Source organism: Ornithorhynchus anatinus, chromosome 5, assembly GCF_004115215.2.
Source record: "Ornithorhynchus anatinus isolate Pmale09 chromosome 5, mOrnAna1.pri.v4, whole genome shotgun sequence".
NCBI lineage: Eukaryota > Metazoa > Chordata > Mammalia > Monotremata > Ornithorhynchidae > Ornithorhynchus > Ornithorhynchus anatinus.
The window spans coordinates 45,551,008-45,622,397 of NC_041732.1; the positions used below are offsets into that span (position 1 = coordinate 45,551,008).

The following is a 71,390-nucleotide window of genomic DNA, read 5'->3' on the forward strand; positions in this document are numbered from 1 at the left end:
ACGCTGGCCGGCCCGGCCCTGGGGTCGTGGGGCAGGGGCGGAGGACCCCCTGGACTCTAGACGACCCTCCCCCCATACACACTCTGTCCATTCGGGAGGACCCCGCCGGCCCACACCGCTCCGCCAGCCCCGCAAGATGCTGACCGCCGCTCCCTGGACCTGTCGGACTCCGCAGGGGCCGGCCCGAGGGCCGGAGTGACAGACAGCCCTGCCCGGCCGGGCTGCTGACCCCCCATCCCCCGGACCCCAGCCCTCCAGGCCTCAGCCGGTGCCCTCCTCTGTCGTCGCCGGCTCGGGGCCCTGGGGGATCGCGACAGGAGGGGGACGACAGAGCCCCCTCCCCGACGGCGCCGGCACGGCCCACGGCGGCACCCCCCGGCCCTTCGGCCGCCCGCGCCCCGCTCTCGGCCGGTGAGTCCAGCTGAAGGCCAGACGTGTGTGCGGGGGGCTGGGGGGCGCTCAGAGGAGGGCGGAGAGACACACTCACACATACACTCACACTCACACATACACTCACACATACACTCACACACAAGCCCAGAGACCGACCGACACTTGGGAGAAAAGGAGGGAATTCCTGGTGTCTCTGGGGCCTGAGGGGAGAGGGTCCCCAAATGCCAGGACGCTGCTCGGGCAGGGAGGAAGTGTGGAGGGAGGTCACCCAGGGTGAAGGACGGGAGGCCGGGATTCCCTCCCCATCCCACCCCACCCCCGCCATACTCTCTCCACGATCCTTCGGGAGTCCAGGCCTGAGCCGCAGCGGGGGCCGGTCCTGACCCAGGAAAGACCTCCTGCCCCCAGGGGTGCGGGCAGGGAGTTTGCGGGTCGAGGAAGGAGGCTTGGGCCCAGGCTTTGAAGGCTGATGTCCGGCTCGTTCTCTTTGCAGGAGGCTGCCCGGGCCCCGCCCGCCCGTCCGGACCCCCGGTCTCCTCAGCGAGAAGATCCACATCTCGGGGTCAGCCCGCGTCGCCTCCGGAGGGCTCCCCTTGGTCCTCCCTCCCAGGCCCCTAGCACTCTCCGTGGGGATCGGACGAGTGTTTTCAGCGTCCCGGGGCGGCCTCGCCCCGCAGGCCGGCCGGCCCGGGGCCCTGGAATCTGTCCCCAATTAAGTCCCGCTCGCCCCATCCGACGGCTGTCCCGCCCCGCTTCCTCCGGACCGGCGGCCGGTCGCTCTCGGCCGTCGCGGCTGAAGGAACGGACGCCGACCCCAGCCCCCGGGGGATCCCTCCGGAGTTTGGGAGTCTGGACCTAGAGCACGGGCCTGGGAGTCAGAAGGTCATGGGTTCTAATCCCGGCTCCTCCAACGGTCTGCTCTGTGACCTTGGGCAAGTCACTTCACTTCTCTGGGCCTCGGTGACCTCATCAGTAAAATGGGGATGGAGACTGTGAGCCCCACGTGGGACAGGGACTGTGTCCAACCCGATCGGCCTGTATCCACCCCAGCGCTCAGTACAGTGCCTGGCACGTAGTTAAGCGCTTAACACCATTATTATTATTATCTGGAGGAGAACTTCGACTCCTTCAGCTGCCACCCTCCTGACAGGCCCTGATCCCTTCTCCCCTCCCCATCCTACCTCGTCCCAGAGAGCAGCAGCTGCATCTCTGTCCACCCCTTCCCTCCCCCGGGCCCCTCTCCTCTCTCTGCGCTCCCCTCTGCCCCCCGGACAGGTCCACACGCACCTGCCAAACAGACCCTCCCGCCCCTCCCCAGGCAGCAGCAGGAGGAGGGAGGGCGAGGGGAAGGGGAGGAGGGGAGAGGCAAGGGAGGGGGGGAGAGGCAGGGGAGGGAACCAGGGCGGTGAGGCGTGGTGGCTTGGGGCAGGGGGGTGCGGGTGGGGGGCGTTAAAATGTGGAGATCTCCCCGGCCAAGAGGGGCTCCGAGGCGGCAGCAGCGTGGGGCTGGGGAAGAGAGGCATGGACAGGGCCGCTGCTTCGCCCGCCGCCGCCGGGGCCCCAGGCGCACTGTGAAGCATGCTCGCCCGGGGCTCACAGGACCGGCAGCCCAGTGACAACCCCGGCGGCGGCGGCGGCGAGAGGGAGCGCATCCGGAGCCGGATGAAGATGGTGATCGGGCAGTTGGAAGGCATCTTGCAGGAGCTGAAGGAGGTGGCCAAGGAGCTGAGAGAGGTAAGCCCCGGGGCCGGGGAGAGCGGGGAGCGAGGAGGAGGAGAGCGCGGTCTTGGGTGGAGCATCCCCAGCAAACTCCCTGGTCCGCAGGGCCCGTTGGGATCGGCCTCTCCGGCTCCCGGCTTCTCATTCATTCATCCAATAGTAATTATTGAGCGCTGACTATGTGCAGAGCACTGTACTAAGCGCTTGGAATGGACAATTCGGCAACAGAGACAGTCCCTGCCCAGTAATGGGTTCTCACTTTTGCCACCCCGCCTCGCCCCCAGATCGATGCTGGGGCGCTTAAGGGCGGGCTGCGGAATGGATCAAAGATGCAGACGGCTGCCTGGAGACCAGGGAGTGACCTTCCGGGAATAATCTCCCTCCCTCCTCCTCCGCCCCGGGAGGTGAATGAACTCTTGCAGAGACCCATTTCGTCAACAAGGGAAGCCTGGGAGAGTTTTGCCTTGAATTGCTTGCCTTGTTTTAGGGGAATGCCCCCTTGGAAGGCAGGGGATCCCACCCGATGGCCTCTTGAGGCCCCTTCCCGCCCTGGAATTCTTGAATACTATTTCTTTCCCTGCCCGAAGGTGAGCCATCTCCTCCCTGCTCCAGAGAGGGAGGCTGGCATCCCAAAGGTGAGCCATCTCCTCCCTGCTCCCTGTTACCAGACGGAGAGCCTGGCGGCCTCACGTTCTTCTACGCGGTTTCTCAAGAGCCCTAGTGGGGCTTTGACAGCAGGGTGGGGTGGGAAGGAAAGAGCATGCCGGATTAACCATCAGCACGGTTGGCTTGGACCCCGAATTGTCTTTCCGAATCGTGACTATGCTTCTTCTTTGACTTTGCTCACCTTGCTCTCCTTGCTCGGTATTTCCCCTGGTCTAACCTGCCTGGGAAATTCCCCCAGTGATCTTGGAAGGCCCAAAGAAGATGGGATGGAAAAGGAAGGTGGAGGGTGGAGAGGGAAATTCCACCCGTGATCCATGATTGTGTCTTGGTTTTAGTTGGTGAGGTGTGGGTGAGCAGATTCCTTCCAGAAGAGGGGTCTGTGGCGAAAAGGTCGAGGGGGAGGGCGGGGGGGAGGTGAGGGAGAGGGGGGATTCCCCAAAGGAATTAAGATTAGTTTTGTCTCCTCAGACTGCCTGTGTCACAGCAGTTCAGCCTGGCTTGAGGGAGAATAAAAGTCGTGCGTGCGTACGTGTGTGTGTGTGTGTGTATGCATGCGCGTGCCTAACTGGAGCCCAGTTTAATTACTGCTTCCAACATCACCAAGGTAATGAAGTACACATGTTCCCCTCTCCCCCCCATGGGTGGTGTTGAAGCCCAGAATGCATGACACACCTCCAATGCAATTTGGCTGGATTCGTCCATGGGGTAACATTTGGACTTGTCAAGTGGGTCTTAAGCAAATTTAAACTCCTTCGCCAGAGCAGCCGAGATGTTGATTGACCAGGACTGATGGGCTGGGCTCTCTCTGGCCCCGGGGGTTGGATCACGCCCTCTGTCCCCCCACGGGTGTCGATTGGGCTAATAGAGAAATGTTACCCTAATCGGGGGAGGGGACTAGATCACTAGATGCCAAAGTGGAAAATTGGAACAGGTAACGCTGGAGGCTTTGAAAATAGGGAGAGCAGAGTCGGCCTGTGAGAAGGGGAGAGCAGGCTGGGGTGTTTAAGCAGGCTGGGAAAGCTGTTCCTGCTCAGATCTGTTCAGCCTGTTCAAGCTTTGGGTGCCAGGGACAGAATGTCAGCCAGGATCTTGGGGGCCCTGAGGACTTACCTTGCCAGGCTCCCAAAAGGCAGGAGGGTGGGCCTGTCTGCATGCCTACCTACCTGCCTGCCTGCCATTTGCTTTGTGTGTCATTGAGCACAAGAGGACTTAGGGCACCTGCTGTAGGACAATGAGGGGGAACTGATTACAAGCAGCATGGCTTAGTGAAGAGCACGCCCTCTTGGAAAGAGCACAGGCCTGAGAGTCAGAAGACCAGGATTCTGATCCTTATCTGCTGCATGACCTTAGGCAAGCATCTCTGTGCCTCAGTTACCCCATCTGTAAAATGGGGATATGGACTGTGATTCCCACACAGGACATGGACTCTGTACAACCTGATTATTTCATATCTATCCCAGTGCTCAGTACGATGCCTTGCACATAGTATGCACTTACCAAATACCATTTAAAAAAAAAAAGCATCCAGAAAGCTTGTGTTTGTACAGGGGGACCAGAGGCCTTACAAGCATCTGTCCTGGAGAGGGGTGGAGGGGCTTCCTGTAGAAGTTGAATTTCACCAGTCCCTGCAGGATGACTCTCGGGGGCAACTGGGGCTACCAGCATTAGAGGGCCTCAGCCCGAGGGACTGGCCATGGAGTCTTGGCCTCGTAGTCTCTGGTTGCAGAAGGGAATTGACTCTCTCAGGGTCTCGGTGATCTGGTCCATTTCAAAAGGTCCCTCCCCTCTTCATGACCAGATTCCCAACTGTGAGTTTCAACTGCTCATTTGACTTTTTCCTTGATGGTCTGTGAGCCCTGCCCCTGATATGATCTCAACAACCTGGGCTTTCTCCATCACAGCTGGTTTAGGTTTGGCGGTGTAGTGGTGGTCCTTGGTGGTTTTGTATGAAAAGGAATAGGGACATAGGGGAAGGGGGTGGGGAGGGTGCTGCTGCTGCCCTCATCTGGCCAGTAAGTAGAAGCTTGGAATGGGATTTTCTTTGTTCAAGTGGCAGTCCAGGCCGCTCCAGCTTCCCCTGGAGTGAGCCCCCTCAGTAGAGGGAGAGACAAATGGGGTGAAAAGAGGGATAGGTAAGGTCAGGGAGCCCGCAGGCTTTAACCTCTGATGTCCAGAGTTAGTGCTCCACCTCAGTGCTGGTCCCTGGCCCTACCGGGGTCTGACAGTTTGGGAGTACAACATCTGCTTACCAGCTGCATGAGCCACTCTCAATCTCCTCCCTCAGATGGCCCTCCCTTCAACCCCTACGGTGTATGGATCTTTACTTCTACATTATAGCTGTCTTCCACTTCCTCCCCTAATGCCACCCACACCCTATCCCCAGCCCTCCTCCTCTCCTTTAACGTTATACCCTAGCACCCCTTGTGTCTTTACCTTCTTCTGCCCACCCAGTCTCTAACGGCACTGTCCGATCTGCATCTTCAGGACCCAAACCCCCCTTTCTCATCAGCCCTCCTCTACTCCTGCCGAGGAATTCCAGGGATTCCCAACTGGGAAATACTAGGATCTGGGACTGTGCTTTAGGTAGGACCATATGTATGCCAGGACAAGGTTCAGCTAGGTTTTCATCTCACATGGGACAGAGGAAATTTTGTACTTCAGGTCTCCAACCTCATCAGATGTCTCTGCATATCGGAGGAGGAGGGTCAGAGGAGGAGGCTCTTAACCCAAAAGCTCAGGCCAGGTCAGCAGAAACACACAAGAGAAGGCAATACATAATAATAATGATAATGATGGTATTTGTTAAGTGCTTACTATGTGCCAAGCACTGTTCTAAGCACTGGGGTAGATATAATGGTATCAGGTTGTCCCATGTGGTGTTCCCAGTCAACCCCCATTTTACAGATGAGGTAACTGAGGCACAGAGAATTCAAGTGATTTGCCCAAAGTCACACAGCTGACAAAGCTGGGATTTGAACTAATGAACTCTGACTTCCAAGTCCGTGCTCGCCTGGGACACCAAGAGAAGAGACTGGGAAAATGGAGAGAACAGAGCATAGGGGTGAGAGGAACAGGAAGGTGGTGGGGGGAAAGGATTGTACAGAGGGAAGATGATTTTAATTTCTGTGTGTTTAAGAACCCTGGGGACAGAAACAACCACCAAACTGCTGGGGAGGAGTGAGGACCTGATGGAAACAGAGTTGCAGGAGCGTGCACTTTGTGTGTGTGTGTGTGTGTGTGTGTGTGTACACTGGGCTTTGATAGAGTCTGAGCAGTGACAGGGAGAGCTGAGTCCTACAGGCCATGTGCCTGCCTGAATCTTTGGGAGGTTGCTAAGGTAACGGGTGTCTGCCTGGTGGTAATGGCTCGGTGGTGGCTGCCTGTCAGTGGAGGGCAGGCACCGAAGGTTGGAGCCTCAAACCGGACTCTCCAAACTCCTCCTCCTTGCCATAACATGCCAGGAGCAGCGAGGAGCTGGGTGGATACACACAGGGGTTGTGCAGAGGGGGATGCCCACTGAGGTTCACAGGGTAGTGTGGGGTGGAATGGGTAGTCCCTGAAAGGGCCGCTCCTGAAAAGTGAATTTGTGGAAGCTGCACCTAGGTCCTTTCAATGCCAATACTTTACTACTGATAATAAAGGCATCTGTAAAGCTTCTACCCTGTGTTAAGCACAGTAGTATGAGTCATGATAGTATTAAGCACAGTCTGTGGGCAAAGCACTGGAAGAAAACACATGGGGGTGATTTAAAGCCAGATGAGATATGGGCCGTGTCTTACCTCTATTTTACAGATCACACAGGTCATACAGTAGACCAGTGACAGCTGAGAATAGAGCCCATGTCCCCTGACTCCTAGCCCTCTGCTCTGTCCACTAAGTGCAACTCTATGGATCCAAAGATAGAACTAACAGCAAGTAGTCTGAACTCTATGGCACCTTGGAGGGACAAGTCCAGATTCTTTCCTTTCATTCAATAGTATTCCTCTGCAGCTGTGCTATGTGATGCCAGCCTGGGGTGTGGAAGCCCCAGGCTCTAGTCCTAGTTTTGTTACCAACAGGCAGGGTGACCTCGGGCAGGCCACTTAACTTCTTTGAGTCGCAACCTCCCATCTGGAAAATGGAGGTAGCCATGTTGTTCCCTCTGAAGTAGTATTGGTGACAGTTGGAGCTGTAATGACAGGTGGAGCTGTAATGCTTCCAGTTTAGGGACCCATTTTTGCCACAGAGAAATTGCCATTTCCTTCTGTTAAAGCAGGCTTTCTGGCTCTGTGTGTGTGTGTGTGTGTGTGTGTGTGTGTGTGTGTGTGTGTATGTGTGTGCGTGTACTTGTGCTGCCAGGAACAGCCTTTGACTTGGGATGTAGAACATCCCCATGTTTTTCATAGTTGCAGTGAGAAAACAATAGACTTTATTTCTGCTCCCAGGACAATGAACGGGGAGTTGGGGCTGTTTCTGTGTTTTCTTTAACTTTGCTGGAAAGAAGCGTATCTGGGGGCTTTATCGTGTCTCTCCCTCAGAGCTCCAGAGCACCAAAAGGTGGAGCCTTGCACTCTCTGAAGCAGTTTCAACAGGTGCTGCCATGGATTGAGGCTGTGTGGGGGAAATGTAGGAGACAGTAGTCATAGCTAGTATTAAGCACACACTTGGAACAGTACCCCGGGCTAGGTGCTTGAAGTACAGACTTTTAAAGAAACCCATCTCCTGACCACTAGGAGCTTATACTCTAACAGGGAAGATAAACATAAAACTATTTACAACTGAAGGGGTCAAAATATATTGAGCAGACAAGAATTGCTAAGGAGGACATAAATTGATCTGTGCTGGAGTTGGATAAAGGGACCTTAGAGCTCAGGGTGCTGGAAGATTAAGTATGGAAAGCTTGTTTGAGGAGGAAGGATTTTAGAAGGGATTTGAAGGTAGGGAGAGCTGTCGTCCATTTGATGGGCAGGAGGGAGGTCCAAGCCACGGGAACAGCTGGAGCAAGGTCATGGAGACAGGAAAATCAAGAGGGAGGTACAGCTAGAAAGGTGGCTTGGGAGAAAGGCTGTCAGTCAATCAAACATATTTATTGGGCACTTTTTCTGTTCAGAGCACTGTACTAAGCACTTGGGAGAGTACGATACAACAGAATTAGCAAGTTCCCTGCCCATATTTAGCTTACAGTCTAGAGGGGGAGACAGACATTAATATGAATAAAAGATATCTACCTATGTGCTGTGGAGCTGAGGGAGAGATGAATAAAGGGTGCAAATCCAAGTACAAGGGAAACACAGAAGGGAGAGGGAGAAGAGGAAATGAGGGCTTAGTAGGGGAAGGCCTCTGGGAGGAGATGAGTTTTGGAAGGTGGGGAGACTGTCTGTCTGACATAAAAGAGGGCACTCCATGCCAGAGGCAGGCCATGGGTGAGAGATCGGTGGCAAGATAAACGAGAGTTAGAGGAGTGAAGTGTGTGGGTTGGGTTGGGTTGCAGTAGGACATCAGGGAGGTAAGGTAGGTGGGGGTAAGGTGATTAAGTACTTTGAAGCCTATGGTAAGGAGCTTTTGTTTGATGCAGTGGTGGATGGGCAAACACTGGAGGATCTTAAGGAGTGGAGAAACATGGACTGAATGTTTTTGTAGAAAAATTATCCAGGCCTGAGTGATGTATGGACTGTGGGGAGAGACGGAGGCAGGAAGGTCAGCAAGGAGACTGATGCAGTAGTCAAGGATGGGTAAGATAAGTACTTGAATTAACATGGTAGCAGTTTGGATGGACAGGAAAGAGTGGATTGTAGCAATGTTGGGAAGGTTGAACCAACAGTATTTAGTGACAGCTTGAACATGTGGGTTGAATGAGAGAGATGAGTCGAGAATAACACCAAGGTTATGGGCTTGTGAGACGGGGGGATGGTGATGCTATCTACAGTGATAGAAAAGTCAGGGGAAGTACAGGGTTTGGGTGGGAATATAAGAAGTTCTCTTTTGGACATGCTAAGTTTGAGGTGTCTGGGGGGCATCCAAGGAGAGATATCCTGAAGGTAGGAGGAAATGGGAGACTGCACAGGAGGAGAGCGATCAGGGCTGGAGATGAAGATTTGGGAATCATCTGCAGAGAGATGGTAGTTGAAGCCAAGGGAGTGAATGAGTTCTCCAAGGGAGTGGGTGTAGAAGAAGAATAGTAGAGGTTAGAACTGATCCTTGAGGGAGTCCCACAGTAGGAGGCAGAGGAGGAGACTGTGAAAGAGAATGAGAATGAGTGACCAGAGAGATGGGAGGAGAACCAGTAGAGAATAGTGTCAGCAAAGCCAAGATTGGATAACATTTCCAGGAGAAGGGAGTGCTTGACAGTGACGAAGGCAGCTGAGAGGTTGAGGAGGATAAGGATGGAGTAGAAGCCATTGGATTTGGTAAGAAGGGTATAATTGGTGACCTTTGAGAGAGCAGCTTCTGTAGAATGAAGGGGGCAGAAGCCAGAATGGAGGGGGTCAAGGAAAGAATCAGAGGAGTGGAAGTGGAGACAGTGGATGTAGACAACTTGCTCAAGGAGTTTGGAGAGGAATGGTAGGAGGGAGATGGGGTGATAACTGGAGGGGACCATAATGTCAAAAGAGGTTTTTTTAGGATAGGAGAGACACGAGAATGTTTGAAAGCAGAAGGGGAAAAGTCATTGGAGAGTAAATAGTTGAAGATGGCCATCAGGGAGTGAAGTGGGGAGAGGATAAGCACATTAATAAGGTGCAAAGGGATGGAGTCGGAGGCATAGGTGGAGAAAGTGGATTTTTAGAGAAGGTGGGAGATCTCTTGAGATGCTGCTAGGAAAATGGGAGAGTTGAAAAAGGACAGGAAGATGGGGGGGACTGGAGATTTTCAGGAGATCACGTCTGATGGTTTCAGTTTTCTCAGTGAAGTACATGGCCATGTGATTTGTCATTGGGGCAAGAGATAGGGGAGCAAGGGAATGGGAGTTGGAAGTTTTAAACATCTGAAATAACTGGTGAGGGCAATGGGCATGGGAGTCAGTAAAGACAGAGGAAATCATATTTCTGGGCACAGGAGAGGGCAGGCAAGGATGAACTTGAGGTGGACAATGTAGGCCTGATATCGGGATTTCTCGCAGTAGCGCTCTGAGGCTCATGCACAAGAGCAAAGAAAGTGGACTGTGGAGGTGATTCAGGGCTGTGGGTTAGTGATACGAGACTGATGAGATAGGGGAGTGAGTCGATTTCAGTTGAGAGTGTCAATTTGCTCATCAAGGGAAGATAGGTTGGGTATGGAGACTAAATGGGCCAAGGCAATTTGTGAAAATTGGATGGGGTCAAAAGACTGTAGGTCTCTAACAGGGGAACAGGACAAGTTTGTCAAGAGGGGGTTGTGTGGGGGAGAAGGCAGGTGAGGAGCTTGTGGTCGAATAGAGGGATTTCAGACTTGGTGAGGCTAGCGACTATACAGTGACTAGAGATGATGAGATTGAGATCGAGTGTCTATCCAAGTTGGTGAGTGGGTGATGTGGGGTGGAGCAGGAGGTCAGTGGAGTTGAGGAGTGATAGAAAGTGGGCAGCAGAGCATCATCAGAAACATCCACATGGATATAGAGTTCCCCAGGGATCAGTGTAGAGATGGAGAAAGAGAGAAGGAATTAGAGGAAGAGATCAAAATGTTTCAAAAAGCTGGAGGTGGGTCCTGGGGGATTATAGGCCCCAAGACATCTCCAAGACAGGGAGATGAAGGATGGGTGAAGAGAACAGATAGGTAAGGTGGAGCCGGATAGTGGAGAGCCTTGAAGCCAATTTGTGAGGGGATTTTGTTGGATCCTAAGAGACATAGGGAGCCAGTGGAACATTTTGAGGAGAAGAGAGATGTGGGCTGAGTGATGCTTCAGGAAGATGATGATCCATGCAGCAGCATGAACTATAAATTGGATGGGGAAGAGGATGGGATATGAGCAGAGAATGCTAATGCAATAGTCTGTGACAAGATCAAAGGCTGAACCAGAGTAGTGGTGGTTCATGTGTATAGGAAGGGACAACCAGGGATAGTTTGTGCTGGAAAATCTGGCAGACTGAATGTGAAACTTGAATGACGGCAAAAACATGAGAATGACACCAAGGTTACAGGTTTCTGGGATGGGGAGGTTGGTGGTGTCAACCAAGATGGGAAAGTTACAAGGAGAAGTGATGTTTAGGGGAAAAGATGAAGAGTTCTGTTTGGGAAATGCTGAGTTTGAGGTGCCGGTGAAACATCCAAGTGTAGAAGTCCTGAAGGCAAAAGGAGATGAGGGATTGTAGTCTGGATGAGAGGTAGGGGCTAGAGAGGTAAATTCAGGAGTCATCCACATAGATGTAGTAGCTCATGTGATCAGATGAGCTCCCTGAAAGAGTGGGTGTAAAGCAAGAAGAGGAGCAGAGAATGTGACACGGCCTCAAGAGACACCCGTGGTAAAAGGATGAGAGGAAGAGCAGGAGCCAGAGAACAAAACTGAGAAGGAGTAATGCAAGAGATAGGAGGAGACCGAGGATAGGTGGGAATTTAGCTCTTGTTCTGGAGGAAAAGGGCCATGCCCAGGACGAAGGAAAGACTTGAACCTGGGAGTCCATTTCTAAAGATCAGACACTCACCCACATTCTTTAAACCCCAGTGTTCCTAGGCCATGCCCACACTTCCCAAAGCTTTCTTGCCCTACCTGCCCCCACCTATGTCTCCTCTATTTCACACAGAAGGCACCCAAGCATCCTCCTGCAGCAAGCCTTCTCAGCGTCCCATCCCCTATGACCCCGATTCGAGCTCAGAAGAAAACCCATACCCATCAAAGGGAGCTTTGGAGCCAATCCCCTCTGTCCTGCTGCTACTGCCTGGTATCCCCCAGGCAGGCACAGGGCTAGCCCAGGCGAGGATCAGCCTCAAGAACTGGGAGTGGAGGGCAGATTTTCTCCCTTACTGATCCTGACCTTAATGACCACATTCTGCCTCAGTTTCCCTGGGTGAGAAAGGATCATGTATATTCAGAACATCCCACAGCTCAGGCTGCCTTTCAATTTGTCTCCTTCCCCAGGCTTCCTATAAGAAAAGGAAAGGGCAGGTGGGTAAATTGAGGCACTAGACAATGCCCAGTTTTACCAATGAACACTTTGGGGGAAGAGGCAAGAATGGGAAACAGAAATCCCCACTGCCAGCCCTATTTCCGCAGAGCCACACAATATCTTTGGCCCCGGGCAATGTTCACAGGAACCGTGGAGGGTTTTCCCTCTCCTTGCCACTTGAGGACAGTCAAACATGGCTGCCAATCAGTCAGTCAATTAATGGAATTTGTCAAGCAATTGCTGTGCACAGAGCACTGCTCTCTGGTCAAGCGCTGGGAAGCAGCATAGTCTAGTGGAAAGAACATGGGTCTGGGAATCCGAGGACCTGGGTTCCAATCCCAGCTCTGCCATTTAATTGCTGTGAGATCTTGGGCAAATCACTTAACTTCTCTGTGCCTCAATTCCCTCATCTGTAAAATGGGGATCAAGGCTGTGAGCCCTATTTGGGATGGGGACTATTTCCAACCTGATTATCTTTTATCTACCCCAGTGCTTAATAAAACCCAGCACACAATAAGTGCTTACCAAGTACCATAAAAAAGCACTCTTTGACTTTAAAGGCCTTGGAACCTGGAGTGAAGCTATGAAGTCCCCTGTGTCAATCAATCAATGATATTTATTTAGCATTTACCATGTTCAGAGAACTGTACTAAGCACTTGGGAGAATACAGTACAACAGAACTAGCAGACATTTTCTGCCCATAACAGGCTTACACATTCACTTCCTCCCATCACCACCTTCCGGGGATGGATCCTGGGCCTGAGCTGCTCTTCAGATCTGGTCCAACACCCAGCTTTTATTCATTCAACCACCTCTCTCCCCTCCTTTAATCCCAGCTCCAGGAGGTCCTCCTCCCTGATTTACCCTGTTCATTCTCGGCCTCTCCATCTGAAACCCATTCTGTCCCTCCCCCCTCATTCTTGTCCCTAGAGCATCTAAAGGCACGGCCATATTTTTGCAGACTGCATATTTGCCTAACTTGTCTCCCTCAGCCTCGAAGGCAGAGATGGATCTTTCCTTGAACGTGGACTCTGAGCACTTTGTACAGATCCAGAAGGTGTAGAGAGCAATGTATTAAGTGCTCAATGAATGAATGAATAAATGGCCTACCTTATGGAAGACCTCGGAGATGCTCGACAATGTGGGTGCGGAGTCAAAGCGACACTTGCAGGATGCCCTCTCAAAGAGATGAGGCTGAAAAAGGGCAGAGGAGGAAGCAAAGTTCCATTTTAACACCACTGAGCTCCAAATTCTTCCCTACCAAAGGAAGCCACTCACTCACTCCCTTTGTCCCCCACCTGACACCTCAAGGCCAAGTGATCCTCTTTAGAACAGAAGTGTTAAAGCATTCTAGCTTTAAGCCCCGTTTTACAATCCTTCCATATAACTTTATGGCAATTTGCAGCATTTATGCACCAAGGCTCAGAGTCCTGTACAACAATAGGAATCCAGGGCTGCTGGAGGCACCGAGGCAAGACTGCCATTAAGATTCTTTGTGAGGGGTGGGCAGCACTGCTTTGAGGCAGAGGGAGGTTCAGGCCTTCAGCAGCCACCTGAGGGCCTTTTTCTCTGTCTGAGCCCAGGACAGCGTGACCTGAGGAGTCAGGGTCTCTTCAGTGACTTCTCTCCAACTGTGGGCTCTGGGGTGGCCTGCTGCCCAGGACAATACTATGAAGTGTTGGAGGATGACCTAGGGAAAGAGCAGAGGACAAAGGGCAGGACCCCAGGGTTCTAGTTCCAACTCATCCTCTGGCTTGATTGGTGACCTTGGGCAAGTCACTTTACCTCTCTGGGCTCAGTCTCTTGGTCAGCGCCATGTGGGGCAGGGATCATGATATGTTGTATCTGCCAAACCTTCTTATGGATTAGGGAGTGCCAGTATAGACTGGGGCTATGGTAGGAAGAACATCCCCTAATTTTCCATCATATTCTATCCAAAGTACATCATGGAAACACATATGTTAACAGGATTGACTGAAATGCACTTCCAAGACAATAAATTTAATTATTAACAATTAAAACACTGTGAACAATGAAAAGAATGCCTAGTTGAAAAGAGCACAGGGCTCAGCTGTCAAGAGAACTGGGTTCTCATCTTGCCTCTGCCGCTCACCTGCTGTATGACCTTGGGGAGGTCACTTCACTTTAACGTGCCTCGCTTTCCTCCTCTGCAATTGTGGATCAAATGCCTGTTCTCCCCACCCCCTTCAGACTGTGAGCCCCAAGCACAGCAAAGTCTGATCTGCTTATCTTATATCTATCCTAGTGCTTGGTACAGTGTTTGACACTTTAATAAATACCATGCTAAATAAATACCACAATTATTATTTTTATTGTAACTGGACCTACATGGTGCCCTCGCCCCCCTCAAGACTGTGCAGGTCGTGTGTGCCATCTTCCCACCTCTCAGGGTAAGCCCCAGCAGCAGGATCCTCCAGGTACACTCCCCCAGTTCTTCCCAGGGGAACGACTCTCTTCTCTCTGTTGGGATTCCCCAAGCCCTGGTTCTGACCCAGAGGAGCCGTGGGAGGGGACTCCAGAGCTCAGATTTGGAAGCGCTGGCATCCAGATAGAAAGACCAGTTCAGTGTGTTTCTTGCCAGCCCAGTCGTGCAACCATGACCTGCTGAGCTATGTTGTAGATATTTCCACATCTGCTTTTCCCACTAGACTGCAAACTCCTTGGGAGCAGGGAACCTGTCAGTTTGTTATTCTGTGCTTCCCAAGTGCCTGATGTAGGGTTCTGGACAGAGTGGGGGCTCACTACAAGCTACTCTTACTTCCCAAGTATGTCTGGGACTGCCAGGAATGCTGGCTGCAGTCCACCAAACCTCGGGAGGAACCGGGGCGAGGAGAGGCACCGGGAATGGGAGGATTGAGGCACTGAGGCCCAATGGACTGGGAAGTTCTGAAACAAAGTGGGTCAGTCCCATTTTTCTCATACCAAATTTGAGTTTTCTTTCCCTTCCCCCATCTGGACTGGTCACTCAGACATCTCACCAAATGGCACTGACAGCAGAGTCAAAGTTACAGAATGAAATCATGAATCATGACTCCCTCTTCCCCTCCCATCCCTCTACAGAGATCATAAATAACATAATTACAGAATTAAAAAATAATAATTGGTCATAAATAATGCAGCTCCCTAATTATATAACACAGCTTCCTGTGGCGGCGGCAACTGCGGAGGAGGGAGGTGGGTAGAAGAGATGGGTTGTCAGCCAAGAATTGAAAGGAGGCACAGTGATGCTGGAGAAATGTGCAGGAAAGAGTTAAAGGTGGCCAAGCAGGGTCAGAATGTGTTTTGATATGGCCCAGAGGTTTGTCATTCTCCTGGGGTGAAAAGCAGCCTTTCAACTGTGGGGATGGGGACTGACCTGAGTAGGCAGCAAAGCCTAGTGGATAGAGCAGGGGTCTGGGAGTCAGAAGGACCTGGATTCTCATCCCAGCTCTGCCACTTGTCTGCCATGTGACCTTGGGCAAATCACTTCACTTCTCTGTGCCTCTGTTACCTCAACTGTAAAATGGGGATTAAAGTTGTGAGTCCCATGTGGGACAGGGACTTTGTCCAACCTGATTCATTTGAATCCACCCCAGCACTTAGTACAGTGCCTGGCACATAGTAACCACTTAACAAATATCACAGTTATTATTGTTATTATGATTATTATTATAGACAGGGAAAGGATGGGTTAAGATGGGAGGAGGAGAGGGCCAGAGACTGCTTCCCCTTCTTTCTGTGATAATGGTTAAGTACTTACTATGTGCCAGACACTGTTCTAAACACTGGGTAGATACAAGATCATCGGGTTGGATACAGTACCTGTCCCACATGGAACTCACAGTCTTTATCCCCATTTTACAGATGAGATAACTGAGGCACAGAGAAATTAAGTGAGTTGCCCAAGGTCACGCAGCAGAGAAGTATTGGATGCTGGACTGACACTGAGGGATCCCAGGCTTCCACCAATGTCTCTATCACACAGTGGCTGGCCCCTGGGTTTACTGGGATTGGGTTTGAGATTGGGCTCCCTGCCAAGCACCATGCTACCCACACCACTTTGCAAATGCAAGGAACTTGTTACAAACTGACCACAAACCAGCATTTTCCATCCTAGGGGGTTACTTGGATTTACAAGGAGTTCTTCATTAAGAGTAAAACCAAGCAAGTCCTAACCGCCCTCCCCTTTCTTCCCCTCCAGGAATCCCACCTCTGTAGAAAATTTCCACCCCTCTTAGGTTGGTTAGGTAGTCTCCAAAGGCCTGAGTCCCTCTGATCCATTAAATACAGTCACTTGCAAAGGTGTCTGGAGCTGTGAGGGTGTGTTTGTGTGTGTGTGTGGTGGTGGTGGGGGGGAGTGTCTGTGTTGGGAGGGTGGTAGGGTTGGGTGGCCCTATTAAAATAGTGTTAAATCCAAGTAATGTTGCATTAAATGGATCTTATTTTTTACTGGGGCTTCCTGCTCAGGCAGCTGGCCCTGGTCCCAGATTCAGCCAGTCAGGACTTGCGATCTGACTGGTCCCAGGCCATGGGCAGCCCCACCAGGCTCAGTCTTCCAAGACTTGGAGAGGGATGTACCAGCCCACCATTCTTGGCCAATGATTGATCAAGCCAGGCACTCTCAGTTGTTGATTGGTCAGGGGTGTTCAGAGCCTCACTGGGTTGGTAGGACTGCTTGGTCTGAGGAGAACTAATCCTGAGGTTTCCAGTTAAAGAGAGGCTCTCAGGTAGACTCCCTTTCTTGCCTTCCTAAATGACCTTGGCCTTTTCCCTCTCTTTGGCCCCAAAGCTACTTGGGGTACAAGTTTCACAGACTGGCCTAGGCCGGGGTTCCCCTGGAGAAGGTAGGCAGAGCAAGAGTAAGAAAAGCAAGATTGTTCCCAGGTTCTGGCTCACAGTCAGGCAGAAGCTCTAGGGTAGGATTGGAGCCCAGAATTCTGATTCATTCAGTTTCTCCTATTCTCCATGACTTCTTGTCTCCATCTGTAAAATGGATGGATTGGGGTCTTTGCCCTTCTAGCAGCAGTGTTCTAGAGCAGACTAAGACCCTGGAAATTAATTTTATCCATCCCCCTACCTATAGGCACGGGTGAATCTAACCCAGTGCAGACAGACAGCCAGTTCCCCAACACAGCTGCTTGTGACCCACCCTAGCAACTTTCCCACCCTGTTACAGCTTCCAGCCAGAGTGTTGGTGTTGTTTTAACACTTGCTGGGAGGTGTTGGGTTTTGACTGGAGTGTTTGAGTCTTTCAGACAGAAATAGGCCACAGAGAAATCGAAGGATCTTATAAAACAGGCAGTACGCACCGGAGGCTGCTTCAGACCTTGTTCTCATTGTACTGCAGGATTCAGACTCAGGAAATTTCTGCTTTTGCTTATCTTTCACCACACTCTTCCTCTCTTCTCAGTCTATCCTCACTCTATCTTCCTTCTCTTCTCATCTTGTCTTCCTTGGTTTCCTCTTCTAACCTTCCTGTTTTCATTTTTCCCCACTTCTCTCTCTTGTTTCTCCTGTCCCCTCTAATCTTTCTCTCCCTATCTCTCTGTCTCCATCTGTCTCTCCCTCTCTCTCCTCATGTTATTTCCCTCTCCCTTTCTATCACACTCCCCTTTTGTGTATAAAATTATTTCCCAGCACTCCTTCAATACAACATGGAATTCCACGTTGGCAAAATGATGATTAAAACTTTGATTGAAATCCTGCATTTAAAGTGAAATAAAGCAGAAAGGCAGGAACTAAATGAGCTTCCACGTCAGGGCCCCTGCCATCTTCCCACATCCCCTTTCTCCCACCACTGTGCGGCTTCTCTTCAGTCAGTTGCTGTGTCTTCTTCCCAAATTCACATCCTTGGGTAGAAAGCAGCAGTGTGGGCAGTAGACTGGGGTGGGTTTGGCATGATTCTGTCTCCTGCCAAGGACAGAGATCACGGGAACCATTTCAGCCATTTGTGTTGCTCCTCTCACCTGAAGAACCAAAGGCATCTTGCCCTAATATCTAAAGTTCAGCCTCTTGAGAGGTCATTCACCAATTTGAATGCCCACACTGCTGGCAGAGAAATTGAGACCTAGACCTGGAGAGGACCTACAGTAGTCAGGATCCTGGGCCAGTGAGCGCCTTGTGGGATAGGGATCATGATATGTTGTGTCTGCCAAACCTTCTTGTGGATCGGGGGTGCCAGTACAGAGGGGACTATGGGAGGAAGAACATCCCCTAATTTTCCATCATATTCTATCCAAAGTACATCATGGAAACACATATGTTAACAGGATTGACTGAAATGCACTTCCAAGACAATAAATTTAATTATTAACAATTAAAACACTGTGAACAATGAAAAGAATGCCTACGTGAAAAAAGCACAGGGCCCAATTCCAGTTCTCCATCCCAGACACTAGTCCTCATGACCTTCTGCCTCCTCTGCTTCCTTTTCCTCAGAAGTTGGCCAGGAATTGAAAGGAGTTCAGATTGAGTGTTTGAAGGGGAGTTCCCCAGGCCTCATCATCAACAGCACTGTATTGGCTGCTTGCTCAGTGAAAGTCACTGTACTGGGCACTGTTGAGTGCAGGTCATTGTCCTGGGTGCCTGTTGATGAGCATAGGACACTCTACTGAATATCTGCTGAGCACAGGAAACTGGACTGGGTGCCTGCTGACATAGGCTAGGGTACTTAGGAACATACAGCTGAATAAAAACCTTGATCCCTGTCCTCCAGATCAGAGAGCTAGCCTGTGGATTGTCTTGGGTCATTGCACTGAAAGGGAGAGAGTGTTGTTCCCTTTATTTTTCCTCCTTTCTCCAAGTGCTCACTGCCCCCTTCCTCGGCCCTGCTTTGGGGAGGAAAGGTGCTCCATAATTTATGGTTAGCAATTTCCTGTAGTTTTTGATTGTTGTTATTTTTCTGTGTCCCTTCAGTAATCTCATCATGGGCTCGCTCAGCCTAATCTGTTTCTCTTTACTGCTGTGTAACCTAGGGCAAGTCATTTAAACCCACCATGCTTTCTGCCTCCCTCTACTTCCATTCATCTCTTCCCCTCCTCGCCAAATCACTCTGCTCTTCACATCGGCTCTGCTCTTCCTGATCTACTCCCCAACTCCACATAGGACTTGCTTCTTTCACCTCAGCCAGAGGGGCCACTATGGAATTGCTTTAGTAGCTACTGGCCTTGTGGTTATCACTGCTGCTGCAGAAACTGCAGCCAGATGAAACTCTGGCAATGAAAGCCACGGGGTGGGCTCTACCAACTCTATTGTATTGCATTTTCCCAAGCACACAGTAAACATGTTAAATACTGTTGATTGATCGATTAACGGGAAGCAGCAGTGAAAGCCTTTCCCAGGCTGTGAATCAGTGACTTTTTGAGAGCTCCCTGAAAACCTCATTCTCTTTTTCCCTTGGAACCTGTTACTTGCAGGGTGGATTTGAGGATCAACTAAATCAAGAGAAGCCGTATAGCTCAGTGAACTCCTAGTGACTCCTCTGGGAGCTAGAGGACCTGGGTTCTAATCAACTTAATGGGGATTCAATACCTGTTCTCCCTCCTACTTAGACTGTGAACTCCATGTGGGACCTGATTATCTTGTATCTATTTTAGGACAGTGCTTGTCACGTGGTAAGCACTTTAATACCATTATTATTATTATCGCCATCATCATCATCAAGAGTCTGAGTATAGCCTGGAAATGGAAATAACACCGTGAATTTTTATATTTCATCTGATTTTCCTGAGCACTTTTACATTAGTTACCCCATTTTTGTCATTACAATGTCCCTGTGAGGCAGGGAGAGGAAAATGCTGTTATTCACATGTTACATATAAAGAAACTGACTCCCGAGTTAAACCATTTATCCTTGTCTTTTATGTTGTTTTAGTGTTTCATCACTCCTTATGCAACTGCCTCCATCCCCCACTCCCCACTTATATTCTTATACTATGAACCTCTTGAGAACCAGGGACTGTGCCTAATTCCCTTCTGTGCATTCTTTCCCTGTGTGTAATACATTACTCTGCATATAGTAAACACTAAATAAGTACTATTACTGTTAGTACTATTAATCAATCAGTGGTATATATTGAACATTTACTATGTGTAGAGCACTGTGTGAGGCACTTAGAAGAGTTCTATGCAAGAGCTGGTAGAAATGACTGCTGCTCTCAAGGAGTAAGTGGAGGAGTTTACTTCTACTGCCACAGATTACTCAGTAGGTCAAGGACAGAGCTGGGACTAATAAATCCCTCTAGACTGTAAGCTTGTTTGGGGCAGGGAATGTGTCTGATAATTGTTATTTTGTACTCTCCCAAGTGCTTAGTACAGAGCCCTGCAAAAAGTAAGTGTTCAATAAATATGATTGAATGAATAGGTCAATCTATAGTATTTATTGTGCTGTTGCTATGCGCAGAGATCTGCACTAAGCACTTGGGAAAGTCTGATAGAGTCAATAGACATGACTCCTTCCTTCAAGGAGCTTACCATCTATATGGGGAAAACACACTAAAATTCATTACAGTTAGGGAGAAGCAACTAGGATAAGATCCATGTTCTTTTCAATAGTCCTCACTGATCTATGATCTCTTATGTGGGTAGCAGTTGGATGATGGTGATTTGCTGGTTAAGTCATTGCCCTCTGCACTCCTGCTTCTCTTGGTTTCAGTAGCCAAGCAGACATAGCCCAGGACAGTGTACTCTACCTCAGTTTTTCCCTCTGCCAAATGGGTCCTTGGACGTTGCTCTTTTACCCCATTGGAAAAGGAACTGTCTATGAATAGGACACAGTACTGGGATGTAGAAAGCCTGGGACAGCTATTCATGGAAGATACTAAGGAAATGAAGATGGCACTTTCCTAAAAAGCCATTACACAGCAAAGTTGACAACTCCCTTAGCCTCTTTTTGTTTGTAAAATGGTGAAAATAAAAGTTAGATTTCTCAGTTCTGGTGAGGAGCTAATCAATGTTTGCCAAGTGGGTCAGAATGCCCTGATTAAGCATGCAGTGAGTATCACTGCAAAAATGCATTAAAATAATTTATATGGGAGGGATGCAAATCTATTTCCATAATCCACTATGATGCAGAGATTGATTCTCAGAGTGCACCTTCTGTGATTTTACAATTGTGAAGCAGCATGTCTTACTGGAAAGAGCACTGTCTTGGGAGTCAGGGGACCTAGGTTCTAATCCTGGCTCCATAACTTGCCTGCTGTGTGACCTTGAACATGTCACTTAACATCTTTGGCCTCAGTTTCCTAATCACTAAAGTAAAGATGCATTAGTTCTTCTCCCTTCCACTTAGACTGTGAGCCCCAGATGGAACAGGGGTGTGTCTCCAATCAGATTACCTTGTCTCCAACCAGATTATCTTGTATCTATACAGATTATCTTGTATCTAATTATGGTATTTTTCTAAGTGCTTACTATGCCAGGCACTCTACTAAGCACAGAGTAGATGCAAGCAAATCAGGTTGGACATAGTCCCTGTCCCAAATGGTGCTCACAGTCCCAAATGGGGCTCACAGTCTCAATCCCCATTTTACAGATGAGGTAACTGAGGCACAGAGAAATGAAGTGACTTCCCCAAGGTCACACAGCAGACAAGTGGCAGAGCTGGGATTGGAACCCGTGACCTTCTGTCTCCCAGGCCCATACTCTATCCACTATGTAGTTATTGTTACTATCATGAATTCCAGGAGAAATCCGGGCCATCACCAATCAATAGGTCATATTTATTAATTGCTTACTGTGTGCAGAGTACAATATAAGAGAGTTAGACATGCTCCTTTCCCACAACAAGAGTACAGTCTAAAGGGGGGGGCAGGCATTAATGTAAATAAATTAATTAAGTGCAGAGGGGCTGAGGGAGAGGGGAATAAAGAGTGCAAATCCAAGTGCAAGGGAGATGCAAAAGGGCATGGGAGAAGAGGAAATCCTCTTGGAGGAAATGTGCCTTCAATAAAGCTTTAAAGTAGGAAAGAGTGATTGTTTGTCAGATAAGAAGAGGAAGGGCATTCCAGGCCAGTGACAGGACTTTGACAAGATGTCGGGGGTGAGATAGACGAGACTGAGGTACAGTGATTAGGCTGGCATTAGAGGAGCAAGGTGTGGAGGCTTGGTTGTAGTAGAAAATCAGGGAAATAATCTCTGCACACAGCCAGGCTGAAGATTCTTGCACATTTAAAAACATTTGTTAAAAAGCAACTATATTTTCAATCTTTTTTCACTTTTAATCAAATATTTGCTCATATTATCTGCACATGATGTCCACCAGGAGGTGCATTTCTGCCCAGGTTGATTTCCTGTTTCTCTGCTACTGTCGGGTGAACCCTGAGAATTTCCGTCTATAAAAAAGCAGTTATGAGGGCCAGGTTTATGGTTTTATAAGTGTTCATTGGAACATTCTCTCATCTTAATTCAATGTCCCCAGGAAAATAGGCTCGTTTGTCTTTAATTAAACCTGCTGCATTTGCAGGCAAAACCCTGGAAACAGCAGAACAAACCACCCTCATTTTACCTCCAAACCAGAGTTGTAAACTGCTAGAACACACATGCTGATGGCATGGTGAAATTGGAACTGTACTGTTGAAAGGTTTAAATTTGAAAATAGTCTGATGTGTAGCTGGGAAGGAGAGAGGGTTGTTAATACTTTGGTCCTGAGACTGTGAGAATCCTTTGTGGAAGGTTGATCTGAGAATGAATGTATCTATCTGTTGGTTATCGATTTACTTAGCCACTCTGATAGCCATTATTTGTATCTAGTCCCCCATCCTTTAAAGTCTACATTTGTCAGTTTGTGTCTGCTTGCCTTCCCAATTGGATTGTAAACTCCACCAGGGCAGTGTTTTCATTTTTGACTTTTGCATGTTTTCAAGTGTCTAATACAGGGGTCTAACATAGTAGATGCTAAACATAATGTTGGTGGGATTGGAGGTGGGGAGGAAAAAGCCCAGACTGGACAGGAAGGATGAAGAAATGTTGTGTCCCAGGGGGTTAGCAAGACTTAGAGGAACACAGGGTTCTCTTTCCCAGCAGCTGGATCCTGTTTTATTCAGCATCACCCCACCCCCATCTCTGATATCAGTAGTCTCTATTGATCCTATATTGGATCCCAAGTGTTGGGGGGAGTTACATGAAACCCTCCAGGGTTAGCTAGAACCATTCAGGATGTTCTGTAGGCAATGTTGGACTCTGTCCTAATTCAGCACCTATCCCAGGATGCTCGGAACCATTTTAAAGGTTTGAACTTTGGCATTCAGGGTGTAATAGGCTCAGTGCAGACTCGGCTTGAACCACCCATTATTCTGGGAGAGGGGAAGAGATCCCAGAATGCTGGGGGATTAACCCTTAATAGTAACAATATAATAATAAGAAGAAGCACTTACTTTGAGTTAAGCACTGTTTAAAATGCTGGGGTAAATACAGAATAATCAGCTTCTGTCCCTCTTCAACTCCCTGATTTCACAGTCATCAAGAAGGTAAGATAAGTTAAGAAACCCTGGGGCAGGTTCCAGTGTTAAGTTTTTCAAGAGAAACAAAATGGTTAGGCCACAGCAGTGTAGTGTGGTCGTTTTGTTGGAGCAGTCCAGTGATAAGGGAGCAGGAGAGAAACCAGCATATATATGCTGTATCCAATTTAACTTTAAATGGAAGGGGTAGAAAGGGTAAAGAAATCTGAGTCCCATTGACAGAAACATAGGCACTTCATTTAGAGAGATAGACATAAGTCTAAGATGACCTAGAATGTTTGGAGTAACCCAGGTCAGAGATGGGGTTAATCGGGAAAAGCTTCATGGAAGAGGTGATGAGAAAGCGAACCAGCAGGAGAGGAGAGGAAGGGATCCTCAAGTGAAAACCCCACTCTCCATTAGGCTCTGTCTCCTTGAGATCAGGGACTTCACACATGCAAAATAATAATTGTGGTATTGGACAAGTGCTTACTATGTGCAAAATACTACACTAAATGCTGGGGTAGGTACAAGATGATCATGTTGGATGAAGTCTCTGTCCCAAAAGGGAATCACAGTCTAAGTAGGAGGAAGAAATGAACCCCTATTTTACAGGTGAGGGAATTGAGGCCAAGAGAAGTGAAGTGACTTATCCAAAGTCACACAGCAGGCAAGTGGTGGAGCTGGGGTTAGAACTCAGGTCATCTGATGCCCAGATTTGTGTTCTTTTCACTTGGCCACATTAATTCTTAGTAATGATACTTCTCAGGTTGTAGTACTCAGGAGATGGGAGAGAAATGCTTCTCCCCTTCGGAAATTCACCTGAAAACACATTGAAGAGAACTTCTGGAAACCCTCTGACAGATTGGGATAGCTCTTGAGCAGTCTTGTTCAGACGCCAGGTTCCAGATTGTGCTGGCCTTCTTCCTGCTGCCTGGGCAGCCTGTCAATCGGGGTGGCCAGCCGTGGATTTCCACTGAGAATACCCAAAGAGAAAGTGGGCTTAAATTGAGACAGGAGCGATTGAGAGTAGACATCAGGAAGGATGGGCCCATCAGGAAGTGATTGGGCCCTAAAATGGATCCTTGAGAGATCCATTAAAATGGATCATTGAGAGATACATTTTAGTGCCCGGATCCATTTTAGTGCCTTTTTTGGAGCGCTTTCCCAAACTGATTTAGGAGTCAGGAAGCTGAGGGTTAGACTAGCTGCCCTCTGGAGGGCCTGAAGATAGGGCTAGCTTTGAGGGCAAGCAAGGCAAGAAGCCACCTCAGGGCCATTTGCAGAGAGAGCAGGGCACGGCCTCTTGCTAAGATGGTAGCAAAATGGAAGTGAGCCATTAGAGGGGTGGAAGTGCCTGGTATGTGAGGTCAAAAGGAACAGGAAGAGGTCGTAAATTTTTCCTCACCTCACAATGGCCAGATGTCTGCAGCTGGTTCTGCCTGAACTGTCCCAGATTGTTCCCAATCCAGTAAGGGCAGTAGTATAGGGAACTGACTATAAGATTCCCCATCCCAGGATTTCTACCCACAAACCACCCAGTAACCGGCGTGACTCTCGCTGTGAGAGAGGAGGCTTCGGGCCCGGACCCCACCCTGATTTCCCACTGCTCTCGCCCACCTCCCGCAGGCAGTCATGGGCCCTTAGTGCTGCCAACTCTGCTCAAATGCCGAGTTCTCATTCAAAACCTCATTTGAGCCAGCTGGAAATGGAGGCTCTGACCTGGGGTCCTGCATCACGCCACTTTTCAGGAAGGATGCCCACTGCCAGCAGGCGGCTTGGAAAATGCCAATGTTCATTTAAAAACTGTATTTTCATAATGCGTTTCACAGCTTCACCGATGTGAGAAGTGAATCAGTCACCACATGCGCTTCCCCGAGCCGGCTCAGCAATGACTGGGGCTGTTTTTTTCTCAGCAAAATGGCGCCCAGCAGGGATCTGGGCTGGATTGGGACTGCCACCCGCCACTAGCTAATATGGCTCATGCCCATCTTCTGGACCTGCTGCCAGCCATGTGGCTGGTCAGTGGGGGGATCTGGTGAAGTAACTGTAAGCTCTCCAGGAAGGGTAGGCAATTTGGAGGCCATGGCTTCCTCAACTTCCTGGGGGTTCGCTGTCTCTGGGGGCTGAGGATGGACTCTTATTTCTCTGTGGCAGCTCAACCTCTTTTGCCAACCAGGGTGGACTATTACAGAGGGCAGGTGGACATTTCCCTGGGGGAAGCGGCTCTCTGTAGAGCTGCAGGATCAAACTGGGCCTGTCCCTCTCCTTATCCTGTGTTGACATCACGCAGGCCAACACCAGGCCTGGAAGACCCACCCCTTATGCTCCACCCAGTGGGTTGGAATCCTGGAAGTTTGCTTGGCATGCTGGGAGGAGATAGGCAGACCTTAGGTATCACAGTTGGTCTGGAGAGAACAGCCTTGGTGGGCTTTCTCTCTACCTCCTTGGAAGAAGGCTGCTGGGATGGCTGGAGGGCAGACCCAGCAAGGCCAGATAAAAAATAGCAGGTTAGGAGCCTGTAAAGGGAGGTTGGTGGGGCAGCGGGCTTGACACATCAGGAAGGCAGGGCAGGGCATTAAGAGCCCAAAGCTGCCATTCTGCAGGGAAGAACAGTCCAGCCCACTCCAACTAGTGTTTCAGAAGCTAAGTGCCCCATGTTCTTCTGGGGAATGGAACCCTCATCCCGCAGTCCCCAGGGCCTTCCTCCAAGCAAAGAGCAGTCAGTGCTTCGGTCCACTCTCTAGGTCAAGGAAGGAACTACCCTGGAGTACATTTGGCTATTTGTCTACTGGAGTGTAGGTGACCTGTACTTGCTGGGTTGAGAGGAGCAGTCAACTATTGGGCCCTGCTCTGCCCATAATTCCACTCCTCCCCCCAACCCAGTCCCAGAGTTATCACCACCACCTGTAAGTGTCCCAACTGACTTTTGCGTTGGATAATCTGCCCAGGTGGCATGCACTGGAAATGCTCTCAGCATGCCACCTACAAGTTTGTCCCAGGGCATGTTGGGTTTACCCAAGAGGGATTTGAGAAATGGCCACCTTACTCCAGCCTCCCCAGAGTAGGGGAGACCAGAGAAGACTGCACCTGAGTAGGATGAGGTATGGAATGGACTCCTCAGCCCAGACATGGCCCCTGGGATCACAGACCCAACAGCAGGTCAGAGGGTTGGAATGCCCTTCCTGAGGAACATAGCCCCCTTTGCCTGTGATGGCCCCACCAGGCCAAGATATAATAATGTTGGTATTTGTTAAGCGCTTACTTTATGCAGAGCACTGTTCTAAGCACTGGGGGAGATACAGGGTCATCAGGTTGTCCCACGTGAGGCTCACAGTTAATCCCCATTTGACAGATGAGGTAACTGAGGCACAGAGAAGTTAAGTGACTTGCCCACGGTCACACAGCTGACAAGTGGCAGAGCTGGGATATACAGACACAACCACCCCTGATGGGCACATGGGGAATCCCTTCCGTGTGCAAACTAGTATCAGTGTCTCCCCAGGCACATCGGTGGGAACACCGAGTTCCATTTTCCCAGACTCCATCTAGGGATGAGGCCCTCTGGGAAACTGCTTGAGCTCCTCCCCCAGATGCCCCTCAAGGTACACTCAGCAAGAGGTCACTGCCATCTTTAGCATTTGGCCTTGGTTGGAAGCAGTGTAAGGCCACAGACACACAGCTTCCAGAGCCCCTGCTGAACCTTGGCCTGGAGACTACACACTCACCCTCTGAGGAAGCACTCTGACCCCCAGATCTGGCCCCCACAACAATTTCTCTATAAATTCTGACATTGTCTACTGAAAGAACGGCCTTTCGACAGTAGGTACTGTGTATTAGTGCTTGGAGAAGGGGGAAGTGAAAGAGGAGCTACAGGACCTATAGGGTCAGCAGGGACAGACTGGCCAAAGACACCCTCTTATTTGCCAAGCACCTGGAAAGACCTCCTGGAGGAGAGAGATGTTTGCTGCCAGTATAGCTTGGAGTAGGGCCTTCCGTGTGTGTATGTGTTTATATTTGTGTGTGAGTGTGTGTGTGTGTGCGCGTGCGCACATGGGCATGTGTAAAGAGGTGGTAACTCTGGGCCAGGTCGCTCCCCTATTATTCCATAGTTAATCGGATGGTAATGAGTATGGGACTCGTTTGTGATAGAGCAGCCCTGTGATGTGGCTGCAGATCAGGGCCTGGGAATTGAGCACAGACTAGGGGCTGGGGGAAGGCTGGGGGCTGGGTGCAGGCCAGAGGCTGGGCGAAGACTGGTGGCTAAGCATGGGGTGGAGGCCAGGTGCAGAGTGGGGACTGGGTATGGGGCTCCAGCTCTGTTCACCTTTCCTGGGCCAGAGCAGGACCTGGTTTGGCACAAAATAGGCCCTCAATAAATGGCACAGATTGTTGGATCAGCTGACCATTTGATTGAGGTGAAAGCCGATGAGTTTGGTGGTTCGATGGGTGGAAAGGGTCCCCTGTATTCCACACCCCAGGGGAAGGGGCCATGGCAGTGGCAGAGGACAAGAAGGGAGAGAAGATGAAGGGGTGGAGGCCATGGGGATGGTTTCTCTAGGGCCCAGCAAGGAGCTGGACTCTAGGTAGGTGAAGTTGAAGCCACTCTTCCCTCTGAACGAAGGCTTTTGGCTCCCAAGGGCTGAATGAGGCAAACTCAGGAGAGTTCTCCAAATGGCAGGATGGGTGAGGATCCCTGCTCCAGAGCCCCTCATGAGTCTGCTCACCCTTTACCAGACGCCAGGAGCCAGGGCCCAGGGCTGCCCCAAGACAGGAAACAGCAGCAGCGATAGCAGCAGCAACAGTGGCAGATCATCATTATCATTCATAATATTTATTAATAATAATGGTACCTGTTACATGCTTACTATGTGCGAGCACTGTTCTAAGCACTGAGGTAGATACAAGTTAATCAGGTTGGACACAGTCCCTGGCCCAAATGTGGCTCATACTCTAAATTCCCATTTTACAAATGAGGTAACTGAGGCTCAGAGAATTTAAGTGACTTGCCCAAGGGCACACAGCAGACACGTAGCGGAGCCGGGATTAGAGTCAAGGTCCTTCTGACTCCCAGGCCTGTGCCCTGCACTAAGCCATGCTATTTCTTCTGTGTCCAGAGCACTGTATTAAACACTTGGGAGCTTACAATACCATGGAGTTGATAGACATGTTCCCTACCCACAATGAATTTACAGTTTGGAGATGTTTTGTTTTCCTCTCATGGGGGGCAAGAATTAGGGACCCACAAAGAGTTCTCCCCTCCCCTACCTCCTTTCCTCCAAGGATCACAAAGCCCTCTACAGGCACAACCTCATTCGTCCTTAGCCTGGCTCCATAAGTAGCGAGCGTGCGTGTTGCAGGCCATTCTATTGATGGGGAAACAGAGGCACAGAGTGACTAAGTGACTTTCCAAAGTCACCCAGGAAGTCAATGACAGAAGCCAGGTGCCTGAACCCCCAAGGTAAGAGCTTTTTCTGTTCCCTACCACCCACTGCCTGAGCACAAGGTGTTTCATGGGCAAGTTGACCTGATCAGCTGAATGGTGGTGACCCGGAGGAAATAATTGACTGGAATAATCAAGATGCTTTTGATCGAGGCCCTCAGGGGAGATTATTAAGGAAAACGGATAACCACAGGGCAAGGGGCAAAGTCCTGTCAAGCATGAGGGAAAAAATTGGCAGAGACAGACAAGCCAGCTCCTGGCGACCCCTCCTCAGGCTAATAGCGAAGGCCCCTGGTGCAGGAGAGGAGCAGCCCTGCTTAATGATGAGGAGCCAGAGGAAATGGGCCATGCACAGGGAAAATGCTGGCAGGAGCCCACACCACCAAGCGGGTCAGCCGGGAAGGTTTCTGGAGTCTGTGAGACCCTTCATCTGAGAGGGGAACCTAGCGGCAGAGAAATCTCTGCCCAGGTCCTGCTGGCCTAGCTCATTTGAGCAGCAGCAACAGCAGCAGCAGCAGCTGTCCCCCATCCCGATCTCCAACAGCCCACATCTGACTTGCTCCCTTTATTCATCCCCCCTGCCATCCCCACAGTACTTATGTGCATATCTATAATATATTTATATTAATGTCTGTCCACTAGACTGTAAGCTTATTGTGGGCAGGAATGTGTCTGTTTATAGTTATATTGTACTTTCCCAAGCACTTAGTATAGTGTTCTCCATACAATAAGTCCTCAATAAATACAGTTGACTGACTGCCTGACTGTCAGCAGCAGCAGCTGCTGCAGCAGGGACTGATGCCCTTGGGGTCCCTGGAGCTCTAGGAGAGGAAGTGCAGAAAACGAAGATAACCAGTCAGCAATTTGGAGGCTGGGAAAGGGGTCTGCAACCCCAAACCCACTCTTTCTTTTCATGGCTGGCTTTGCCCCAGGGGAGCCAGGGATTCTCAGAGGGAAGACCTCCTGGCCAGGTTTTTCAAGCTATCAATCAATCATATTACACTGAGAGTTTACTTTGTTCAGAGCACTGTACTAAGAACTTGTGAAAGTACAATATTGCAAGAGTTCTCAGAGATGTTCCCTGCCCACAGTGCGTTTCCAGTCTAGAGGGGAGCAAAGGTTAATTGGAGTGGATTTGTGCCCACTACTCCAGAGGAAACTGCGACCCTGAACACTGGGGCTTAAACCATTGAGCCAACCTGTCTTCCAAGGAAGCAAACCAAATCACTGAGTGACTTTGGGTAAATGGCCTAGCTTCACTTCCTTCATAGGTGTGACAGCAATGGCTGTGATTGATCCAGACCAGAGTCGAGGGCTGGAGATGGGCTTATTCATCTGTGATTATAGAAGGTAGAAACTGCTAAACCACAGTGATATGTCATTAAGTATTCCCTTCTGATTGTTCATATTTTCTGAGTGCTTACAGCCATCCTGAACACTGTATAAGGGAGAGTACAGTGCAGTTAGTAGACATGATCCCTGCACTCAAGGGGTTTAAAGTCTAGTGGGGGAGACAGACTCTGAAATACATTACAGATAGGAGGGAGTAGTAGAGAATTACAATTTACAGTTGTTTGATTTCATCAAGTGGAAAGAACCCAGACCTGGGAGACGGAGGACCTGGATTCTAATACTGCCTTTGTCACTTGCCTGCTATGTGATCTTGGACACGTCCCTTAATTTCTTGATATCTAAGTTTCCTTGCCCTTTAAATGGGAATTAAATATCTGTTCTCCCGCTTACATAGACAGTGACACCATAAGGGACAGGAAATGTGTCCAGTCTCATCACTTTGTATCTACCTCAGTGCTTAGTAAAGTGCTGGGTACAAAAGTGCTTAACAAATATTAGCATTGTTATTATTTTCAATAATTATCTAGTATCCTTAAATTGCCCCCACAGGTGCTCACTTACTGTGGGCAGGGCACTGTACTAAGCGTTTAGGAGAGTACAATACTGTCCTGACAGATGTGGCTTGTCCCCTTTCTCCCAAGCACTTCCTCCTCCTTCTCCTCCTTACTTTCCTCCTCCTCCTCCTCCTTTTCTTCCTCCTCCTCCTTCTCTTATTCCTCCTCCTTCTTCACCTCTTTCTCCTTCTCCTCCTCCTTTTCCTCCTCCTCTTCCTCCTCCTCCACTGCTCTCTCCTGGAGAGTTTCCCTGGGTCTCTGCTCCTTTGGCTCTGTACTTCTGAGAATGAAGGGGAGTGGCACCAAGGCCAGAGGAAGGAAAAAGAAGTGTGATGAACCAATAGAGGAAAGCAGCTCTGCTAAATACAAAACACAGACAACCTGGGGCATCTTTCCCTAGGGCTGTTGGGAGTTTAAAGGGCTCATCTATTTTACAATCAGGCCTGACATTTGGAGTTCCTCTGTTGAGGCCAGGGAGGGAAGAACACTCATAGGAGAAGCTTATCCTCTGTTGTGCAGAAGTATACAATTGCCCATTGACATGATGGTAATACCCTTGGGATCCTGACTTATACCAGTGCTGGCCGGCTATGATCCCTGATGGACCAGTGTTGGGGGTGTCTAGCCTACTCTGCTTTGCTGCTAAGGGAAATGGCTGTGTCACAGATAGGAGACTGAGAATTTAAGTGGGAAGTTAGAGGGACCGAAGCCAGAGAGATTTCCCAATCCTCAGCCTGGCCTCGAATAGCACTGGGTCACATCAGGCCTGTCAGTGATGGACTGGAGATGGGTATCACTAGCACAGCCAGCTGGCGGCAGGCAAGGTTGGGATTCCCAAATCTGCAACAACAGGAAAATCCATGGACAGGGGAGGACAGAGGCGTGCCAACTAGAGAAAGCAAATCGCACCCCCTCCAAGTCAAAATACAAATTGACAACTTTATGGTGTTTTCAATGACAGTGTATGGATTCAAAAGCTGGACACTGAAAAAACAGGATTGAAAGAACATCGATTCTTTTGAAATGTGGTGTTGGAGAAGTCTTTTGTGAATACCGTGGACTGCCCAAAAGACAAACAAATGGATTTTAGAGCAAATTAAACCAAAGTGGTCTTTGAAAGGCCAAATGACTTGACTTAGATTAGCATATTTTGGACATATAATCAGAAAGACTAATTCTCTGGAGAAGGCACTAATACTAGGAAAAATCCAGGGAAAATGTGGAAGAGGCAGACCTGAAGCTAGATGGATAGAGACCATAACAACTATAATGGAAGGACCATTAGAAAGGTTGCAGATTATGGCAGAGGACAAGACGTTCTGGAGAAAGTATATCTATGGAGCCGCTATGAATTGGAAACGACTCAAAGACACTTAATAATAATAAATAGTGAATTTGGACCCTGAGTGTCCAGTTGCCCAGGCCCCTATAGATTTCCCCTGACTCTCTCACCAATTTCAAGAAGCTATTTGGATCATTTCAATAGTCCTTAATTAGAATATAACAGGGTGACAGAGAAAAGCACATGGAGCCACTGCTCTGTCAGCTACAATAGTTGGGGACTGGCGCTGCTCCTTTGCCAATTCCACTTTGCCATGGAGAAGATCATGGGTGCCCAAGTAATCCTGATGCTCCTATAACTCTTGGTGGGAGGGCCAGTCTTTAGGAACACAAACAGGATGCTCCCGGAAAGCTTTCTGCACGGGACAGTCATGTCAAAAGGGCAGAATCTCCTGGAGGCAGAATCCCCAAGGGGCAAGATCTGACCTTACAGACATTCCCCCTCAAACAGACCAGAAGTAGAGCCTTTAAAAGAGCTTTTCCCTGACTTGTCCAGGATAAGAAACAACGAATGCTAGGAGAATAGGCTTGACTCAGATTTAACTCATTTTACTAGCTAGACACTTTTCTGAAGATGATCTGGGCTACAGTTCAGATTTATTCATGGGGCAAGAGTACTGGATTTTATTTGAGCTCTTAAGCATTAGATTTCAAGTCCAAAAACAGTATGGTCTAGTGGATAGAGCCCAGGTCTGGGAACCAGAGGATCTGAGTTCTAAACCTGGCTCCACCCCTTGCCAGCTGTGTAACCTTGGACAAGTCACTTAACTTCTCTTTCCCTCAGTTTCCTCAACTGAAAAATGAAGATTCAATGTCTGTTCTCCCTCCTGCTTATACTTTGACTCCCATATGGGACAGGGACTGTATCTGGCCTGATTAACTTGTATCTACTCCAACACTTAGAACACTGCTTGACTCATAGTAAGTGCTTAACAAATACCTTAAAAAAACTGGGGAAGAATACTTTATCCAAAGAATCCATGACTAAGTCAAACTCTTTCACGAGATCCATCAGTCAGAAGCCCAACAGCGTTTATGTTTATCTCTGCAGAATCCAGCTTTATGTTTTCTGCTTCTCTGTCATTCCTCAATCATTTTTTATTTGTCTGGATGCTTCTTTCTCTTGTGCCTTGTGTTTGAGTTTGTCCTGCCTTCTTCACTGGGCACTGAAGTTCTCAAGAGCAGTAAAAGCACTAACTCTATTTCATCCCTCTGCCCAGTGCCTCACCCCATGCCCGGCCCAGGGGTGGAAAAGCTCACTATATCTTGTTGACCAGTCAGTCGATCAGTGGTATTTATTGAGCACTTATTATGTGAAGAGCACAGTCCTAAGCACTTGGGAGAGAAAACTAGAATAGGTAGACAGGATCACTGCCCTCAAGGAGTTTACAATCTAGTGAGGGAGACAGACATTAAAATAAATTTCAGATAGGGAAAGCAACAGTGTACAGATATGTCCATATGTGTTGTGGGGCTGGTGTAGGGAGGGGGTAGTGAGCACCATGAGCACTTAGAGGGTCTGGACTCAAGTTCATAAGCAATGCAGTAGGGAGGGAAAATAGGGGATAAAGGATTAGTCAGGGGAGGCTTCCTGGAAGAGATGGGATTTCAGTAGGACTTTGAAGAGAGGGAGAGCTGTGGTATTTTATTTTTAATGACATTTGTTAAGCACTTACTATATACCCGACACTGTACTAAGCGCTGGGGTAAATACAAACTAATCAGCTTGGACACAGTCCCTGTCCCATATGGGGCTCACAGTCTTAATTCCCCATTTTACAGATAAAGTAACTGAGGCACAGAGAAGTGAAGTGACTTGCCCAAGGTCACACAACAGACAAGTGGCAGAGCTGGGATTAGAACCCAGGTCTTTCTCACTCCCAGGCCCATGTTCTATCCACTAGGCCATACTGCTTCTCATGCTGCTGTGATCTGTCTTAAGAGAAGGGAAAGGGAGTTCCAGACAAGGCATGAGTACGGGACCGACAGTGAGATAAGACTGAGACACAGTGAGTAGGTTTGCATTAGAGGAGCAAAGTGTGTGAGCTAGGTAGAAATAGAAGAGAAGCCAGGATAAGTGCAGGGGAAAGAGCTGATTGAGTTACTTAAAGCTGACAGAGAGGAGTTTCTGCTTGATGCAGAGATGGATGGACAACCCATGGAGGTTTTTGAGGAGTGGGAAGGTGTGCAGAGAATGATGTTTTAGAAAATCGATCTGGACAGCAGAGTGAAGTATGGACTGGAGAGGAGAGGCTGGAGGCAAAGAGGTCAGTGAGGAGGCTGATATATTATTGGAGGCTGATACATTATTTGAAGTGAGTTATGACCAGGCCTTGGATTTGGTGACTGACCCAATATGCAGGGTGGAGGAACAAGAAGGGCCTAGGATAATGCCAAAGCTGTGGGCTTTTGAGACAAGAAGGATAGTGGTTTCATTTACAGTGATGGGAAAAACAGTCATTTGACCCCCCTGGCTGACTGACTTGCTGACAGCTTCACTGACTGGCTGTCTGTCTGGCCCACTGGCTACCTGACTACTTAACTGACTGGCTGACTGATTGGTTGACTGGCTAACTGACTGGATAACTATTACGTGGTTGGCTGATTGAAGGCCCAGTGGCCTTCTCTTTCCTTCCTCAGTATTCTGGCAACTGTGCCAGATGAGAATTTTGTAGGGAGAGAAGAGAGCTGATGCTGCAGAGGTGGATTGCTTCAAACCATCGCTTCTCCCTCTCTGGGGCATCTGGTCAACCAGGAAACTTGGCTCCAGCACAGCCTGTGCAGCCCCTGCCCCATTACCCTTCCTCTATGAGGGGTGCTTTCCTCAATTGCCACTTGTCTGCTGTGTGACCTTGGGCAAGTCACTTAACTTCTCTGTGCCTCAGTTACCTCATCTGTAAAATGGGGATTAAGACTGTGAGCCCCGTGTGGGACAACTTGATTAGCTTGTATCTACCCCAGCACTTAGAACACTGCTTGGCACATAGTAAGTGCTTAACAAATACCACAATTATTATTATTTGGAGTGTAAAAGTTCCTTCCCTGTAGTACCCAGCAGTAGCAGAAGTCTGTAAGAAACAGCCCTGAGAGAAGCTGGGCTTCAGGTCTGACTCTGAGATTTGGGGAACTCCCTGGGTCTCTTTGGGCCTTGGTTCTCCCATGTGGAAAATGCAGAGAATGACCCCAACATCCGATCTAATGTGCCAAGCTTTTGCCCAGGAGCTTGGAGAGCAAGAACAGTGTCTACACCCCAGAAGTTATGGAGGCCACACATTGACACACCGCCCTCCGCCCTGTGGTGGGGCAGCGCCGACCCCCAGGCCTCGTTTGGACCCTGGGCCGGGAGGGGCTCAGGGAGGCAGAGGTGGTGGCTTCTCATCTCCCATCACCGGCGATCTCTCAGCTGCGTGACTTGCCGATTTGTCCGTTCCAAGCATTTAGTACAGTGCTCTGCACATAGTAAGCACTCAATAAATACTATTGAATGAATGAATGAAGTTATTCTTCCTGCCAGGTAGATCAGGGACAGAAGCTTTACTCTCTTCCCTACCCCGACCCATCTCCATTGGTGGTCTGGAGGGAGATGGTTTGTCCCAACTGGAGAGAGGTTTTGAAATGTCAGTAAAGCAAAGAGCTCCAAAGGAAGGAGATGCAGCTGAGCGCCTCCTGCCTATTTCATGTCCTCTGGCCTGCACAGAAAATGCACTTTGGCATCATATCTTGTTGGATCAAAAGAGCAAAGTGGTGATTAGCTTGATGCTGAAGTCACGGGAGAGAGAAAAGCTTTAAAGCCAAGCAGGTGAGCACATTTCTTACCTCTGCACTTGGGTACAGAGTGTAATGTGGTGATTAATTCCTCACTGAAAGCACATTTCTCTCCAGAAAGGGCTCAGGATGAAGCTTTGGTGTCTAAAGCTTTCATTATGTCCTGATTTATTGGGTGAGCTGGAGCATGGAGCTCTGGGAACTGATCCCCTTCTTCTTCTCACAGACCCTTCCCTCTCTCCCTTGCTCCCTTCATCCCTGCTTCCATCTTCCTCTCCATCTCCTTCTCCATCCCTCCCTAATAATTGTGATATTTGTTAAGCACTTACTATGTGCTGAGCATTGCATTAAGTCCTGGGGTAGATAAAGGATAATCAGGTCCCAAATGGGGCTTACAGTGTAAGTAGAAAAGCAGTGTTGCCTAGTGGATACAGCATAGGCCTGGGAGTCAGAGGGACCTGGGTTCTAATCCCAACTCTGTCACTAGACTGCTCTGCGACTTTGGGCAGTTACCTCATCTGTAAAATGGGGATTAAGACTGTGAGCCCCATGTGGGACTGGGACTATGTCCAAAATGATCAACCCTATGCTTAGAACAATGCCTGGAACATAGTAAACACTTAAAAAGTACCATAAAAATTAGGATGAAGAAAAGGTATCGAATCCCCATTTTTGCAGATGAAGGAACTGAGGCACAGAAAAATTAAGAGACTTGTCCAAGGTCATACAGCAGACAAGTGGCAGGGGCCAGTATTAGAACCCAGGCCCGGGCTTTTTTCACAAGACCATGCTGGCCCTCCCTCCATCCTTCTCTCCATCATACCCTCAATCTCCCTGTAAACTATCTGTGGACAGTCATCATGTCTACCAATTCTATTGCACTTTCCCAAGGGCTTTGTATAGTGTTCTGCACATAGTAAGTATTCAATAAATACCATTGATTGATGCTTTTTTTAAATGGTATTTGTTAAGCATTTACTATGTGTCAAGCACTGTTCTAAGTGCTGAGGTAGATACAAGTTAATCAGGTTGGATAGAGTCCCTGCCCCACGTGGAGCTTGTAGTCTAAGTAGGAGGGAGAACAGCTAATGAGTCTCCATTTTGCAGTTAAGGAAACTGAGGCACAAAGAAGTTAAGTGACTTGCCCAAGGTCACACAGCAAGCAAGCAGCAGAGCCATTATTAGAACCCAGGTCCTCTGACTTCCAGATCCATGCTATTCACCTTTGCCTCTATCCCTCTCTCAATCCTTACTTCAATCACTGCATTGAACCCCTCCCTTCCTCCCCTCTCTACATCCTTTCCTTAATCATTCTCAATCCCTCCCTCCACTCCTCTTCATTGCTCCCTCCATTTCTTCCTCTCTCCCTCCATCCTTCCATCTTTCCCTTGCTCTCTCCTTTGAACCCTCGATCTTTCTTTCTTAGGGAACTTCTCCAGCTTCCTGCTTTGCTTTCATTAGTCAGTTGCTGACTCTGTGGCTTCCTCTCACACCCCATGCTGTCACCTTCTTTTTCTCTTTCCATCCCTCCTCTCCCACTGCCCACACCCCTTCATGAAAGCAAGATCCTCCTGACAATCCCATGCTGATGCCTCACTCTCCTCCCAGGCTTTGCTAGTTGTGTGAAAGAGCAGGGGTCCCCATCTGGAAGAGGAAGAAAAATGGCAGGACTGCCCTGAGGGAAAAAATTAGGCCCAGCCTGCAGCACTCCCAGTGAAGGTGAGGCAGAGGCTGTGACTGCATGGGGCCATGGAACTACGAACAGGATGGAAAGTTGGAAAATTCCTGTTTGTAATAACATCTGAATCAATCAGTCATATTTATTAAGTGCTTAATATGTGCAGAACACTATACCAAGCACTTGGGAGAGTACAATACAACAGAATTAGCAGACATGATCTCTGCCCTTGAGCTTAGAGTCTAGTCCCTTGGCCAAGTTTAGTTTTGTATTTTCAGTCCCAATTCAACAAAGGACGGCTCAGAGGTGTTAGGGAGTTCAGCTTGGCCTAGAAGAAAGAGCACAGGCCTGTGAGTCAGTACATGCAGGTTCTAGTCCTGGCTCTGTCACTTGCCTGGTGTTTGATCTCTGTGCCTCAGTTTCCTAATCTGTTAAATAGGGACAAGACATCTCTTCTTCCTATTTCTGAGACTGTGATCCCTGGGAGGTGGTGGGAGAGGAGAAGACTGGTACAGTCCGATTATTTTGTATCTATCCCAGCAAATGGTACTTGGCACAAAGTCAGTGCTTAAAAAATACCACCATTACTATGCTCACAAGTCAAACTGGTGCAGCAGTGAGTTTTTGCCATGTTACATCCTTGTGGCAACCCACTGACAGAGGGACATGTCCATAGACGGCTTCTGCTCAGGGACAACTGCTTCAATGTGCTGCGTTCCTCTGCAGGCTGTAACCTGCCTGGGTGAGGTAGGATAAGGTGAGCTGATTGAGCCCTTTAAAGCCAGTGGTAAGGAGCTTCTGTTTAATGCAGAGGAGGATGGGCAGCCATTGGAGGTTCTTGAGGAGTGCGGAAACATGGACTGACTGTTTATTAAAAAATGATCCACGCAGCTGAGTGAAGTACGGACTGGAGTGGGGAGAGACGGGGCTGGAGGTCAATGAGGAGGCTGATGCAATAGTCAAGGCTGGGTAAGAAAATTGCTTAAATCAGAACGATAGCAGTTTGATAGAGAGGAAAGGGCGGATTTTATCAACGCTGTGAAGGCAAAACTGATAGGATTTGGTGACACTATGTAGATTTAATGAGGACAATGCCAAGGCCACAGGCTTGTGACATAGGGAGGTTAATGGTATTGTCTACAGTGACAGGAAAGACTGTGGGAGGAAAGAGTTTGGGTAGGAAGATAAGGAGTTCAGTTTGGGGCATGTTTAGTTTGAGGTGTTGGTGGAACATCCAGATAGAGATATCCTGAAGGCAGGGAGAAATGCAAGATTGCAGGGAAGGAGAGAAGTCAAGGCTAGAGATATAGATTTGGGAATCATCTACATAGAAATGGTCGATGAAGCCATGGGAGCAAATGAGTTCTCCAAGGGAGTGAGTGTAGATGGAGTATAGAAAGGAACCTCCTAGAACTAACCCTTGAGAAGGCACCATTGTCATGGGGTGGAAAGCAGAGGAGGAGCCAACAAAAGTCACTGAGAAGGATCCATCAGAGAGATTAGAGAAGAACCAAGAAAGGACAGTGTCAGTGAAGCCTAAATTAGGTAAAGTTTCAAGAAGAAGGGGATGGTGTACAGGTCTAAAGCATCTTAGACGTCTAGAAGTATTAGGATAGAGTAGAGACCATCAGATTTGGCGAGAAGAATAGCACTGCTTACCTTAAAGAGAGCTGTTTCTCTGGAGTGAAGGGGGCAGAAGCCAGATTGGAGGAGGTTTAGGAGATGATTGAAGGAGAGGAAGTGGATGCAGCAGGTGTAAACAAGTCTCTCTAGAAGTTTGGAGAGAAGTTATGAGAAGCAGCATGGTGTAGTAGTAATTCCCAGTACAAGCCTGGAAGTTAGAAGGTCCTGAGTTCTAATCCCAGCTGCATCGCTTGTCTGCTGTGTGACCTTCGGCAAGTCACTTCACTTCTCTGTGCCTCAGTTACCTCGTCTGTAAAACAGGGATTAAGACTGTGAGCCCCATGTGGGCAGGGTCCAACCCAATTATCTTGTATCTACCCCAGCACTTAAAACAGTGCTTGGCATATAGTAAGTGCTTACCAAATGCCATTATTATTATTATTATTGTTAAGTAGTAGGAGAGAGATAGAGTGACAACTGGGGGAGCCGTTGGGTCAAGGAAGGGATTTATTTTTTATAACCAGGGAAACGTATACATGTTTGAAAGCAGTGGAGAAGCTATTGGAAAGTGAACAGTTGATGATGGCAGTCAAAGAGAAAAGAAGGGAGGGGGTTAGTGTTTTAGATTTAGAGAAGAGGTGAAAGATCTCATCTTGAATTACTGCAGGGAATGTGGGCGAGTCAAAGAGGGTGGAGGAGGGAGGGAATGTAGAGAAGCAGGGGAGATTTTAGGGAGATCACGCCTGATGGTTTCAGATGACAATTTTCCCTATCTACAAAACCTTTCTAAAATTGTACCTCCTCCAGGAAATCTCTGATTAATTTATCTTCTCCCCTCCTCCTAACAGCCACCACAGCATTTTTGCACTACCTCTGCACTTTTTCACTCACAGGCCTTTACAGAACTTCTATATTCATCCACTTAGGCTCCTTTTTAAGCCCTTAGTTGTCCACTAATCTATCTTTCCATTGTCTTCCCCCTAGCTGTAATTGATTTTAGTGTCTGTCTCCCCTGTGCTTTGTAAACTCCTTGAGGGCAGGGAGCATTCCATGGCTAAGAGGATAGAGTATGGGCCTGGGAGTCAGAAGGACTTGGGTTCTAATCCCAGCTCTGCCACATGTCTGTTATGTGACCTTGGCCAAGGCTTTTCACTTCTCTTGGCCAGTTACCTATTCTATAAAATGGGGATTAAGAGTGTGAGCCCCATGTGGGACAGGGACTATGTCCAACTGCTTAACTTGTATCTATCCCAGTGCTTAGAACAGTGCATAGTACAAAGTAAGCACTTAACAAGTACCGTTATTATTATTAATATTAACTCTATTGTATTGTGCTCTCCCAAGTGCTTATTCATTCATTCAACTGTATTTATTGAGTGCTTACTGTGTGCAGAACATTGTACTAAGTGCTTGGGAGAGTACAATACAACAATAAACAGTCTCATTTCCTGTCCACATCGAGCTTAGTGGAGAGCTAAGGGCCAGCCCTCAGGGAGGCCCCAGGACACTTGATGGCCATCCTAGGAGAGGAGGCTAGGAGACAAGTCAGAAGCAGGCAGGCCTGCTCCTTCTCCAGCCTCTGAGTAGGTCGACTATTCTCTGGCTCATCTCCCCTTGTCAGAGAAGCCTCCCCATCCACCTTGTACTCCTGATTCAGGTGGCCCTGGAAGATCTCATTGGGAAATAGCAATTGACCTCCAGCATCACTGCAGAAACGCTCTGGGCATGTCACTCCCCTTCTTAAAAACCTCCAGTGGTTGCCTATCAACCTCCACACGAAACAAAAACTTCTCACTCTAGGCTTCAAGGCTCTCCATCACCTTGCCCCCTCCTACCTCTCCTCCCTTCTCTCTTTCTACTGCCCACCCCGTAGACTCCGCTCCTCTGCTGCCCACCTCCTCGCCGTCCCCCATTCTCGCCTATCCCGCTGTCGACCCCTGGGCCACATCCTCCCGCTCTACTGGAATGCCCTCCCTCCTCACCTCCACCAAACTAACTCTCTTCCCCTCTTCAAAGCCCTACTGAGAGCTCACCTCCTCCAAGAGGCCTTCCCAGACTAAGCTTCCCCTTTTCCCTCTGCTCCCTCTGCTCCCTCTGCTGCCTTCTGCACCCCCCCTTCACCTCCCCTCAACTAAGCCCTCTTTCCCCCCCTTTCCCTCTGCTCCTCCCCCTCTCCCTTCCCCTCTCCTCAGCACTGTGCTCATCTGCTCATTTTTATATATTTTTATTACCCTATTTATTTTGTTAATGAGACATACATCCCCTTGATTCTATTTATTGCTATTGTTTTTGTCTGTCTGTCTCCCCCGATTAGATTGTAAGCCCGTCAATGGGCAGAGATTGTCTCTATCTGTTGCCAAATTGTACACTCCAAGTGCTTAGTACAGTGCTCTGCACATAGTAAGCGCTCAATAAATACTATTGAATGAATGACTCACTGTGGCTGACAGTGTTGGAGGAGGAACACAACCCCCTGGGAGAATGGGCAAAGCCACTGCTCTGCTCCTCTACTAAATGCTTAGTGTAGTGCACTGCACACAGTAAGTGGTTAATAAATATGACTGATTGATTGATTGCACCAGGGAAGCAGGAACCATCCCCAGGGCACTAAACGGGCAATGCCTGGAGTCTCACTCCCATGGCCTGCAGACCCCAGCCTTACCCCCTCAACTCTCCTCCAGCCTTTCTGGCAAACAGTCAACAGCCACCTCTTTAGGAACAAGGAGACTGAGACATCAGGTTGCAGCATTGACGTTTCCTGCCTGGAGAAGGCTGGGGCACTAGAGGTTTTTACCCAGGGGTCCCCCGGCTTACCTGAAGGAGGATGAGTGAAGATGACACTGGTGTGGGACTTGGGCAGGTTACTACTTGTGCACACAGTGTGCATTCCACAAACACACACACACACACACACGTAGAATCTTGGGTCTCACTGGTAGCCACAGGTCAGAGCACACAAACTCCTATTTCTGGTTACCCAGGCACTGTCCTCTCCCATCAAGGAAATAGCAGATTAAGCATCAGATAGGCAAGGAGGAGGATGAGGCACCAAGCCACTATGCTCTTTCCCTCTTCCCCTCCCTCTCCCTCATTCTCTTTTTTGTCCTTCTCTTTCTCCGTCTCTCCCTCTCTCCATTTCTCTCCCTCTTTCCTACCACTCCCTCTCTCCTTCTCTCCCCACATACTTGGTAGAGCTCCATTTAACCAAAGAAACACAGCAAAAGGGCTCGGTTGTCTCCCAAGCTGTGGAGGTGGAAGGTGGATGGCCTGCTATCAAGGATGCCTTGAAATGGATTTGGCTGCCTTCTCCAAGGGACCTCAAAGTGTTTGGATGCCCCAGTGTTCTTCGTCTTCATTTGGTCTGTGCCCCTGTGGAGATGGTAGAAACATTCCTGCTCAAGCAGAGACCATCAACATGGCCTAGTGGATAGAGAACGGGCCTGGGAGTCAGAAGGACATGGGTCCTAATCCCAGTTCCACCACTTTTCTGCTCTGTGACCTTGGGTAGGTCACTTCACTTCTCTGTGCCTTGGTTGCTTTAGCTGTAAAATGGGGACTAAGATTGTGAGCCTAATGTGGGACAGGGATTCTGTCCAACCCGATTTGCTTGTATCCACCCCAGCACTTAGAACGGTGCCTGGCACATAGTGAGTGTTTAACAAATGCTGCTATCATTATAATTATGATTATTGTTTATTAACCACCCAAAAAATACCAAGTGAGTCCATGGGACTGGCACCATGTTCCCAACCCTTAGCTTGCTCTGTGGATGGCAACTCCTCTTTCAGCTTGGGAACACAGCCAGAGAACAAATGTTACTGTTCCCAACTTCTAGATGGAACAACTGAAGAGCGGAAAGGGGGTGTTCCATGACCTTACAGGTCACATGGGAAGAAAGTGGGCTGCACAAGAACTAGTCTGGAGTCCCTGCTCCCAATTCTTTGCTTCAACCTGCACCAACCTCAGTCCCAGGGAGTTTCACTGACTGCCCAGTATCCCAACACTAAACTGATAGGTTCCACTTGTCTCTTGGCAGCTTCTCTGCTCCCTGTTGCTGAGCTGCCTAAGTGCTGTGCAGTTTGTAGGGAGACACATGGGGTCTTTCCAGGGCTTTCTGGAACCTTGCTTTGCAGATCAGATTGCAAATCTCGGTGAGATGCGGCTCTGGCTGTGTCACAGAGCTTTGGGTGGTGTAACCTCACTGTGGGCAGGGAATGTGTCTGTTTATTGTTGTATTGTACTCTCCCAAGCCCTTAGTACAGTGCTCTGCACACAGTAAGCACTCAATAAATATGACTGAATGAATGGTGTAGCAGCCAGTCACTTCACAACAAAACTCTTCTGGAAAGACTTCTGTCCATCGAGGGCTCAGGGCCAGGACAGCTGTATTCCAGATCAGACTCCCATTCTCTTTCAGAGTGGCACTTAGAGGCTGGGAAGGGTTGGGGCAGTAAGTCCTGGGAGCCGGAGAGGCATTGGGGTGGCTGGAGGGAAGGAGATTGACAGTGTGAAGTGACGGGAAAGGCAGAGAGAGCAGCAGCTCTCCAATGGGTCACAGCCAGGCTTGAGGGACAGGGAGACCCCCAGTTAGGTCAAATTGCCCTTTCAGCAGATGCTACCCATTGCCATCAGTGAGTGTCAGCCACTCAGTGGCCCCTTCTCTCTCCGGTTCTCCAGACTTCATCTGGATCAAGGTACAAATTAAGGAGGAGCTGAGGTCTCCAGTTCTCTCTCGAGTCAATAAACAGCAAATTGGACTAAAGGAAGAGACACTTCCAAATGACAGGTTCTCACTGAGACGCTCCCCATCACAGTGGCATCAGGCTGCAGTGAAAGCCAAGGGGACAGAAAAGAAACCACAAGGTCTAAGGGGAAATTGAGTCCCGAGAGCACCAGTGAAGCAAATGAAAGTAATAGATCACCAACCACAAGACAAACAGAGCAGTTGACGTGGGAGGTTTGGGAAAGGTACTTAGCCAAAGACCTTTAAAGGGGCCACTGTGTTTTGCCGCAGGATTGCAGTGGACATGACTGGGGCAAATCAGGGGAAAAAATGGGACCCTTTGGGGAAGTAGAAATAAGAAATCATTCTTACTCTGGGGAGAGGGCGGAAGATGAATTCCCAGTCTCATGTCACCCCTTCATTCCCCTTCTCTGTCTGAACCATTTTCAAGCACTTAGGACACCTTGTAAAGGAGTACTTTATGATCTTGAAAGTGGAAGAGGGCCCTCAGGTGGAAGAGGCGGGGTAAGGAGCCTGTGATCATATCAAAGGACCAGAAGTACAAATGTTATTGGTGATTAGTTTAATGGCCTCAGGAATAGGTCCTCAAAGTGACCAGCCAGAACTGTGGGTCCTACCTTGGCTTTTTCAGCCATATATGTTTCCCTAGGTGATTTTCACTATCAGTGGTAAATTGGGTCACTGTCTCCAGCCAGTGAGAAAGATCCATTATGAAGGAACCCGAGCCTCAGTGAATTGGGAAAGGCAAAATTTTCTTGCAGGTCTGAGGGGCGAAGGTAGAGCCAAGTGAGGTTCTAGGGCTGGATTGAAGTAGCCAGAGTTCTTCTATGGGCTAATCAGCAGAGGCATGGGAGAGGAAGAAGTAGTGGTGGCCATGTATTTGTGTGGGAGGGTGTGGGTGTGTGTCTGAATGTACACGTGTACATGAGATTCAGAGATTTGGGACTCTCTAAGGGTTCGTGATAATGCCAATCGATGTGTTTTTGTGCCATTTAAGGCAGGTCCAGGATTCCATTTCTTTGCTTTCTTGATCCAAATGGATTAACACTATGAGGGAGTCTGCCATCTGTTTCCCTCCAGTGATGGTGAACAGAGCTCATGGAATGATTGCCATGCAGATGGATTTATGGATATACTGTGTGTTTGTGCGTGTGCACGCATGCACGCTATATATATGTATATGTATATGTATATATATATATATACCTATATACCTATGAATGTATATATATACACACATTCATAGGTATATGTATATATACATACCTATGTATGTGTGTATATATATGTGTGTGTGTGTATACCTATGTATGTGTGTATATATATATATATACCATAGCATAATTTGCTAATTCCAAATTTAGGATGAACAGTCGGATGCAGCTACTTCCTCCACTCTTCCACTCTGTCTTCTGGAAAGGTTATTTCCCATAGTGTGAGATTTGGATTAACTTCTAACCTCTCTCCCATGAGCAAATGATATTTCATACTCAAAGAAAGAAGTAAGGAGATAGAGTGTCCAGTCATCAAAAATGTACATGGGGTGTGGGCTGCAACCTGCCACCAAGAGCATGTTCCTCTGACAATCCTGTGTGTGTTTGTGTGTGTGTGTGTGTATGTATGGAGACAAAAGATAGTAACACCAACCTGCTTGTTCTAACAAGCAGTAGTAATTGCAGCTCTTCTAATGACTCGCTGAGTGAAGGCATCCAGAGAGTGTAAGCCCCTTGAAAGCAAAATCTGCTGACAAAGTGGTTTGTGCTTGTTGACCTAAATTTCTCAATGTGTGAAGAAGGAAAAATGCACTATGATGCCACCAGGCCAAACTGCACCAACCATCCAGTGGAAATGAGCTTCTACCCCGTTCTTCCAGAAGCCTTTCCAGAATCTAAGGGTCCTTACTATCAAAAAGTTTTCAATCAATCAATTAATCAATGGTATCTTTTATTATTATTATTATATTTGCTAAGTGCTTACTATGTACCAAGCATGTACTAAACCCTGAGGTAGATACAACTTAATCAGGTCAGACACATTCCCTGTCCCATTCCAAGTCCCACATGAAGCTCACAGTCTAAATAGGGAGGACAAAAGGGATTGAATCCCTATTTTACAGATAAGTAAACTGAGGCACAGAGAAGTTAAGTGATTTGTCCAAGATTCCACAGCAGGCAACTGGCAAAACTGGGATTAGGACGCAGGTCTTCTGACTTCCAGGCCCATGCTTTTTGTACTAGGCCATGCTGTTTCCCTATGATAGTTAATGGTATTCAACAGAGTACCTCTGGAGTAGAGCTCTGTATTAAATGTTGGTATTTGTTGGTATTTGTTAAGCGCTTACTATGTGCCGAGCACTGTTCTAAGCGCTGGGGTAGACACAGGGGAATCAGGTTGTCCCACGTGGGGCTCACAGTCTTAATCCCCATTTTACAGACGAGGGAACTGAGGCACAGAGAAGTTAAGTGACTTGCCCACAGTCACACAACTGACAAATGGCAGAGCTGGGATTCGAACTCATGAGCCCTGACTCCAAAGCCTGTGCTCTTTCCACTAAGCCATGCCGCTTCTCCACTAAGCCATGCCGCTTCTCCAAATTAAATGCTTGAGAGAATAAATCAGAAGCAAAATAGATGATTTCTGCTCTCAAAAAAGCTCTCTTCTAATGAGAGGAACAGTCAGAAGAAAGAATTTACAAATAAAGGGAGCAGGAAGAAGGCTATTTACCTGAATATGTCAAGAAGTATTTAGCACATGAGAGAGTACAGTACAATTAGCAGAGATGTCCTCTACCACCAAGGAGTTAACAGTCTAACAGGAGAGAAAGATGTTACAATACCTTAAAGGTTGGAGGAAGTACCCCTCCCTGGCTTGCACCTGAAGAGTTTCCAGTACTCTTCAAGTCTTGGGTGAGATGAGTCCATGGAGTCACTATGGGTCAGAGAGGAGTCAACAGCATAACACAGGACAAGGAGTAAGTAATATAGAAGGTAAAGATATGTACATATGGGCAAAGTGTGGAGAGAAGGGGTTGGTCATTTTATGTATCCAAGTGTTGTAGTGGCAATATATATATATACATATGTATCTGGAGAGAAAGAGAGAGAGAGGTAGTAGAGTAGGGAAACGGGTGGGAAGAGGAGGAGTGCTGAATTAGGGAAGGCTTCCTGAAGAACATGTGATTTCAGCATTCATTCATTCATTCATTCAATCACATTTATTGAGTGCTTACTGTGTGCAGAGCACTTTACTAAGCGCTTGGAAAGTACAATTTGGCAACAGATAGAGACAACGAGGAGAGAGGGGGAAGGAGTTCTAGGCAGGGAGAAAGATGCGAGCAAGAGATCGGCAGTCAGAGAAATGAGGACAAGGCAAAATAGGTTGGCTCTGAGAGGAACGAAGTATGTGAACTGGGGTGTAATAGTAGGAGGGAGAGTGCTTAAAGTAGGAGGGAGAGAGTTGATTGAGTGCTATAAAGCTAGTGCTAAAGAGTCTCTACTTGAGAGTGGAATGGTTAACTATTGGAAGCTTCTGTGGAAAGGGGTGATGTGGACAGAAAAATGTCTTAGAAAAATGATCCAGGTATCTACCCCAGCACTTAGTGCCTGGAACATAGTAGGTGCCCAATAAATATGATTGACTGATTGATTGATGATAGCTAAATAAATAATTGAATAGATGGATATATATAAATGTTGAGTACAGGCATAAAGATGTAAATACTAAGAGAGTCTATTGACATGAGTTTGGAGGATGAGAATTAGTTGGAGAAGATATCTTGGAGGAAATAGGATTTTAGGAGAGTTTTGGAAAAGGGAACTGCTGTGGGAAAAGAACTTCCAAGCAGGGTATGCAGTGTGAGTGAGGCATTGGAGATGAGTCAAGAGTGAGGAGTCAGAAGATGATCTTGGGATAAGAAAATAATAATGAAAATTATAACAATGATAATATGTTCTCAGATGATACTAATAGCATGTATTAAGTGCTTACTATGTGTCAAATGCTGGGTCTATACAAGGTTGTCAGATTGGACACAGTCCTGTCCCACTTGGGAGTCACAGCTTATCTCTTACCCCCTTTAAAGATGAGAAAACTGAGGCCCAGGGAGGTTAAGTGGTTACCCAAGGTCACTCTATACGGCAGTAGCAGAGCGAAACTAGAACCTGGGTCTTCTGACTCCCAGCCTCATATTCCTTTCTTTAGGCCAAGTTGCCTGAATAAGTGAATAATGTCAGCTGTGATGGTGTGGGTGAAGAGAGTAAAAATGCAAATAGGAGAGAGCTGGTGGAAAGCCAGTGATAAAGAGTTTCTGCTGTATGTGGAGAGAGAAAGGTAGCCATTGGAGGTTTGTGAGGAATGGCAAGTCATGGGCCAAGCCACATTTCAGGGAACTGAACCAGGCAGTAGTGTGTACTATGGACTGAAGGGGTTAGAGGCTGAAGACTGAGAGATCAGTAAGGAGGCTGATGCGGTAGTAGTCAATCAATAAATCAATCAATCATATTTATTGAGCGATTACTGTGTACCAAGCACTGTGCTGATCACCCGTAATAGTACAATATAACCAAGTTGGTAGTCATGTTCCTTGCCCACAACGAGCTTGCAATCTGGAGTTTAATAGTCTCCCGTGACATGACCAGAGATTGAGCAGGTAATAGCTGTTTCCCAGGAGAGGAAGTGACAGGCTGTGAATTGTTTGATAGCAGGGATCGGGCCTACCAACTCTATGGTATTCTACTCTCCCAAACAACACAGTGCTCTGCACACAGTAAGCACTCAATAAATACCAGTGATTGAGAAAAAAAACCTGGCCAAGTTTGGCTGTTGATCAAATGGTAGAGTTGAAAGCCACCGAGGAGTGAAGGATGACAACTAGGCTGAGGGCTTTTAGGACAGGGAGGATGGCCGAGTAACAGGATGGCCATACTCATGTCCAACCGGGAGTCGTTTTGAGGAAATGGTATGGCAGGTGAAAGCCACTGACATTGCTCTCTTGGGGTTGCTAGTGGGTGTCCTTCTCTCTTTGTGGTGGACTGAGAGGAGAGTTGGGTATTTTGGCCAAGGTGGGAGTGCTCCAAGGCAACAGAAGGGCAGACTCTGCCCTCCCTGACCGGCTACAAGGCCAATGTCCCCTGGCTGGGACCACTCTCCCCTGCCTGCTTCACACTCTAAACAAACTTACAGGATGGAGCTGCCCCTATAAAGCCAGGGCACATGTGTGAAGAGGGAGAGAGGGATTGTCAGTTGCCATTCATATATGTCCTTCCCCTCTAGACCAAGTTCACAGAGGGTGACTGCCCAAATACTGCCCCAAGAGAAGTCTAATCGGGGTGGTGCCACTGGGCTGTGATCAGATGGCTAATCTCAGCCTTGGTCTAACCTAAATCCCCCTTGCTGTTGTTTCAATCCAGTTTCTTTAATTCTGTCCTGAGTGGATCAGCCAGCCATTGAGTGTGGACTGAGCTCCATGTACCTAGTCTCCAGGTTCTTCCCCCAGGTAAAGTGGGGCTGTCTTCCTGTTGAACCAGAGCACAGGCCCCTATCCTATATGGAGACTAGATCCCTGGCCTGGAGACCATGCCCCACACCCACCGCCTGCTACTAACTATGCAAAGGGAGAAAACAGGGAAGGATGGAACCGAGTGCATCTGCCAAGGACAAAAATATGCAATGAAAATTACCGCTGCTTTCATCTTGGCTCCAAAGCCCTCAGCACCAGAGAGAACCCCACAGTGTTTGTCTGAGCACACATAGCCATGTAAGAAAGGAATAGCAAAAGAGCCTGGAAGGCCTCCTCACTTCCCAGGGATAAGATGATGAATAACGAGCCCCAGACTCTTCCTTGCTCTGACATTCTCTGACTTCTGAGCTTGAGGTCCTTTCTGGGCTTGTCCCACCTCCCCAGATTTTAGGGACTTGAGGGATCTTAAATTGAGGGATGTGGGATTGTGTGGAGACGTGTTCAACTTCCTGCTCTGCTCAGATAAGCCTGTTCCTCATATCTCTCATCTTCCTTCTTTTTTTATGGTATTTGTTAAGTATTCACTATGTGCCAGGCTCCTAGTGGCACATAGTGGCACTAAGCACTTCGAGATATAAGGTAATCAGGTTGGGCCCAGTCCCTATCCCACATGGGGATCACAGTTTTAATCCCCATTTTACAGATGGGGTAACTGAGGCAAAGAGAAATAAAGTGACTGCCCAAGGTCACTCAACAGACAAGAGGAGGAGCTGGGATTAGAACCCAGGTCCTTCTGACTCCCAAGCCCATGCACTATCCACTAGGCCACTCTGCTTCTCTTACAGGAAGATCTCAAAGTGGCCCTTTCTCTACCTTCCAGCAAACACCTCTTGGGATGCAGCCACCTCTGATGTGGGGCACTACTACCTCTGCAGAACAACTGCCCAGCAGCATGCCATAGTCTAGTGGGAAGTAAGGTCTCGAGTTGCACTCTTCTAACCATCACATTTTTTTTAAATGGTATTTGTGAAGTGCTTCCTACGTGCCAGGCAGAGTACTAAGCCCTGGGGTACATACATGTTAATCAGGTTGGACACAGTCCATGTCCCAAGTGGGGATCATAGTTTTAATCCCCGTTTTATAGATGAGACACAGAGAAGTGAAGTGAGTTGCCCAAGGTCTCACAGCAGACAAGTGGCAGATCTGGGATAAGAACCCATATTCTCTAAGACCCAGGCCCGAGCTGTTTCCACCAGGCCATGCTGCTTTTCAGATGACCAGCAACCCCCACCCCAGGGGTCCATACTTCTAGCACTGGTTGTTTTTGCTCTGTTTGAAACTCCATCTTTGGAGCTCTTTACTCAATAGGGGAGAGAAAGCTGTCTGCAGCTGTTAGCCAGAGGACAGGGTGTTATCAGAGAATTCAGCTAAAGCCGGGAGCTTGAGTCATTAGCAGATCTCTGGCCCTGCGCTGATTGAGCCGGCCAAATTTTCTCTGTCCTCTGGCCAGTACAACTGGGTCAACCTTCCCTCTTTTCTCCTCCCCACCCTCTATTTACAGAGAACAGAAAAGTATTGCAGGGGCCAAAGTCCAAAGCCTGGGAGGCCTTGGCTACAGCTTGGCCTCAGCTAGGAAAGTAACGGCTGCCAGAGTGGAAGCTCACCTGGAAAGATGAAGTCAGAGTCCAGAGATGGAAGGAGAGAGGGTGGAGAAAGCAGGGTGGAAAGGCCCCCTCCCCTATGATAATGTATTGGCTAAATGAGTCACTGAGCCATAAGTAAACAGTCCAAAACCAGATTTATTGTTCCAGTGACCAAATATAGAGCCCATGGTTCTAATCCTGGGATTTCCTAAATCCTCATTTCCCCTATCTAAGCTCCCCTCACCACTGATTATGTGCTTGACTGTGTTCCCCTTAAATACTTTGTTACTCACTCCATCCCCACAGCCTTACACTTTACTATTTCTCCTCTCTGTAATTTATTTTAACATCTGTCTCCCCTTGTAGACCATAAGCTCCTTGTGGGGAGAGACTGAGTCTACCAAGTCTATCATATTGTATTTTCCCAAGAGCTTAGAACAATGCTCTCCACACAAGAAGTGCTCAGTAATACCAATGACTGAATGATAATCCCAGATCTGCCACTGACACATTCTGTGACCTTGAGCAAATTACTCCTCTCTGAGCCTTCCTCAGTAAAATGAATATTGTGATGAGTGCCCGCTCTTGCATTCTGAGCAGAAAGTGAACTAAGCTCATTCCTCCAGCCCAGAGTCACTGTGCTACATTCTGCCCTCCACCCCTGTATCCTGGGAATGGATGGGAGGAGGAACATATTAGATATCTGACCCCCAACAAGGAAATTGCCAGGCAGCAGCCCGTGATTGATCTTCTCAGGGAGTCTGCCAAGGAAGCCAGGACCCTTGTCTAGAATAGCTGGCTTGGGATGCCTGGGGCTGGGGGCTGGGCCTCCACTCCAATCTGCATCCTAAACATTCAAGTGGGGGATAGTGGTGAAGGACAGATCTTGGAAAGCAGATCCCAGCCAAGCTTCTGGCACCAGTGGCCAGGCAAGAAGTGGGATGGAAGCTTGTATTCCCAATCACCCTCACTGCCTTCAAGATCACAGGGTGGAGCTTGGCAGCTCTTTCTGCCCTTGAGCCCAACCCAGGGGCTGCCTAGGGGTGGCCCAGAAGGCTCTGAGATGCTGGGGTACTACTGTGTGAGATGGAGTCCTGTCTTGAGTGGCTGGTATGGCTCTGAAGGTCCTGAGCTGAGAAGAGTTCCTGAGTCTACCCTGGTGCAGGCTCTCAGACTGCATCTGCAACTTGTCCAGAACCAGACTAGCCCCGGGTGGGGTTGGTTGGGGACATCCTCTTCAAATTATTTTTCCCTACTGTGGATCAGTTTAGAGCCATAAAAGAGGGCTTGATGGAGGGCAGCATTTCTTAAGAATTCCACTGAGTCCCAGCTCAGGCTCATTTCTAATGGCAGCAGCAGTAGGAACAGCAATAGTCAATCAGTCATTTGTATTTATTGAGCATGGTACTAAACACTCAGGAGAGTACAATATAACAGACACGTTCCCCACCCACAATGAACTTGCAATCTAGAGGGGGAGAGAGACTTCAGTATAAATAAAATTACAGATATATATATATATATATATATAAATGCTATGGGACTGGGATGAATAAAGGGAGCAAGTCAGGGTGATGCAGAAGGGAGTGGAAGAAAGGAAAAGAGAGCTTAGTCAGGGAAGGCCTCTTGGAGGAGGTATGCCTTCAGTAAACCTTTGAATTTGGGGAGAACAATTATCTGTAAGATATGATGAGGGAGGGTATTTCAGGCCAGAGGCAGGATGTGGGTGAGTGGTCAGCAGCGAGATAGATGAGATCGAAATACAGTGAGAAGGTTATAGAGTGAAAAGGGCAAGCTGGGTTGTAGTAGGAGAGTAGCAAAGATGAGGTAGGAGGGGACAAAGTGACTGAGTGCTTTAAAGCTGACGGTAAAGGGAATAGAAAAAGCAAAGGCAGTGGCTGCAGCAGCAGCCTCTTTCCACTTACCCCATCTTCCTCCCAGACTCCTCCCCAGCAGCTTCCCCCATCTCCCAGATCCTTCCAGTCCTTGGGATCTAAGCTCTCCACCCTCCAGGGCTGGGCTCTGATGGGTGAGACTGGGAGCAAAAGAGAAAGCCCCACGGGGCAGGACAGTCACTCTTTCAGCCACTGATTAACCCCCTCTTCTTCTTCCAACCTTTGCAGCCAGGTTGGAATGGGAGAAACCTCACAAGGAAGCAACTCTTCAGCAGAAGAGAACTGGCTCCTTGGGCTGGGTCATAGTTGGGCTGTCTGAAGACCTCCCTCAGATATGCTCTCTCAAGCAGCATTTCACTAGGCAGCAAGTGATATGAAAACTTCTGGCTGTGTTATGGCAGGCAGAGTGCAGGAGGGTAGAGAGCAGTCAATCAGTGGTATTTATTGAGCACTTACTGTGAGTGCTTACAGTACTAAGCATTTGGAAGAGTACAATATCACAGAGTTGGTAGACACATTCTCTACTCATAAGGAGTTTACTTTCTAGAGGAGGCAAAGGATGACTTGAATTAAGGACTTGGTCACTTCTTCTCTGATAGGGCTGTGCTATGCCCCCAGCAGGAGTAAGCCTTTCCCCTGGTTTTCTGGGTCTGCTTGCTTTTGGTCACTTTCCCAGGGCTGGTATAATTGGGATTTTTTAATGGTATTTGTTATGCACTTACTATGTTCCAGGCACTGTTCTAAGTGCTGGGATACATAAAAGCTAATCAGGTTAGACAGACCAAGTCCCATGTGGGGCTCACAGTCTTTATCCCCATGTGAGGCTCAGAGAAGTTAAGTGACTTGCCCAACATCACCCAAAAGACAAGTGGCAGAGTCAGGATTAAAACCCATGTCTTTCTGACTCCCAGGTCTGGGCTCTATCCACTAGGCCACGCTGCTTCTCAACCTGCGATCTAAGTCCCACTCTACCACTAACTTAGTGGTGATGATCTCATCCATCTCTCTCTCTCTCTAGCAGGGAAATACCAGGTTGAGTGTCTCCCCCGCATTTCCTGCTCTTTGCAGGAGGCTGAGCGGCCAGAGCCAAGCCTGAGATTCCCTTCAAATGACCTCCTGTGAGCATTCATTCATTCAATAGTATTTATTGAGCGCTTACTATGTGCAGAGCACTGTACTAAGCGCTTGGAATGTACAATTCAGTAACAGATAGAGACAATCCCTGCCCACTGACGGGCTTGCAGTCTAATCAGGGGAGACAGACAAAAACAATGGCAATAAATAGAATCAAGGGGATGTACATCTCATTAACAAAATAAATAGGGTAATAAAAAATATATACAAATGAGCAGATGAGCACAGTGCTGAGGGGAGGGGAAGAGAGAGGGGGAGGAGTAGAGGGAAAGGGGGGGGAAAAGGGGGCTTAGCTGAGGGGAGGTGAAGGGGGGGTAGAGGGGCAGCAGAGGGAGCAGAGGGAAAAGGGGAATCTCAGTCTGGGGACCTCCTAGTCCCTTCATCTAGGAACAGGGGCAAGGGGCAGTGGGAAAATGGGGAGAATTCTGCAAGGGTGTTGATGTGCTTTGTCCAAAAAGGCCACATTTAGCTACTACCCAAACTCTCAGCCTCTGGTTGCAGTACTACAGACAACTCCTACTCCTTCAGAGCACAGAGAACCACCCTGCTACTTTTTTCTATCGGAAAATAAAGGCAACTCACAGTCAGGCCTCATTTGGGTTCTACACAATCTCACTAGGTTCCACTAAGAGCTTTATTTTCCACTAAGAGCTTTATCCATCTTACTTAGATTCTCCCTTTCCTTCTTCTTTTCCTGTCCCTCCCATTCTTTCTCCTTGTATTTAGACTGTGAGTGTCATGTGGGACAAGGACTCTGTTCAACCTGATTATCTTATATCTATCACAGTGCTTGGGACATAGTAAGTGCTTAACAAAAATAAAAATCATAATAATATAATGATCAAATCATAATCTACCCTCCCCTGCCAGGTCTGGTGTAAGCTACATGCTAGTTTAGGTAAGGTAGGTCACCTAAACATCTCCATTGCATGGTTGGGGTAGCTGACCCTAGAGAGGTGCAGAGGCTTGCTCAGAGCTGTGAAATGACTGGAATGGGAATTTGGGGTCCTGGATTTGGGGTGTGACATCATCTTGTTCTCTACCTTACCCATGTGCAGTGCTAGGAGGCGGAGGATATTGTGCTGCTGTTTCAGAGCAAGTGGGTGAGCCAGATACCCACCATCTGAGGAAAGCGAAAGCACTGATTGGGTACAAAGACACCAAAGAGGTCACACTGGAGCTACCAGGGTGTTGGAGAACCATTCCTCTGTCCCCACGGCGGTGTAGGAGTGGCTCTGTATAGGGTCCACCCTGTCCATTCTCTTGCCCTGGAGCATAGCATCCTAAGGACTGTGGTGGAGGCCTGTCTGGGGTGTGTGGAGGAAGCCTGGCTGGGCTGTGACAGGGGACCTGCTGGGGTGAGGCTGAGGCCCTACTCAGGCGTGGTGGGAGACATGAGAGTGGCAAGGGCTCAGCTGGGGTGAGATAGAGGCACAGTTGGGGTGTTGTGGAAACATGGCTAGAGTGTGGTGGAGGCATGTCTGAGGTGTGGCAGAGGCATGTCTGGGATGAGGCAGAGGCCCGGCTGGGGTGTGTGCAAAGGCCCAGCTGGGGTGCAACAATGGTCCTGCTGGGATCAGGCAGAGACCGGGCTGGGGTCAGGTACAGGCCCAGCAGGGGTGAGGTGGAGGCCCAGCTGAGGTGTGATAGAAGCCTGGTTGGTGAGGGCTGGAGGCCCAGCTGGGCCAAGCCAAAGCCAGGGCCCACATGCAACTAAAGAAAGCTGGTTATAGAGTGGCAGTCTCTGAGAACCTATGGGTTCCCACATCATCCCTCCACCATATTTTAGGCTACAAAGAAGCTGGGATTCCTAGAGACTGCTGACTCCATGCAGGGTTCTAGCTGAAGACAAAGGGAAGACCCCTTTCCTTTCCCAGCTGCACTCACCTGGATTTGCAGGAGAGTCAGGCAGAGGTCCATTTTAATCCGTTTGGCACAACAGTCCCACTTAGTGTTACCCAAAGAACCACACATGTCTGTGCAGCAGACAGCCCAGTGCATAAGGACTCTTCTCTGAAAGGCAAGAACTTTACCATATATTTTCCTGAATAAAAAGCAGGGATTTTAATAGCAAGTGATCTGAGTACTAGCTCATCACATACTTCAGCATGGGATCCCAGTGCCTAACTGAGCACTTCACCCCAAAGGCTCTGACAAACCAACATGAAGTCAAAATCTTTTTCCCAGTCACTGCAGTGCAGCCACCTCAGTCAGAGGCATCTGGGAAGGGGCAGCTTCCTCTGAACATTTCTCCCATATGTGCCGAGTTGGACTAGGCAAGGAGTCGGGGAGTTGGAGAGGGGTTGTGGCTAATGATGTCTAAATCAAGGCTCTTGTTGTTTCAAGAAGGAAAATGCCTATAGCTTTTTCAAACCCAATGCTACCTTAAGGGATTCCACCAGATATGATATTGCATAGGCTGCATTTTTTTCCTAGATGGAAATCCAGATCAGAATCTGCCTGTGCCCTTGACACTGAATTCAATTGCCTATAGAGCCTGGAGATGGCATCAAGCCTGGGTCAAAGGAAACCTCCACCACCTCTGTCCTTGAACTTTGGGAGTTGGGCACATATGGTAGGAGTGAATGGCCTGGTTTAAGCTGGGAATGCTACTGACTCTGTGTGGGGGTGTGTGTGTGTGTGCACGTACATGCTCACGCACCTATACCTGAAGCTGCACCCAGAAACTGTTTAACAAGAAGCTCTCTGCAAAAGAAGAATGGCTTCTTTATTGTTTTTCAAATAATATTTGGTTTATTCATTCTTCCAACGAATAATACTATCGATGGGAGAGGGAGACAGAGAGAGAACTCGTTTCCCCAGTTGTTACAGTGCAGCCTCACGTTTGAAGAACACACGTATAACCAGATAATGATGATGATTCGATTTGCAATCCGCCACCGCTGCTAACACCCAATTTTCGTCCCTGAAAATGATGGGGGGGATGCTGGAGTAATGACAGAAGTTGATTAGAAGTTTGGATAGATCTGCATCTTTTTGATTAGAAGCACTTTCATTGTCATCCTGGTTCATCACAACACAAGCTGGGACTTTTCTTCCCACCCCCAAGAGACCAGGAGAATGGGAACCATGTCCAAAGCCTGGCAGCCATTTCAAGGGAGTGTTGAAGGGTCTTTGTGACTTGAGCAAGTCAGTAGTTGGCCCACGGCAGCAACAACCAGCTGCCCTCCAACATGGGTGGCAGCTATAAATTGCAGCCCAGAGGAATCCCTAGAAACTCAAATTAGTTTCATGGGAAACATGCAAGCCTCAGAGCAGCTTTGGGCTGTCTGTTCCATCAAGGCGACTCCCAGGCAACAAAAATAGCAGGAAACTACGGATCTGATTTACTGGCACCTAGCACACCCTACAACAATGGCTTCTCCATCTAATGAATAATAATAATAATTTTCATTATCATTATTAATAATAATAATAATATATGTGGTATTTGTTAAGCACTTACTATTTGCCAAGAACTGTACTAAGTGCTGGGGTAGATAAAATGTAATCAGGTCCCACATGGGCCTCGCTCAGAGTCTAAGTAGGAGAGAGAACAAGTATTGAGTCCCCATTTGGCAAATTAGGTAACTGGGGTCCAGAAAAGTGAAATGACTTGGCCAAGGTCACACAGCAGACACGAGGTGGAGTCAGGATTAGAACCCAGATCCTCTGACTCACCCTTGCTCCTTCCACTAAGCAACACTCAGGACAGACATACAGTCTCTGCCCCATATGGAGCTACAGTTTTAATTTCCATTTTGCAGATGAGGGAACTGAGGCACAGAGAAGTCAAGTGACTTGCCCAAGGTCATGCAGCAGGCAAATGGCAGAGCTGGGCTTAGAACCCAGGTCCTCTGACTTAGTCCCATGCTTTTTCCATTAGATCACACTGCTTCTCCATCTGATTGGAGGGAGCGGTGAGATTCCCTAGTTGGGAGAGGATTGGGCCAGTGTCAGGTGAGTTGGTGGTCAGGATAAAATGAGATGTCCAAAAGACATGCTTGGAGACTCCCAGAGTTGTGGGGGGTGGGGGGGAGACATGAGGCAAATATATACATTATATATTTAGATGAAGCAAATCATAATAAAAAGGTGAGAGAAATGATGGAGAGTTTCCAGCATAACCCCTCAAGGGCAAATATTGCCCAAAAAGTGGGTCGGTGGAGAAGGGGATCCTGGAGCTTGCCTGCAGGTCCAGAGAGAATACAGAGAGGATGGGGTGGGGAACCTGGGGCTGAGAAGGCTCAGAAGAGAATGTGATCGATTGCAACTGAGGCAGCTTGGAGCTGGGACAGAATGGGCATGGAAAAGAGACTTCTGGTCTTGCCTACCAGTTGGTCATGACCACACCCAGACCCACAAAACTCACCTGCCTCTGGCATCCTGCCTCTGGCATCCTGCCTGGAGACTTGGGCTGGAGGGGTTTAGTAGGAAGGTGATTCTAGAAATGTTCAAGATTCTGGTGGCTTGATGGGTGACTTCCAGTGAACCACTGCTCTGCCTTTTGTCTTTGGGCCGTTCTCTCCTCCAGCGGGATCCCCGGAGGGCTTCTGCTGCCAAAACGCTGGCAGCGGTGAGACTGCATTTTGCCAAGCTCATGTCTCCCACAGACTGGAAAGTCAAATTCAGGCCCATTTGTCCAGGGGATCGAGGTGCACCATGGGAGGATTGAGGGGCAAAGCTCACATTCCCCACTGAGTGCCCTTCCATTCCCCCACAGGTGGTGAGTCAGATCGACAAGCTGACCTCAGACTTCGACTTCGAGCTGGAGCCAGACGACTGGACAACCGCCACAGTGAGCAGCACGTCCAGCAGCGACAAAGGAGGTGGTGGTCTGTTTGACCTGGGCCACCTGGACTTCATGACCTCTGACATTCTCTCCGACAGCTGGGAGTTCTGTTCCTTCCTGGATGTCTCCACACCCTCAGACTCAGGCGACGGGTCCGAGCAGCCTGGGGGCCGGCAGCCCGATTACAGGCTCATGAACGGTGGAGTGCTGATCCCCAATGGGCCTCGCGGAGAGACCCCAGACTCCTCCAGTGAGGAGGCCTTTAGCTCTGCCCCAGCCCCCGCCAAGGGGCAGCCCCAGCGAACCCCAGGGACCCGTGAGCGGGTGCGCTTCAGTGACAAAGTCCTCTACCATGCCTTGTGCTGTGATGACGATGAGGAGGGTGAGCAGGGGGAGGAGGATGGGGAGGAGGAAGGGGGTGGTGACTGCGGAGGGGGTGGGGGGCCGCCTCCAGAGGCCCCCCAGACAGAGACTGAAGCCACCCTTAAACCTGCTCTGCCCCCTCCCACCTGCAAACCCCGGAGATCCCCCCTCCCTAGCCGGCACGTACACCTGGCCCCCACGCTCACCGTGGGGGGGCAGCCACGGAAGGTCACCAGGAACAGCAGCACACAGACCGTGTCGGATAAAAGCACTCAGACTGCCCTGCCCTACATCTCTGCCAAGCAGAAAATCAAAGGCAAAAACTGAGCATCCTGGGTGTGGGGACAATGAAGAGACCCCCGGAGTCCTGGGAGGGGGGTGGGGGGTGCAAAGCAAATACATATATATATTTAAATGAAGAAAATCATAATAAAAAGATGAGAAAAAAAGGATGGAGAGCTACCAGCCTATCACCTCAAGGCCAGATATTGCCCAAAAGGCGGCTTGGTGGGGAAGGGGATTCCTGAAGCCTCTGGAGCTCCCTCCCCTCCACTCTCAGGCTGTGGTGGCTCTAAGCACTGAGTAGGAAGAGGCAGCTGGGCCTCGTTCTTCTGTCTCCTCCAGAGCAGTGGCTTGGAGTCCCATGGCAGGTGGTGACCTGGATTCATTCATTCAATTGCAGCTGCTTGGAGAGAAGGGCTCTCAGAGAGGGAGGGAAGGTGGAGAGGCAGACAGGCACCCTGAGGAGACTTGTGAATGAGCAGCAGGCCTAGATGGCAGCCTCTGGGTGGGCGGAGCCACGGGAGGGGAAACAGTGGGGCCTGCCAGTGGCCCTGGCTCTTCATCCTCATCAACTTTGGGCCTGGAATCTCTGCCCACTCACCACAGCAGCAGCCTGACAGGAGCTTCCAAAGGAATCAGTCCTAAAGACAGCAGGTGGGGCTGCAAATCCCCTCAGGAATCAGGCAACATCCCAGGGATCTCGTTGGTTCTTGGGAAGGCAAGCAGGGTTCCACATGAGGCTTGGAAAGTGCGCATTGGTGCTGATGGTCAGCTATTAACCTCTAATGCCCACCATCATGGCCAGTCTGTGTTTCAGAGGAAGTGGGGAAATACCGACTGCAGTGTGGCCATGGTGGCAGAGTGTCCACTTCCTGGGTCAAAATGCAAAGTTCACCCAACTCGTCAAAACCTTGGGGTTTCCCCAAAGTCATGGCTCACAAGAGTGCCAAACCTACTAACCCCAGGCAGTTTTCTTGGTCAGTTAGAGCAACTTTGTTCACAGTTGCTGGTCCAAGCACCTAGAATCAAACAGAAATCAGGTCAGGTATGAAAAAGGAAAGCACTTCACGCTGTTTCTCTTCTGCAATGGCTTTCACGAGGATCTGGGTCTGGGGGATGATGACTCTGAAGGTATTTTCTGCACTGAAAGTATCTGCTGCAAGTGGGAGCGGGAGAAAGTCGGGAGATGGGGCAGGGATGCCGAAGGGAAGAGGGATGGGGCAGGCTGGGTGGGGAGAGGGCAGCACAGGCTTTGACGGCCAAGAAGAGTGTCTTCAGCCAATAGAATTTTTAAACCTTGTCCAAGGCTGGAGTAATGCCAGGGAGCTAAGTGAGCCTGCTTCACTGAGCAGCTCTGGGGAATATAGTCCGATTCTCACCGAAACGATTAGTGGATTCATACTGAGAGGGCAGATCGAAGGGCACAGTTTGGAAAGGTCTGAGGAAATCGAATCAGGCTCATTTTCCCCAAGTGATAGTCTGAAGCAGTGCCAAGGTCTCTCTGCCAAAGGTCATTGGTACTCAGCATCAGATGGGGGAGAACTGCATATCGGCAGATAATCCACGGACACTTCTGGAGATTAGCATGGACTGTGCAGATAGGGAAGAAAGCACAAACAATGGGAAAAGGTTTCAGGTGGCTCAGGGATGCAGTTTGTATACAGCTGTTGGACTGTGAGAACCAGTGGGGAGAGTGAGTTACCTCAAGAGCATGGGGGCCTCAGAGACAAGAACTAGAGGGGTCTTGTAGAGGGGTCTCTACAGAGACAGTCAGGGAAGGGGGACTCCTTTTTCCATGGCTCTTTTCTTAGCCTAAGGGTTTACTTTCCTGTTGGGGCTACTGTGAGATTTTTCAACTCTGTCATTCTGACAATAGGCTAGAGAATTTGTATGGGTGCCCAAAAAAGCCAATCCACCCTTGACTCAAAAGATTGTCAAGGTAGTATGTCCTTGGAGGACCTCCTTAGGATGGGGTGAAGGATCTATCTGCAATCTGTGGCTCTTCTGGTTATATTTTTTCAGGCACTCTCCCTATACTCTCACCCAGCCACTGACCAATCACTATTAGAGTTGTCTAAAGGCACTTAAAAAACACATAATTCAACCAATCAGAAACCTGCTTACAATCCAGTCACTATTTGCCTGGTGATTTTTTTTTTTTTAATGAGTAAAATAGTTTCTAATTGGTTGAGTCCCAGTTTTGGATCTATATTCCTGGTCAGCAGTTAGAAACCAACCTTTTGTTCCATTTTATGAGCTACTCTGATGTGTCAGCATCTCACTCATCGGATTCCCCCTGCCAGTTGGACTGTTTGATTAAAAAGGAATAAAGTCCAAAGAGAGATGTCCAAAGTCACTGGGTAGAAGATGTGATCCCCACTTTTTTTCTGACTTTTCTGACTTGCTAATTTTTCCCCAAAATGAAATTCACATTCCTTTTGGAAGAGATGCCATTCTTGGTTTTGTCAGTCAGTCAATTGATGACATTAATGAGTACTTATTGGGTGCAGAGTACTGTACTCAGCACTTAGAGCAGAAGAGAGTAAGCTAGCTCCTTTTTTTTCATGGCATTTGTTAAGAACTTATTATAAACCAGTCACTGTACAAGCTATGTAGTTATCTAGCTATCTAAGTTCTGGGATAGATACAAGATAATCCTGTTGGACATGGTTTATGTCCCCCATGGAGGCTTACAGTCTTAATCCCCATTTTACAGATGTGATAACTGAGGGAGAGAAAAGTTTAGTGGCTTAATAATAATAATAATGTTGGTATTTGTTAAGCGCTTACTATGTGCCGAGCACTGTTCTAAGCGCTGGGGTAGACATAGGGGAATCAGGTTGTCCTACATGGGGCTTACAGTCTTAATCTCCATTTTACAGATGAGGGAACTGAGGCACAGAGAAGTTAAGTGACTTGCCCACAGTCACACAGCCGACAAGTGGCAGAGCTGGGATTCGAACTCATGAGCCCTGACTCCAAAGCCCATGCTCTTTCCACTGAGCCACGCTGCTTCTCCGACCAAGGTCGGAGGCTTGGTGGCTTGACCAAGGTCACACAGCAGACAAATGGTAGAGCTGGAATTAGAACCCAGGTCTTTCTGACTTCCAAGACCATGCTCTATACACTAGGCCTTGCTACCCTCCTGGTAAGCAGGGATCATCTAAGCCTATTCTTTTTGGATTGGGCTCTCCCATGTACTTACTAGAGTGCCCTGCACAAAGGAAGCACTCTATAAATAACAATGATTGACTCATTGATCCCTGCCCTCAAGGAGTATACAGTCTAGCAGAGGAGAAAGACACTAAAATAATTACAAGAGGAGGAAGCAAACACAAAGAAGGACCTACACATACCTGCTGGAGGTGGGAGTGAATACCTAAGTGCTTAAGTGGTATGGATGGATTTACGTGCATAGCTGACTCAGGAGAGAGGGAAAGAAGGGGAGGGGGATGTGAAATTAGGCAAAGAAACCTTCCCGGAGGAGATATGGTTTTAATAGGGCTTTCAAGATAGGAAGAGTGGTGATCTGTCCGATTTGAAGGGAGAGGGAGTTCCAGGTAGAAGGGTGGGTGTGAGCAAGGAGTCCAGAGAGAGAGAGATGAGAGGGAAGCACAGTGAATAGGTGGTCTCAAAGGAATATAATGTTCAATGCTGAGGTCTAGTGGGATAGAAATGAGGATAGATAGTAAGGTAGAGCTGATTGAGTGACTTAAAGCTGATGGTGAGGAATATCTGCTTGATACAGAGATGAATGGGTCAACACTGAACATTTCTGAGAAGTGGAGAGACAAGTGTAGAACATTTTTTAAGAAAACTGAATCAGGTACTAGAGTGAAGAGTGAATTGGAGAGGAGGGAGGCTGGAAGCAGTTATGTCAGCTAGAAGTCATGAAAAGTAATCTAGAGGGGATATGACAAGTTTGAACCAGATTGGTAGCAGTTTGGATGGAGAGGAAGAGGAGGATTCTGGGGATGTGAAGGTAAAGCAAGCAGGAGGTAGTGACTGCATGAATATGTAGGTTGAAGGAAAGAGATAAACAAGAATAATGCCAAAGTTGTGGGTTTGTGAGACAGGTTGGATGATGGTTGTCTACAGTGATGGGAAAGTGTTGGGAGGAGAGGGTTTTGGAGGGAAGATGAGTTTAGTTTAGAATGTATTGAGTTTGCAGGGATAGCGGGATATCCTGAAAGCAGGAGGAAATGTGAGATTGCAGAGAAGGAGAGAAGTCGTAGCTGTGGAGAGGTAAATTTGGGAGTTATCCAAATTTGGGAGTTATCCATATAGAGCTAGTCATTTAAGTAGAGGGAATGGATGAACTCCCCAAGGGAGTGGGTATAAATGGAGAGTAGAAGAGATCCCACACCTGAGCTTTGAGGAATCTCCCACAGTAAGAGGGTAGGGAGCAGAGGAGGAACCAGTGAAAGGAAGTAAGGAGTAGCAAGAGGGTTCAGAATAGAACCAGGAGAGGACAATGCCACAGAAATTCAAATTTGACAGTGTTTTCAGCAGAAGGAGGTGACCCATGTTAGCAAAGCCTGCTGAAAGGTCAAGAAGGAGGTCATTGGTGATTTTGAAGAGAACTGTTTCTGTGACATGGAGGGAGCAAAAGCCAGATAGCAGGGGTTTAAGGGAAATCCCTCAGAATTCCCTTTGTAGGGGATAACAGAAATGTGGAATACGTGGAAAGAGACTAGATTTGGTAGTCCCTGGGGAACCTAGAAGTGGGAGACAGGTCTCTTAACTTTGTCCCAGTCATGGGCTCAGGAAGGTGCCCAGAAAGACTCCTACTCAGAAGAAATCAGTTAAGAGCTTTTTTTTTTTTTAAAAAAAAAAGTATTTGTTAGCTCTTGCTATGTGTCAAACACTGTTCTAAGTGCTGGGGTAGATGCAAGCAAATTATGTTGGACACAATCCTTGTCCCACATGGGGCTCACAGTTTAAATAGGAGGGAGAGCAGGAGAACTGAGGTATGGAGAAGTTAAGGGACTTGCCTACGGTCACACAGCAAGCATTTGACAGAGCTGGAATTAGAACCCAGGTCCTCTGACTCACAAGCTTGTCTTCTTTCCACTAGGCCATATTGCTTCTTCTTTTGCTTGGTAAACAGTGAAAAGTCTGATCTGGTGAGAAAAGAGGAGAATATTTGAGGTACATTACCTTCAGTTTTGATCATTAGATGTTTCAGAATGGAGAGGAGATAAGACAGGAATTCCCAAAATTATTCAGATGTTGCTGGAACTGGTGACTGCAGGAAGACTGAGTCAGCAATCTGTGCCTACATTGCAAGGAAGGAACAGATTGATGCTTGAATGTGACTGAAAGTGAAAGGAGAGAGATGGGTTTGGATGCCCTTAGAGGAAGAGGTAGAAGTACTGGGAAGACGGGAGGGAAGGAGATTCTGGCAAGCACAATGACGGGACCCTCAGGGACCGAGAGGAACTTTTGGACTCATTGCCTTCTCTGAGATATGTGTTGTATGACTTGTTGCCTTCTTTCATAGACAGCCAGTTTTGTTATAACCCACGTTTTCAGTACACGAGTTGGAAATAACGGGGGAGAAGAATTAGGGCATGTTCTTCCCACAGCACTACTCTGTCTTGGTATAACCCAATCCACAGATAGATTTGGGGTAAGGAAAAACAGTCACATGTATGTGCAAGGTGTCAGTCAAAGAGTGATGTTGCCACACTTCTGGCCTCTGCCTCCTCCTTAGTGTACTGTATCACACACCACTTTGTGTGCCTTGATGTTTTTGCAACTTTTCAGCATTTAATACGGTAGAAAGACAAGTGGCAAGGGTGTAAAGCTGGCTGTGGGGGGTAGAAATAGCAATGATAAAGGGATTTGTATTAAAAAATGTCAGTCACGGTAGTATCTTTGAACCATCTTTTCCATAACCTGAGGTTCTTCAAGATTGCAACTGCATGTTAGAGCAGGAATTAATCTACTCAGTTTTCCTACCTGTGAAATGATTCCAGAAAGGTTTTAAGGGAGGCAGAAGAATTTATATTAGTCAATTTCTGGGGAGAAGTCCCATTCCAGCTGTTTCCCCAATGTCCCCTGTTCTCTGCTGTTATTAGACTGATAGATCTTTCCTCTCTCTACTGCCCAAATGTGTTGCTTGCAGCCTGTCTGAGCCAGTGGAAACATGGGTCATCAGCTCATTGCCCTCTTCCTGACTCTGGAGGAAGTTATTTGTTTTTCTCATGGATAAAAGAGAGCCAAGGGCATGGGTTTAGTCTACTGCCTGCCCAACCCCCTGAGAGAGCAGATGCAGGATACCTCACCTCTCTTCCTGCACTTGGCTAATCAATCCATCAGTCAATTAATAATATTTATTGAGCATTTCCTCTGGGCAGAGTACTCCACTAAGTACTTGGAAAAGCACCATGACGTAGTGGATAAGGCTCGGGAATCAAAAGGTCATATGTTTTAATCCCAGCTCAACCACTTGTCTGCTGTGTGACCTTGGGCAAGTCGTGTCACTTCTCTGTGCCTTAGTTACCTCATCTGTAAAATGGGGATTGAGACTATGACCCCAACATGGGACAGAAACTGTGTCCAACTTGATTTGCTTCTATCCATCCCAGTGCTTAATACAGTATCTGGCATATAGTAAGTGCTTAACAAATACCATCATTTTTATTATTTAGGAAAGTATAAGGGAGAGAGATTATGATCCTGTCACTCAAGGAATTTACGACCTAGTAATCTAGCAGCTGACCCTTCTGCTTAGACCAGGTGACCCCTCAAGTGATCTCTCAACCTCTGAGAGGTAAACAGATGAGGGGAGGCCAAAAAAGAACTAACTCCCCTCCCCCACTCACTCCCCAAAGCCCCCACACTGGCCAGACCTTCTCAGCATTGCCACCAAGGTTCAGGTGTGTGGAGGGAGAAGGCGGGAGATGTGGGAATGGACCAGATTCTAGGGAGAATGTGTTCATGTTTCTTTTTGGAGTGTGAATGAATTAAGATTGAAAGAGGAGGGTTTGAGGTAACAAGGCACCCCACCACTTCTTCATACCAATGTTCATTCATGAAACTAGTTCAATTTCCAAGTGAAGAGAGTGTGGGATTTCCAATTCATTGTTGATGGGGTGACATCATGCTGATGGTCACATTCCCTTAGACTGGGCCAGGAATGGTCAGGTTTCGCTGAAAAGGGGAAGAGTCTTTCTGTGCCTAAATCTGGGATGGATCTGCCAAAGCAGCCTCAGGTTAGGGGAAGAGATGGTGGGCTGAAACCATCTTTGAAGGTCAGAATTGTAGGCCTGGAATATGAGAAAACCATTCTCTCCGGGAACAGAGAAGGGAAATAGAAAACCAGCCCCTCCTGTTGCCTGGAGGATTGAATTGAAAACATTTGACTGTATTTTCTTCCTTTATTTTCTCTACAAATTTGCTAGCCCCAAAGGTGCAGGATCCCAGGGAACTTTTCATTTTCCTCCTTTCCTGTTTGATCTGTCTACTTAACAGTTGCAAGCTCCCCAAAGAACTAAGGACCAATGTTGAGGAGCTTTCAGGGGGTTGTCAGGTCCTAAAGGGCAGGGATGATGTTGTAATCTCCCAAGTGCTTAGTACAGTGCTCTGCACAAAGTAAACACTCAATAAATTCCATTGATTGATTAATTGATTGAGGGGCATAGGAAGTCAGAGGCAAGTTGGCACCTAAGGGAGCAGATAGGGAATGAGTCTTCTAATTCTGTTGTATCCTCCCAAGCGCTCTGCCCATAGGCTCAATAAATAACATTGATTGATTGACTGATGTCTCAAAAGGGCTTAGTGAATCCAGACTCACACTTAGGAAGGACTGAGTTGGGTCAAGAGCATTTTTAGAAGTCCAAATATTAGTATGCAGACTACTGGTGAGGTGCAGAATCATCTGGAGAAATAGCATGGCCCAGTGGATCAAGCATATAGGTCTGGGAGTCATTAGGACCTGGGTTCTAATCCCTCCTCCACCACTTGTCTGCTATGTGACCTTGGGCAAGTCACTTACCTTTTCTGTGCCTCAGTTACCTCCGCTGTAAAATGGGGATTAAGACTGTGAGCCCCACGAGGGACTTTGACAATGCCTAACCTGATGAGCTTCTATCTATCCTAGCACTCAGTATACTGCCTGATTCACAGTAAGCACTTAAATACCATTTTTTAAAAAGTGCTTTAGCGAATACAATCAAAAACCAAACTGGAATGTTTTATTAGGTTGCAGCCTGCTTCACCCAAAGTCCTTAATTTAAGAATGTTCATTCCCCTTTATTTACACCTACACCACTCATGCTCCTCTGAGAACCCTGTTTCTCAGAATCTCAGGCCCTCTCCAACCAAACTGCTACCATGTAAACCAAGCATTTATCGTGCCTTGATTACTGTATCAACCTCCTTGCTGATCTCCCTGCCTCTTGTCTCTCCCCACTCCAGTCTGTACTTCACTCTGCTGTGTGCTGTGATGGGCCTTCCTCCCAGACCCCTTCCCTACTGGGAAGCCTGACCCTAGGGTTGGCTTCCCCCTTCTTAGGCTTGGCAGAAGACTCGACTTCCCCCCAAAAAGGCTTACACCATATGTCTTTCTCTGGGTGAGGAGGGAGCTAGTAAAAAGCTTTTGGATGAGTATGGAAATAGCCCCAGGAGGAAGCAGCCTCCAGAACTTACAGGAAAGGATGGGATATAGAGAGGCAGAGATGGGACTACTTGATCATGCAACCTCAATCCATTTTTTTCTGAAAATTTCTCAATGGCTAGGGACCCACTGAGTCAATGGTCAGGGAATCATTGGCCATTGAGTCAATGGTCCGGGAATAACTTCACTCCCCATCATTTTAGACAAGGACTTTCCACCTTCCATCCTGCCCTTCTTGTTCTTATATCAATCAATTGATCATATTTATTAAGTGCTTACTGTATTCAGGGCACTGTACTAAGCTCTTGGGAGAGTACAAAATAACAGAGTTGGTAGACACGTTTCCTGCCCACAACGAGCTCACAATAGAGGGGGAGACAGATATTAATATAAACAAATTACGGATACATACTTAAATTCTGCAGGGCTGAGGGAAGGTTGACTATAGGGAGCAAATCAGTGCAACGCAAAAGGGAATGGGATACAGAAGATGTGTCTTCAATAAGGCTTTGAAAGTGAAGAGAGTAATTTTCGGATATAAAGAGAAAGGGTGTTCCAGGCCAGAGGCAGGATGACAGGGAGAAGTTGGTGGCGAGATAGACGATATTGAAATACAATGAGTAAGGTGTCATTAGATGAGTGAAATGTGCAGGCTGGGTTGTAATAGGAGAGCAGTGAGATGAGGTTGGAGGGGGCACAGTGATTGAGTGCTTGAAAACTAAATGTAAGGAATTTTTGTTTGATAGGAAAGTGGATGGTGACCACTGGAGGTTCTTGAGGAGTGGGGAAACACAGCCTGAATGTTTTTGTAGAAAAATGATCCACACAGCAGAGTGAAGTATGACCCGGAATGGGGAGAGACAGGAGGCAGGGAGGTCTGATACAGGAGGCTGATACAGTAGTCAAGGCATGATAGGATAAGTGCTTGGTTTACATGGTAATAGTTTGGATGAATGTTCAACTGATAGGTGTTAGTGATAGATTGAATATGTATGTGGAATGAGAGAAGAGTCAAGGATAACAACTAGGTTTTGGGAATGAAAGACAGGATGCATGGTGGTGGTGTGTACAGATGGGAAAATCAGTGAGAGGACAGGGTTTAGGAAGATAAGGAGTTCTGTTTTGGACATCTTAAGTTTGAGGTGTCAATGGGACATCCAAGTAGAGATGTCTTGAAGGCAGAAGGAAAGACTGTAGAGGAGAGGAATCGGGGCTGGAGATGTAGATTTGGGAATCACCTGCGTAGAAGTGGTAGTTGAAAGCTATGTGAGTGAATGAGTTCTCCAAGGGAGTGGGTGTGGATGGAGAATAGTAGGGGACCCAGAAATGAGCCTTGAGGGATCCCCACAGTTAGAAGATGGGAGATGAAAGAGGAGCCCACAAGAGACTGAGAATTAGCAGCCAGAGAGATAGGAGGAGAACCAGGAGAGGACAGTGACAGTGAAGCCAAGGTTGGATAATGTTTCCAGGAGATGGGGGTGGGTTACCATGTCAAAGGCATCTGAGAGGTTGAGGAGGATTAGAATGAAGTAGAGGCCATTGGTTTTGGCAAAAAGGAGACCACTGATGACCTTTGAGAGGGCGGTTACTGTGCAGTGAAGGGAATGGAAGCCAGATTTGAGGGGAGTCAAGGAGAGAATTGAAGGAGAGAAACTTGAAACAGTAGGTGTAGACAAATTGCTCAAGAGGTTTGCAGAGGAATGGCAGGAGGGAGATGGGGTGAAACCAGGATAGAGCTGAGGGGTCAAGGAAGGCTTTTTTTAGGATAAGCGAGACATGGGCACGTTTGAAAGCAGTAGAGAAGAAGCCATTGGAGAGTGAAGACTTGAAGATGGTGGTCAGGGAGAGATAATTGACTTTGGTATAATTGAAAAAACATCTACAGGTGCAAATTTCTAGAAGACAGAATCTTTAATTTGGGTACATCTTACACACTGGTATCTCTATCTCCAGATAAATAGGGCAACTCTTCAGTTGAATTAACAATGTACAAAACTTGCCTAATTATCTTTCAACATATAGTTTATATAAATTTAATTTAAGCTAATCTTTTGGGTTATTTTGTAATGTACAGCTCAAAGTATTGACAAAGTATACTAGTTTAGGAAATGCACAAGGTTTTGCATGGGCCTAGGACTCAGAAGAGCCTAGGTTCTAACCCCGGCTCTGCCACTTGCTTGCTGTGTGACCTTGACAAGTCACTTAATTTCTCTGTGCCTCAGTTACCTCATCTGTAAAATGGAGGAAAAGACTGTGAGCCCTAGGCGGGACAAGGACTGTGTCAAACCTGATTGACTTGTATCTACACCCCCGTGCTTATTACAGTGCCTGGCACATAGAAAGTGCTTAACAAATACCACAGAATACTGTAACTGCAATATTACATGAGCAAAATTAACACTTTTAACCAGCTTTGTTGATTCAGTGGTTTTTATAAAGTGACACATACTTCAAAAAATGAATATATTATATGAAAATAGAAAGGAAAAAGGCAAATTCTGAATGATGAAGTAAATGTACTTACCTATAAAAATTAACCTGCTTTAGATGCACAGAGAAAGGTTACATCACATAACCAGAAAGATAAAAAGAAAATGAACTAGGCTTTAAGTAGCATTTAATTTCTTAACTAAAATTATTAAAAGGAATATTTAAGTATTGATCACTGTTCACTGTGTGCCACAGCACTGAGCTAAGCATTTTAGTAAATTAAAGAGAATCATATCAGACACAATTGTTGCCCCATGCGAGGATCATTCATTCAATTATATTTATTGAGCACTTACTGTGTTCAGAGCACTATACTAAGCCCTTGGGAGAGTACACTACAACAACAAACACACACATTCTCTGCCCACAAGGAGCTTATGATCTAGAGGGAGCTTACACCCAAAAAGTAGGGAGAGCAGGTATCTTCTTTCTCTCCATGTGACAGGTGAGTAAGCAGAGGCCCAGGGAAGCTAAGTGGCTTGCCCACAGTCACACAACAGGAAGTTGGTGGCAGAGCTGAAGCAAGATCCTTGGTCACCTGACTCCTTGAGCATAGGCTCTTTTGCTCTTTCCCCTGGCCACACAGGCTCCCATTTCTCCTCCTTCTTACAGTTACATGTGAGAGCCAGATCCTTGTTCCAAACAGCAGTTCTTCCCTGATTCCATCTGCTCCCACGCAGAACCACAGAACTGCCCCCAGCTGCCTCAGAGGCACAGTAATTAGAGGTTCATGGCCCCACCCAGATTGGAGGGGTCCTCCAATAGCTGGGCGTTCAGCGAGAAGCACAGCATGGCACTGAGTAGGAAGGCAACCTCAGTGATCCCAATTAAGTAATGATGATGAGCTCACAATTGCGGAGCAGTTTTTCCTGCAAGCGCACAGGGCTTTTGGAAAGGCAATGCAATTGAGCTTTCTAGGGCCATGTGTCAGGGATACCC

General features: G+C 48.0%; 1 protein-coding gene across 2 annotated transcripts; it reads left to right on the top strand.

Moving 5' to 3' along the window:
- The first annotated feature begins 1,971 nt into the window (after positions 1–1,971).
- INSYN1 (inhibitory synaptic factor 1) lies at positions 1,972–59,505 on the top strand. Of its 2 annotated transcripts, XM_039912022.1 has the most exons (3): positions 43,741–43,744; positions 46,875–46,878; positions 58,625–59,505. In XM_039912022.1, the coding sequence occupies exon 3, from the start codon at positions 58,766–58,768 to the stop codon at positions 59,381–59,383; it is 618 nt and encodes a 205-aa protein (XP_039767956.1). In that variant the 5' UTR covers positions 43,741–43,744; positions 46,875–46,878; positions 58,625–58,765; the 3' UTR covers positions 59,384–59,505. The 2 variants fall into 2 exon arrangements, with proteins under 2 accessions (XP_028921664.1, XP_039767956.1); XM_029065831.2 differs by lacking the exons at positions 43,741–43,744; positions 46,875–46,878 and adding an exon at positions 1,972–2,127.
- The last annotated feature ends 11,885 nt before the right edge of the window (positions 59,506–71,390 follow it).

Bases quoted from the DNA above. Each gene is read 5' to 3' on its own strand.
- INSYN1 (XM_029065831.2), top strand. From the start codon at position 1,972: ATGCTCGCCCGGGGCTCACAGGACCGGCAGCCCAGTGACAACCCCGGC. The intron at 2,128-58,624 runs GTAAGCCCCGGG...ATTCCCCCACAG, and splicing joins TGGCCAAGGAGCTGAGAGAG to GTGGTGAGTCAGATCGACAA.